General features: G+C 47.2%; 2 protein-coding genes across 17 annotated transcripts in view; both read right to left on the minus strand.

The window, feature by feature from the left end:
* Nucleotides 1–13,539: 13,539 nt before the first annotated feature.
* On the minus strand, nucleotides 13,540–42,830 carry ARSD (arylsulfatase D). 5 transcript variants are annotated; one of them, XM_077988189.1, is made up of 11 exons: nucleotides 42,720–42,830; nucleotides 42,170–42,314; nucleotides 39,784–39,933; nucleotides 35,956–36,077; nucleotides 34,673–34,795; nucleotides 29,263–29,686; nucleotides 27,043–27,179; nucleotides 22,112–22,246; nucleotides 21,262–21,424; nucleotides 18,492–18,613; nucleotides 13,540–17,175 (listed from the first exon to the last, which is right to left on the minus strand). In XM_077988189.1, the coding sequence occupies exons 3-11, from the start codon at nucleotides 39,837–39,839 to the stop codon at nucleotides 16,799–16,801; spliced, it is 1,659 nt and encodes a 552-aa protein (XP_077844315.1). In that variant the 5' UTR covers nucleotides 39,840–39,933; nucleotides 42,170–42,314; nucleotides 42,720–42,830; the 3' UTR covers nucleotides 13,540–16,798. The 5 variants fall into 5 exon arrangements, with proteins under 5 accessions (XP_077844315.1, XP_014982378.2, XP_028698020.2 ...); XM_015126892.3 differs by lacking the exon at nucleotides 42,170–42,314; XM_028842187.2 differs by lacking the exon at nucleotides 42,170–42,314 and having other exon boundaries at nucleotides 35,956–36,144.
* Nucleotides 42,831–48,145: 5,315 nt separating this feature from the next.
* Nucleotides 48,146–71,383, minus strand: part of ARSL (arylsulfatase L) — a 31,883-nt gene continuing 8,645 nt past the window's right edge. For 3 of the 12 annotated variants that reach the window (XM_001116129.5, XM_028842189.2, XM_002806124.4), the window contains 9 exons: nucleotides 70,381–70,542; nucleotides 67,531–67,652; nucleotides 65,234–65,356; nucleotides 61,417–61,840; nucleotides 57,778–57,914; nucleotides 54,815–54,949; nucleotides 51,761–51,923; nucleotides 50,409–50,530; nucleotides 48,146–48,527 (listed from right to left, as the gene is read on the minus strand). In XM_001116129.5, the coding sequence (XP_001116129.1) occupies nucleotides 48,169–48,527; nucleotides 50,409–50,530; nucleotides 51,761–51,923; nucleotides 54,815–54,949; nucleotides 57,778–57,914; nucleotides 61,417–61,840; nucleotides 65,234–65,356; nucleotides 67,531–67,652; nucleotides 70,381–70,542 (1,747 nt within the window). In that variant the 3' untranslated portion in view covers nucleotides 48,146–48,168. Of the gene's footprint in view, nucleotides 48,528–50,408; nucleotides 50,531–51,760; nucleotides 51,924–54,814; nucleotides 54,950–57,777; nucleotides 57,915–61,416; nucleotides 61,841–65,233; nucleotides 65,357–67,530; nucleotides 67,653–69,560; nucleotides 70,543–70,932; nucleotides 71,070–71,383 lie in introns of those variants that run through there. The other 9 variants (XM_015126894.3, XM_077988208.1, XM_077988207.1 and 6 more) reach the window with 8 other exon arrangements.

Raw genomic sequence — 71,383 nt, forward strand, 5'->3', positions numbered from 1 at the left:
ATGTTAATAGCTGTGTTACTGGAAAGGAGTCCAGATCCAGACCCCAAGACAGGGTTCTTGGAGCTCGTGCAAGAAGGAATTGAGGGCGAGTTCACAGAGTAAAGTGAAAGCAAGTTTATGAAGAAAGTAAAGGAATACCTGAATGGCTCCTCCATAGACAGAGCAGCCCCGAGGGCTCCTAGTTTCCCATTTTTACGGTTATTTCTTGGTGATGTGCTAAACAAGGGGTGGATTATTCATTCTTTCCCTTTTTAGACCATATAGGGAAACTTCCTGACGTTGCCATGGCATTTGTAAACTGTCACAGCGCTGGTGGGAGTGTAGTAGTGAGGACCACCAGAGGTCACTCTTGTCACCATCTTGGTTTGGGTGGGATCTGACTGCAACCTGTTTTATCACCGAGGTCTTTGTGACCTGTATCTTGTGCCGACCTCCTGTCTCATCGTGTGACTAGGAGTGCCTCACACACCTCCTGGGAAGGCAGCCCAGCAGGTCTCAGGCTCATGTTACCCAGCCCCTATACAAGATGGAGTGGCTCTGCTTCCAATGCCTCTGATAGTGTCACAGCCCATGCTCACTCATATTTGGCTCAGAATAAATCTTTTCAAATATTTTAGAGTTTTCTTGTTTTTATCAGCAGCATCTTGTCTGATTCCAATGAGGAGCTCTTGAAAACTAAAACCAAGAAGTCTTCCCCATGGGAGAAGCGCCCCCAAATCTCCTGGTTCTCACCAAGCAGGCACACTGGCGGATCTTCCTTTCCTCCCCGCCCTCCCCTTCTCCTCCTGCCCCGCCTGGTGTTGAGCTGTGAGGATGGCCAGAGGTCACATTTGTCACCATCTTGGTTTTGGTGGGTTCTGGCTGGCTTCTTTCATGCAAGCTGTTTTATCAGCAAGGTCTTTGTGACCTTTGTCTTGCGCTGACCTCCTGTCTCATCCTGTGACTTAGAATGCCACACCTCCTGGGAATGCCACTCAGCAGGTCTCAGCCTCATTTTACCCAGGCCCTATTCAGGATGGAGTCGCTCTCATTCAAAAGCCTCTGACAGCAAGACTGAAATAGCTTCAGTAGGGCCCATCCATGTCATGGGCAATTTTGAACCTTTCCTTTCTTCCCTCATTACCGCCCTCTAACCCAGTTCACGTCATGTGACTTGGTGACTTGGCCTCTGTCCAAGAACACTGAGACACCTTATTTGTCATTTTGTACACTGTCAGTGATCTTGCATTCAAATGGATTTCTTCTCTCAGAGGGGAGTCCATTGGGGATGAAGTGAAGGGTCAAAGGCCAGCCAGAATTCATAGGATAGAGTCGGCAGAGAGCCTGGAAAGCGGGAATCTTGTTGGTGGCTGGCAGAGAGGCCAGTCCAGGCATTCTGCCCTTCAGGAAGTTGTGTAGAGCCTCGCAGAAGACAATGGCAGCTGTTTGGGCATTCTTTGGCAGTGTTGTGGATTTGGCTGTTGCTGTGGTCTCAATGCTTGCCTTGAACATTGTGTGCCTTGAACATTCATGTGTTGAAACTTAATCCCCAAAACAATGGTATTAGGAGATGGTGCTTTTAGGAAACAATTCGGGGTCTAGACTCATGAATGGGATAAGTGTCCTTATAAAAGGGACTCCAGGCCAGGGGCTGCAGGTGGCTCACGCTTGTAATCCCAGCACTTTGGGAGGCCGAGGCAGCTGGATCACCTGAGGTCAGGAGTTCGAGACCAGCCTGGCCAACATATAGTGAAACCACGTCTCTATAAAAAATACAAAAACAGGCATGGTGGCGCACACCTGTAATCCCAGCTACTTGGGAGACTGAGGCAGGAGAATCGCTTGAATCCAGGAGGCGGAGGTTGCAGTGAGCCGAGATTGTGCCACTGCACTCCAGCCTGGGTGACAGAGTAAGACTCCGTCTCAAAATATAAAACAAAATAAAATTTAAAATAAAATAAAATAAAATAATGAATAAAATAAAATTAAAAAGGTGAGCCATTGTGATGGGTGGAAATCATGTAAACCTGGACCAACTCAGGCAAAGATGTTGATGGGACATCACAGGTAACAGCCATTCCTCAGAGACTACCTGCCAAATTGCTCTCCAGCTGTCTCAGTCAATTTAAGCTGCCGTAAGAAAACCCCATAGACTACATGGCTTATCCCAACCAGCATTTGTGGCTCACAGTTCTGGAGGCTGAAGTCCAAGGTCAAAGAATGGCAGATTCAGTGTCTGGTGAGGACCCACTTCTGTTGCCTGCTCCAGGCTAAATGGTAACCGTAATAGGTTTGTCACACGTAGCATGTCTATACCACAAGACTCAGGGCTGCAGAAGAGAAAGAGGTTTAATCATAGGGTCACCAAATGAGGAGATGGAAGGAAACCTTAAATCACTTGGGGTCAGGAGTTCGAGACAAGCCTGGCCAACATGGCAAAACCCCATCTTTGCTAAAAATATAAAAAATTAGCCAGGCTTGGTGGCAGGAGGCTGAGGCAGGAGAACCGCTTGAACCCGGGAGACGGAGGTTGTAGTGAGCCAAGGTCATGCCACTACACTCCAGCCTAGGTGACACAGCAAGACTCTGTAGAAAGAAAGAAAGAAGGAAAGAAGGAAAGAGAAAGAAAGAAAGAAAGAGAGAGAGAGAGAGAAAGAAAGAAAGAAAGGAAACAAAGAAAGAAAGAAAGAAAGGAAACAAAGAAAGAAAGAAAATGAAAGAGACATACAGAAACATTCCATTGGTTACAGCTCAGCGTTTGCCTTATTTGAACATGGTTAGAACAGTTGGCTCCCTGTGAGTGGTTGAAGTATGGCTGCTGGGACTGGTGGAGATGTAGCTATTGTTACAGAAGCATACTCTTAAGTTAGGTGATATGGTTTGGATTTGTGTTCTCACACAAATCTCATGTGGAATTGTAATCTCCAATGTTGAAGGCGGGGCCTGGTGGGAGATGACCGGATCATGGGGGTGGCGGTTTCTAATGGTTTAGCATCATCTCCTTGATGCTGTTCTCATGACGGAGTTCTCGCGAGATCTGGTTGTTTAAAAGCGTGTGACACGTCCCCGCTCTCTCTCTGTCCTGCTCCAGGCATGGTAAGACATGCTTGTTTTCCCTTTGCCTTCTACCATGACCGTAAGTTTCCTGAGGCCTCCCCAGCCATGCTTTCTATACAGCCCGTGGAACCATGAGCCAATTAAACCTCCTTTCTTTATAAATTACCCAGGCTCAGGGAGTTCTTTTTTTTTTTTTTTTTGAGATGGAGTCTCACTCTGTCCCCCTTGCTGGAGTGCAGTGGCCGGATCTCAGCTCACTGCAAGCTCCGCCTCCCGGGTTCAGGCCATTCTCCTGCCTCAGCCTCCCGAGTAGCTGGGACTACAGGCGCCCGCCACCTCGCCCGGCTAGTTTTTTTGTATTTTTTAGTAGAGACGGGGTTTCACTGTGTTAGCCAGGATGGTCTCGATCTCCTGACCTCGTGATCCACCTGTCTCGGCCTCCCAAAGTGCTGGGATTACAGGCTTGAGCCACCGCGCCCGGCCAGGGAGTTCTTTATAGCAGCGCAGGAACAGACTAATACCTTAGGTTTTCAGTCCGCCTGCCTACCTGCCAAGTTAGGTTACGGTTCACCCGCAAGGACTCAAGTATGTGAGTACGGAGACATTCTTAGGCCAGATTTTAGTTTGCTTTAACAGTTCAGATTCTTCTGCGTCCCTGTATCTTCAGAAATAAGGATGTTCCCTACCATTTGATCCAACAATCCCACTACTGGGTACCTACTCCAAGGAAAAGAAGTTACTATTTGAAAAAGATACTTGCACACACATGTTTATAGCAGCACAATTCACAATTGCAAAAAATGTGGACCCAGCCCAAATGCCCATCAATCAATGAGTGGATAAAAAAATTGTGATATATATATATGGATGATAGAATACTACTCAGCCATAAAAAGGAATGAATTAATGGCATTCACAGCAGCCTGGATGGAATTGGAGAGCATTATTCTAAGTGAAGTAACTCAGGAATAGAAAACCAAACATTGTATGTTCTTACTCATAAGTGAGAGCTAAGCTATGAGGATGCAAAGGTGTAAGAATGACACAACGGACTTTGGGGTCTTGCGGAGAAGGGCTGGAAGAGGGTGAGGGATAAAAGACTACACATTGCGTTCAGTGTACACTGTTCAGGTGATGGGTGCACCAAAATCTCACAAATCATCACTAAAGAATTTACTCATGGCCGGGCGTGGTGGCTCATGCCTATAATCCCAGCACTTTGGGAGGCCGAGGTGGGCAGATCAAGAGGTCAGGAGATCGAGACCATCCTGGCTAACACCGTGAAACACCGTCTCTACTAAAAATACAAAAAAAAAAAAAAAAATTAGCCGGGCGTGGTGGCGGCGCCTGTAGTCCCAGCTACTTGGGAGGCTGAGGCAGGAGAATGGCGAGAACCCGGGAGGCGGAGCTTGCAGTGAGCCAAGATCGCACCACTGCCCTCCAGCCTGGGCGATAGAGCGAGACTCCGTCTCAGAAAACAAAAAAAAACAAAAAAAAACCCAACTTACTCATGTAACCAAATACCACCTGTTTCCCAAAAGCCTATGGAAACAAAAAAATTTAACAAAAATTTTTTAAATAAATTAAGGATGTTTCTTTCCTCTGGGTATTAAGGCACCTTTCAGATCAGGGTGGTTTGCCCTGCTTCAGGAGAGAAAGATGAGAGGAAGGTCAGAGAGACCGTCCCGCTTCTGCTGTTTTCTCCAATGCCAAGGGGCCATGGTTTGGAGCGGCATGTCCTGAAACCCCTCATAAGCAACAGAAATGAACCTGGATTGCATAAACAACACCATCCATGCATGGTGAGTGTGTGGGGTCATTCGGAGAGTAAGGAACATGGAAGGGCTAGTGTTATAAAATGGCGGAATCAAGAACCGCCTGTGGAAAGCATGCAGCGGTGGCTTTATGGGATGACTGTGGTGAGATGCTCAGGGTGAACATGGGAGGATCCAAGCCTGAGACCCTGGCTCCTCCTTGTCTTGGGTCGGGGGAGAGCAGAACACCTTGATCTACTATCCCACCTTGTCCCCTGTAAGGAAGTAGAAGAGCCATAGCCACATGAGGTGATGTCAGTAAGAGCGAGATTGCTGTGTGACACCGCCACATTCTCCCTTCCTGATTCTCCCACCTGATCAGAATGTGGCTTTGTTCATAGACTAATGGCTAAATTGGCAAAATGCCCCAAGATATGGAGTTGCAAAAGAGCCATGATTGCTGTAGAAGCTGTGATCTGCAAAGCACTGAGAGCAGACGCCTGGCTCATGTCAAGCACTCAATAAATGTCACAACTGTACTCATTATTTTTTATCCTGAGGCCACATCCTGGCACAGGGAGAAGGGTGATTATCCATTATCCGAGGTCTAGCTGTGGGTTGGGATGGCAGTGCATTCGCTGTTTCTTATGTTTCTACTCAGGAGGCTGAGGCAGGAGAACTGCTTGAACCCACGAGGTGGAGGCTGCAGTGAGCCAAGATCATGCCACTGTACTCCAGCCTGGGCAACAAGAGTGAACAAAACTCCATCTCAAAAAAAAAAAAAAAGAAATTTTTGTTTTGTTTTGTTTTGTTTTTTTGAGATGAAGCCTTGCTCTGTTGTCAGGCTGGAGGGCAGTGGTCCGATCTCAGCTCCCTGCAACCTCCTCATCCCGGGTTCCAGCGATTCTCCTGCCTCAGCCTCCTGAGTAGCGCAGGCACGTGCCACCACGCTCAGCTAATTTTTTTTTTTTTTTTTTGAGACGGAGTCTCGCTCTGTTGCCCAGGCTGGAGCGCAGTGGTGCACTCTTGGCTCACTGCAAACTCCGCCTCCTTGGTTCATGCCATTCTCCTGCCTCAGCCTCCCGAGTAGCTGGGACTACAGGCCCCCACAACAATGCCCAGCTAATTTTTTTGTATTTTTAGTAGAGGCGGGGTTTCACTGTGTTAGCCAGCATGGTCTCAATCTCCTGACCTCGTGATCCACCTTCCTCGGCCTCCCAAAGTGCTGGGATTACAGGCGTGAGCCACCGTGCCCAGTCAATTTTTGTATTTTTTAGTAGAGACTGGGTTTCACCATGTTGGCCAGGATGGTCTCCATCTCTTGACCTCGTGATCTGCTTGCCTCGGCCTGCCAAAGTGCTGGGATTACAGGCATGAGCCACCCCATGCCCGGCCGGAATTTGGCAAACTCAATCAAGTTTTTTAATTTTTTTATTATTATTATTTTTAATGGGTCAGGCTTTTGGTGTCTTATCTAAAAAGTTTTCCTAACCCAAAATGGAAAAGATTTTCTCCTCTGTTTTCTTCTGCACGTGTTATAGAGTTCGCACTTACACTTGGGTCTCTGATCACTTTGAGTTAATTTTGGTGCAGGGTTTTCCATTCATGGAACATGCAGTTGGATTTCTAATAGGTCAATATATGAAAAATTTCCCGCTGCAAAGTTATTCTTTTCTTTTTTTCCCTTTTTGTTTGTTTGTTTTTTTTTTTTTGAGACTGTCACCCAGGCTGGAGTACAGTGGTACTCACATGATAAGCTCACTGCAGCCTTGACCTCTCAGGCTCAGGAGATCCTCCCACCTCAGCCTCCCAAGTAGCTGAGACCACAAGTGTGCACCACCACACCTGCCTGATTTTATATTTTTGTACAAACGGGGTCCCACTGTGTTGGCCAGGCTGGTCTCGAACTCCTGGGCTTGAGTGATCCTTCCACCTCGGTCTCCCAAAGTGCTGGGATGATAAGCATGAGCCACTGCACTCAGCCAGTTTCTAGTCTGGATATTTGAGTGGACTTCCCAGCCCCCACACAGCATGCTCATGCTCCAGCAGAGCTTTCGTGTAAGACTGTGAGAGTGCAAGGAGAGAAAGGGCATGCCGCCAGCGTTGCAGCTTCTCGAGCTTCTCAGGGTCTCCTTCGTTCTGTTTCATGGGTTGCACACCAAGAACGGCGAGAGGAATCTTGGTTTCGGGGGCCTCAAACCAGACATTGAGGAGGTCGGGGAGGCGGTTGCCACTCTGGTCCTTCAGTGCATCCAGGCTGTCTAACTGGTTAGGCCACTTGCAAACGTGCAAACCTTAAGTAAAGAAACAGACCCTGGGATCGGGGGGAGGTTTGAACTTTAACTAGCGCGTCATAAATCCCAGCCCTTATCTCAAGAGTCCAAGACCAGACTTCAGGCATCTCCCAAGATAAAGGCAGGCCCGCTGCAAGGCAGCTGTAAGTCAGCTCTCCTCCACCCCTCTGGCTGGCCCCTCCTTATCGGAGTCCTGCTTCCTTCCTCTTTAAATCTGCAGACAACACTGCTGCTCTGCAGGTCTCTGCATATTCCCTCGGCTCACAGACTGGCTGCATACTTGGTATTTTCAGGGTTACGTTTGCAACACATGACTGGTGAAATGCATGAAAAGAAAATGATGCAAGAACTCAATGCGGACACTTTTAGGTGAGGAGATGTGACAAAAAGTCTCTGCCTGGCCAAACCGTAGCCAGGCTCCTGAAGCCCCTGCCAGGCCCGGTTGTGCGTTTCCCTATAAAATTAGATTTCAGCAAAGTAACTGCTGAGACACTTTAGTGAGAAGCCGCCACGCTTGATACCAGGTTCCTCATCGCCCACCACCCCTGGGTGATGTCTGACCCCCCCTGGTTGGCTTTAACAAGAATTCTGTGAGGTTGGTTTAGCCAGAACCCGCTTCACCTCTGATGTTTCCTTGTGCTTTGCCATCTACACACCCGCTGCCTGCCCCGTGGCTGTACGTTCTCACTTGCCCTTGCTGTATTCATATTGGACGTTGAGCCAGCCGCTCTCCTACACTGTGAACCCCCATTGCAGTGGTCCCTGTACTTCACATGCTAAGCCGGGATAATGTCTTCATTATCTTTTTGGTGATGCTTTCACAAGTATGAGGTTCGTGCAAAAGTAATAACTGCAATTACCAACCTAATATCACTGAATAATTTTTTTCTTTAACAAAGATTTTGTTCCTGGACGAATGAACGAGGGCTGGCTGCTTGTTCTTGGGGTTCAATAATGAGGTGCAGACAGATTGGGGAGAAGGGAATTTATTTCTGCAACGGGTTACAGGGAGGTCAGATTAACTCACCAGGTCAACTCAAAGTGACAAGTCGTTTCTCCAGGGTTTCTGTGCATGTTAAGCTCTATGCCCACGTGTATGATTGCGCCTAGGAGCCGGAGTATTTCAGTCAGTCCCTATCTAATCTTTAACTAGGGTGTGGGGTCTGCGAAGTTTTCTCTAGACACTTAGAAAGTTTCTTAATCTTCAGTGAGCCCTGTTATGAGGTGTATGTGTAAGAATGCTTTTATTATTCGATCCGATTTTAGGGTCTGAGGAAGCTCAGGCAGGGCCTCATAGATTTGTTTTGGCATTTTGGCCGTCCTTCCTCAGCACACTTTCTCCAGTTCTTTAATGTTTAACTTATGCATTCACCAGAATTATAATAAAGCGTTAGTGGAAAAACTGGTTGCTCCGGCTGCTGATGGAAACCTGGCATGCCACCATTTGACTCAAATGGAACCTAACTCTCAAGGCGCCATAATCTCAGCACTTTGGGAGGCCCAAGTGGAGGACTGCTTGTGCCCAGGTATGCGAGACCAGCCTGGGCAACATAGGGAGACCCCATCTCTATACATTAAAAAAAAGTCAGGCATGGTGGCATGTGCCTGTTGCCTCAGCTACTCTGGAGGTTAAGGCTGGAGGATCGCTTAAGCCTGGGAGTTGGAGGCTGCCGTGAGCTGTGATTGTACCACAGCACTCCAGCCTGGGCAACAGAGCGAAACCCTGTCTCCAAAAACAAAACAAAACAAAAAACAAAAACAAAGAGCCATACAAGAAAGTTTTAAATAATGTATTTGTAAAAGCCCCAGTGGGGTTTTCTGCAGAAATCCTGGGTGCTTATAAGCCAGCCAGAACCTCTACCTTTAAAGCATATCTGTTCATGTCATAGGTCTTACAGGTGTGGAGGAAAGTTGAGGTTTTTAAATTTAAAAAAAATAAAAAAGAAGATGAGCAGTTCTGAATCTTCTTTTTTTTTTCTTTTGAGCATGTTCTCTGGGTGGGGAATGTGCTATGGTTTTTGAAAACAAAGAAGAAAACATGTCGTTCTTCTATTCCAGGTTCTCACAACGGCCTGGGGGAGTGTGATTTATTCTTTTTTAATGGATAGCATGAAGGTGCTATTTGCCCAAGTAGTGGGATGGGGTGACCGTGGAGGCCAAGGACAGAGGGTGAGATATTCAGCCTGGAGATGACCTTTAACCTCAAGGCTTTCTTCCTTTTAAAACGTTTGCTGTTTGTTTGGTTTTTGTTTTTGTGTTTGTGTTTTTTTGAGACGGAGTCTTGCTCTTGTCGCCCAGGCTGAAGTGGTGCAATCTCGGCTCACTGCAACCTCTGCCTCCCAGTTCAAGCAATCCTCCTGCCTCTGCCTCCCAAGTAACTGGGACTACAGGTGCGCACCACCACACCCAGCTAATTTTTGTATTTTTTATAGAGATGGGGTTTCACCATGTTGGCCAGGCTGGTCTTGAACTCCTGGCCTCAAGTGATCCACCCGCGTTGGCCTCCCAAAGTGCTGGGATTACAGGTGTGAGCCACTGTGCCCAGCCAAATGTTTGCTTTTTTAACAATAATTTTTTGTGGTTTTTTTTTTTTTTTTTTTTTTTGAGATGGAGTCTTGCTCTGTTGCCCAGGCTGGAGTGCCATCTCAGCTTACTGCAACCGCTACCTCCCAGGTTCAAGCAGTTCTCCTACTTCAGCCTCCTGAGTAGCTGGGATTACAGGTGCCCACCACCATGCTTGGCTAACTTTTGTATTTTTAGTAGAGACGGGGTTTCACCATGTTGGCCACTGTGGAGCTCCTGGTCTGAAGTGATCCGCTCACCTTGATCTCCCAAAATGCTGGGATTACAGGCATGAGCCACTGCACCCGGCCAATTGTATATTTCAAAATAACTAGAGGAGTATATTTAGAAATGTTCCCAACACAAATAAATGATAAATATTTGAGGTAATGGATAGCCCAGTTACCCAGATTTGATGACTACACATTGTATGCTTGTATCAAAAATATCACACCAACCCCATAGATATGTGCAACTGTGATGTATCCATAAAAGTTAAAAGTTTTAAAAATTGCCTGGCACAGTGGCTCAAACCTGTAATCCTAGCACTTTAGGAGGCCAAGTGGGAGGACTGCTTGAAGTCAGGAGTTTGAGACCAGCCTGGGCAACATAGAGAGACCCCATCTCTACAAAGAATACAAAAATTAGCTGGGTGTGTTGGTGTGTGCTTGTGGTCCCAAGGGAGCCTGGGAGGCTGAGGTGGGAGGATTGCTTGAGCCCAGGAATTCTAGACCAGCCGGGGCAACATAGCAAGACCCAGTCTCTACACAAATTTTAGAAAATTAGCTGGAAGTGGTGGCATATGCCTGTGGTCCCAGCTAGTTGGGAGGCTGAGGTGGGAGGATTGCTTGAGCCCATGTAGTTGAGACTACAATGAGCTGTGATGGTGCCACTGCACTTCAGCCTGGGCAACAGAGCAAGACCCTGTCTCAAAACAAAACAAAAGAAACAAACAAAAAACCCTCAGAACTAACTGTTCAGATTTAAAAAAAAGTGACTGTATGATTACATTAGGCCCACCCAAATAATCCAGAATCATCTCCCCATATTAAGACACTTAATTTCATGAAATCTGTGAAGTCTGTTTTGCCATGCAATGTGATATGGTTTGGCTGTGTCCCCATCCAAATCTCATCTTGAATTCCTACATGCTGTGGGAGGGACCCGGTGGGAGGTAATTGAATCATGGGGGCAGGTCTTTCTCATGCGATTTTCGTGATAGTGAATAAGAGTTTCCCTGCGCAAGCTCTTTTCTCTTTGCCTGCCACCATCCTTGTAAGACATGACTTGCTCCCGCTTGCCTTCCACCATGATTGAGGCTTCCCCAGCCATGGGAAACTGTGAGTCCATTAAACTTCTTTCTTTTGTATATTTCCCAGGCTTGGGTATGTCTTTATCAGCAGTGTGAAAACAGACTAATATACAAGGTGACATTATACAAGGTGGTTAAGGGTTGAATGGTGTTTCCTCCCCCACAATTCATAGGTGGAAGATCTATCCCCTCTCCCCCATCTGTGAATGTGACCTTATTTGGAAATGCAATGTTTACAGATGTCATTAGTTTCGATGAGGTCATCCTGCAGGAAGATAGGCTGTAATCCCATGACTGGTGTCTTTATGAAAAGAGGAAGTTTGGACACAGACACACACAGAGGAGAACACCATGAAACCATAGGGCAGAGACTGGAGTGATGCTGCCAAAAACCCAGGGATGCCTGGAGTCGCCAGGGTCTGGAAGAGGCAGGAAGGATCCTCCCCTATAGCCTCCCATGGGAGCGCAGCCCTGAGACACCTTGATCTCAGCCTCCTGGACTCCAGGACTGGGTAAGGATAAGTATCTGTTGTTTAAGCCCCTGGTTTGTGGTAACTTGTTGTAGCAGCCACAGAAAACTAATTCACACATACTCATAGGCTCCAGGGATTCTGATATCTGTATCTTGAACAGCATGAGGGGTCATTATTAAGCCATTGGCAGGGCTTTGGTTCTGATTGTGGCCATGGATTGCCTTTGGTCTGTTGGACACGTCCTCTTCTCTGGAACAGCCATGCCAACTTCATGTGATTAGATTAGGATGGGATTCTAAGGTGGATATCCCATTCCAACCATGGGTGGACATTTAATCCAGGAATGGCCAAGTCCTTCAGCCATAATGATTGGTACCAAGATGGGTGATATTGTTTGGCTGTGTCCCCACCCAAATCTCATCTTGAATTGTAGTTCCATAATGTCCTAAACATTACAAACTGTAAATATTAGCTAACATGGCAAAAGGGACTTTGCGGCTATAATGAGTTAAGAATCCTGAGATGTTGGGAGGCCGAGGCAGGCAGATCATGAAGTCAGGAGATCGAGCCCATTCTGGCTAACATGGTGAAACCCCATCTCTACTAAAAAAAAAAAAAAAAAACACAAAAAAGTTAGCCGGGCGTGGTGGCGGGCACCTGTAGTCCCAGCTACTCGGGAGGCCGAGGCAGGAGAATGGTGTGAACCCAGGAGGCGGCGCTTGCAGTGAGCTGATATTGCACCACTGCACTCCAGCCTGGGCAACAGAGCTGGACTCCGTCTCAAAAAAAAAAAAAAAAAAAAAAAAAATCCTGAGATGAGGAGATGATCCTGGATTATCCTGGTGGGTTCTAAATAATCACAAGAGTCCTTATAAGAGGGAAGTAGGAGTGTCAAAGTCAGAGAAGGAGATGTGAAGAGGGAAGCAGAAGTCAGAGAAAGAGAGAGACTGGAGGATACTGTGCTGCTGGCTTTGAAGATGGAAGAAGAAGCCATAAGCCAAGGAATGCCACAGCCTCTAGGAGAGGGAAATGCAAGGAAATGGATTTTCTTTTGGAACCTCCAGAAGGAACCCGCCTGCTGACACTTTGATTTTTCAACTTCTGATTACCACAACTATAAGAAAAATTGTGTTATTTTAAGCAATTAAGTTTGTGATATATTTTGTTACAGCAGCAATAGCAAACTCACACACTCCTCTAATGGTCTTTTAACCTCAGGTCCTGTCTCTCTCTCTCTTTTTCTTCTCCTCCTCTTTCCCATCTCCTCCTTCTTTTTCTCTCATTCTCTTTCACCCCATCTGTTCTCTCCAGAGGGGCAGATGAACTTTTTCTTTACATGGGGGCTCCTGACTCCATAAAGAAGTCAGAAGCTGCCAGGTCTCCTAAGTCTAGGGCAGGAAGGATAGTATCAGCATCACTTCTGCTGCATTCTGTTGGTCAAAGCAAATCAGAGGCTCATTCCAGATCCAAGGGGAGGAAAAAGGCTCCAACTTGTAGCTGGGCTCATGTGGAAGGTAACGGGAGGACCTGGCAGCTGTTTTAAGACATGTACCACATCTAGATTTCAACCTACAGAAAAGTCCAAAGATACACCAACAGCAGCCCAAGTTAGTCAATAGAAGCTGGCTCAAGGCTGCCCCCTTTAGGTGGAGACTAACCAGCTCCCTGACATCCTTCAGTGAACTGCACCTTCCTCCTTTTTGCTGCCTGGAATGTCTACACGCTGCCTGGAGCTGTGGCAGCCATCTTGTGACCATGAGGCAAATTTCTATGTGCAAGAGCAGGAAGCTGGAAAGAACCTGCCATCCCTGGATTGCTTCGTCTGTGACTCCCATTACCTGGGAGAGAACACATCTTTCTCTTGTTTAAGGCGTTCTTATTCCCAGTCTCCCTTTCTCCCCCGTATAACCCTAAAAGTACAGGAGTACACTTGTGACTGTAACTTAAGTTTTTCAGAATGGGGGAGTTTAGATTATTTAGTCCTCTCTCCATGAATCACGAGTGAATAGCCATGCCAGGTGAGTTCCTTCAAAGCTAGGGGGTGAAGGGGTGGAGGTGGAAAAGTAGGATTGCAGATGGGAAATAAAAACAAACAAATGACACCATCCAGGGAGATTTGTCATATTTTATTCAGTAGTTCTGCTGCACTGCCAGCCTAGGGATGCACTTGATTCCCAAGAAACGCGAGTGTCCTATTCGCAGAGTCATCCATAGGTACCTGCCCCCTGGACTGCAGCAACTTTATTACCTTAACTAGCACAGAACAGAGGTTGATTTAAACTCCTTACATTCACTTCTCAGATCAATGAATGGACAAAGAAACACCTCATGGCTCTGGGAAGGCATGTTGAGACCCATTTTTGCAAGTCCTAAGGAATGGAAGAATATAGCTGCCAGGTATCCCAAGTCTAGGGCAGGAAGGGTAGTATCGGCATCACTTACACTGCATTCTGTTGGTCAACGCAAGTCAGAGGCTCAGCCCAGATCCAAGGGCAGGGAAGAGGCTCCATCCTGTAGTTGGGCTCACTTGGAAGGTAATGGGAGGAGTTGGTGACTGCTTTAAGACACATACTGTATCTAGATTTCAACCTACAGAAAAGTCCAAAGATGCACTCACAGGAGCCCATTAGTCAACTGAAGCTGGCTTATGGCTGCCTTCTTCAGGTGGAGACTAACCAACTCCCTGACGTCCTTCAGTTAACTGCTCCTTCCTTTTTCCTGCTGTCTGGAATGTCCGCGTGCCATCTGGAGCTATGGCAGCCTTCTTGCGACCATGACGCAAACTCTACGTGCAAGAGCAGGTAGCCAAAAAGAGCCTGTCAGCCCTGGGCTTATATCCTGCTTCCCAGGGAGCTTGAGGATAGCAAAACCCACAGCCATTTTCATCAAATGCCAGGAAATTCTTAGGCTGGGATCGTTTGAATGGTTGAGTGTGAAAGGCTTGTTATAATGGGCTTGTTGAATACAGTGAAAGATGAGATGGCTTTTAGCTGCCTCCAACCCCCCGTGTCCCATGCTCCATAGATGTTTTCTTTTCTTTTTTTTTTTTTTTTTATCATTTTTTGGTTATTCCAGGTATCTCCTGTGTGTCCCTCCAGATCCCTCTCCAGCCTTAGAAACCTGAACTCTATAAATGTTGCCTCTCTCCACTCATCTTCTCTTTGGCTTCAGGTTGAGTTCAGCCAACAGATGCCCCTGTAGGATTTGGACACAGCGAGCCAGGGGAGAGGGGCGTCAGCTGCCTGGTTAGCAGGGCTGTGATGATTCTTCTACCCGTGACCCTCACTGCTGTGGACAGCCCGTTGCCTCTTCCTCTGGATTTTGGAAGCTTCCATGCCGAGGCCTGAAGGTGGCTCCCTGCCTCCCACTGATGTCCCTAGAATCCCATCCTCACCTAATACCTGGGATTGAACACTGCCTTTCTTAGATGTCATTTAGTCTCTCATTTCAATTCCCAGTATGCTTCCTGCAAAGACCTTGATAGATGGACTCAGGGGAATAGTGCAAGGTCCTCCCATCCCCAGTATTGGGATCTGGGGGTAGGGGTCCCAGGTTAGGACTACGCTTCTATCATCAAAGCCACAGAGGGAAGAGGTGACGATGAAACACACTAGAACTGACTTAGAAAACACACTGGTCAAATCTTAGCTATTCGAGGAATGTAGGAAGAAGCGCTTCCTTCTCTCTGTAGGTCTGAAGGTTCCCACGGCTGTCTCTTTGCCCAAGGGGCAAACTTTCCATCTGGGCATCTTCTGTGCATCTGAGGATCATTTGCCAATTATAGGCAATGGTAGTACGTTTCAGTGCAGAATGAGATAGAGTCGTTTGACAATAAAGCGATGCATCAGAAACCTCAGTCAACTCAGTGTTTTCTTGTTTTCCTGCTGACTAACCTAATTCTGGTTTCATACAGGGCAGCCAGGTGCCCACCTAAAAGACTGCACTTCTCAACTTCCAGTTGTTTCTATGGATAATGGTTGGAAGCAGAAATTGGGTTGGGGCTTCCAGATAATCCCCCCTCACAGGGACTGCTTCAAGAGGAAGGGATGCCCTTTGGTTCTTTCTCCTTCCTGCTGCCTGGAATGTGATGTCTGGCACTGTGGCAGCCATGCTGACATAATGAGGCTCTCTGCCAAGCTAAGAGTGGCAGAGCTGGGAGTTGAAAAGAGCCTGCTAGCCTTGGGTGCTTCCCCTTGATCGGCTCACTACTTGGAAGAGAACACACCCTTTTCTTGTTCTTTTCTTTAAGGCTTTTTTTGTTTTTAAGGCAGGGTCTTCCTCTGTCCCCCAGCCTGGAGTGCAGTAGTGCAATCATAGCTCACTGCAGTTTCAACCTCCCAGGCTCAAATAATCCTCCCACCTCAGTCTCCTAAGTAGCTGAGACTATAGCTATGCGCCATGACATCTAGCTAGTTATTTAATTGTTTTTTGCAGAGATGAGGTCTCACTGTGTTGCTCAGGCTGGGTAGGTGTTTCACTCCTAGGCTCAAGTGATCCTCCTACCGTGGCCTCCCAAAGTGCTGGGATTACAGGTGTGAGTCACCATGCCTGGCTTTGTTTAATGCATTCTTTTTTCCCAGCATCTGTTACCAGCAGCCTGAAGCCATTTCTCTAACAATATCAGGAAGACACATGGACAGAGACCCTAATGTATGAAAAATGCATCAACCCTTTGAGATCAACGAGCCCTCAAAAACAGAGACTGAGAGCTTTAACTTTCCTCCACTATGTGAGAGTAGGAACAGACACTCTTCCCTGTCCGTTTGTAAGGCTGTTATGTCATCTAGGTGATGAAATGGCAATAATGCTTTAAGACAGAGGGGTGAAAACATTGGGCATTGGCACAGTGACAAACCCTGAGACTTAGTAGAGGAAGAGGAGGCATCAGTGGGTGCCTACTGGGATAGTCTCATTTCAGAAATCAGAAAATGGAAACCCTAGATGGGCACAGTGGCTCACGCCTGTAATCCCAGCATTTTGGGAGGCTGAGGCAGCTGGATGATTTGAGGTCAGGAGTGCAAGACCAGCCTGGGCAACATGGTAAAACCCTGTCTCTACTAAAACTACAAAAATTAGCTAGGCATGGTGGCAGGTGCCTGGTGCCTGTAATCCCGGGTACTCAGGAGGCTGAGGCAGGAAAATCGCTTGAACCCAACAGGCAGAGGTTGTAGTGAGCAGAGATCATGCCATCACACTCCAGCCTGGGGGACAGAGCGACACTCCGTCTCAAAAAAAAAAAAAAGAAAGAAAGAAAATGGGGACCCACTCTCAGTCCAGGGCATGTTCCTTGCAAAAAGGGAAGCCGAAGATTGAACCAAGCTTGGAGAAATTTGTCTGCAACGCAGTCAGGCTCTCCTGGACCCTCTCTCACAGTCCCGGCATTCGGGGGGTGCCATCCCCATCCTCGTGGCATGAGCAAAACGGGAAATGTCCGCAGCACGGCTGCAGCCACGGCTTCCACAGGATGTTGCTCGTGGAAAACTGCTGGGGCACAGGACTCAGGGTGTGCCGATGCTCCGACACCGCCGCACCCACCCTTGCTATCACGGCGTGGTACAGGGGCTCGGAGTCGGGGGTCAGGGGCCGCGCCTCGGAGGGGTCCCTGGAGAGGTCAAAGAGCAAAGGGGGTCTGTGATGGGTCACGCCCTCCCCGGAGCATGGACAGACGCCTCGGCCATAGCAGGCCCCCGCTCCCTCAGGGTGGAACTGCGGGGTGGTGTAATGAACCTTCCAGACGCTTCCACCTGGATGCAGACAAGAAGGGAGTCAGGGTGGCAGAAATCCATGCAGGTGTGAACACAGGACGCAGGTGTCAGCCCTGTGGAATCAGCATGAACCTCGCTGTTCAATGAAAAGGAGGGGGAACACGAGGCAGTTCACACAATCACAGCCTTCAGCTTGTCAAGTCAGAGCATGTGTGTGTGTGCGCGCGCCCATGTGTGTGTCCGTTTGTGTCTCTACATCGCATGCCCCAGGCAAAGGGACTCATTGCAGAACGCTCACTGTGGCTGCTTTCAGAAATCAGAATCATAGAGGTTCCTTAATTCTTACCCTTTCCCCTGTGTTGAAACTGTTCAGCGTCGATCTACTACCTTTCTACACAGAAACACCCATGATATTTTAAACAGCATGATTGGGTACTTATCTATCTATTGCTACCTATTTATCAATCCATCCATTTATCTTACCTATCGATCTCATCTATCATTATCTATTTATCAATCATCTACCTACCTATCATCTGTTTACCTCCTATCTATCTATCCACCATCCGTCTACCATCTACCTATCTACCTACATATCTATCATCTATCTACCTACCATCTATCATCTATTTATCTATCAACTTAATCTATCACCTATCATCTATCTATTATCTATCTCTCCATCCATCTTTCTTTTTTCTAACAGCCCACCAGATATCTCTATCTACCTTTCATCCATCTATCTATCCATCCATCTATTCATCCACCCATGAACTGATTCTACTTTTTATCTATCATCTATCTATCTGTTTATCTATCATCTATCTTATCTATCCATCATCTATCTTATCTATCACTTACCTATCATCTATCTCATCTATCCATCCATCATGTATCTTATCTATCATCTATCTTATCTATCTCTATCCATCCATCATGTATCTTACCTATCTATCCATCCATCATCTATCTTATCTATCCATCATCTGTCTCATCTATCTATCCATCATCTATCCATTATCTATCATCTATTTATTCATCCATCATCTGTCTTATCTATCCATTATCTATCTTATCTATCTATCCATCATCCATCTCGTCTATTTATCCATCATCTATCCATTATGTATCTATCATCTCTCTCTCTCTCTGCCCTCCTCTCATCTATCTATAATCTACTCATTGGTTTATTTATCTCTATTTCTATAGGTATCTGCCATCCATCCATCCATCCATCCATCCATCCATCCATCCATCCATCCACACATCCATCCGTCCATCCATCCATCCACACATCCACACGACCTATTGGCTGTTTCTCTGGACCTCCCTGGCTGTGGGCAGCGTGTACTCACTGTCCCTCTGGTGCCAGCGTGCTGCGTGGAGATGCTGCCCACAGTAATGAAACAGGAACTCATGTGCCGAGCGCGCCTCAGCTCCCTGCAGCAAGGGCACCAGGCTGTGGCCGTCGATCACCCTGATTTCATGAAGAGACCACGGAGCAGAGTCAGACCACGGGTTCCTAGGCAGCCTTTTGCACCTGGGAACACATCTCCCAGAATGCAAGGCTCCCCAGCAAATGGAGCAGAGATGAGCGCTCTCTCCAGTCGCTGTTCAGATTGCAGGTTGCTGAGCAGGACACATGTGGTTATTTCAAGACACAGTGTCTCTAAGTGTAGGGGTCATTTGTTATGCGGCACTGCATAAGCAAAGTGCACATGCACACACACACACACCCCTACACACACACCTACACACACACACCCCTACACACACACACCCCTACACACCCCTACACACACACCTACACACACCCCCTACACACACACCCCCCCACACACACACCCCTACACACACCCCTACACACACCCCTACACACACACACCCCTACACACACACACACCCCTACACACACCTACACACACACCTACACACACCTACACACACCCCCCCCCCACACACACCCCCTACACACACACCTACACACACACACACCTACACACACACCTACACACACACCTACACACCCACCCCTACACACCCACCCCTACACACACACACCTACACACACACCCCTACACACACACCCCTACACACACCCCTACACACACACCCCCTACACACACACCCCCTACACACCCCTACACACACACACACCCCTACACACACACCCCTACACACACACATCTACACACACACACCCCTACACCCACCCCTACACACCCCTACACACCCACCCCTACACACCCACCCCTACACACACACACACCTACACACACACCCCTACACACACACCCCTACACACACCCCTACACACACACACCCCTACACACACACACACCTACACACACACACCCCTACACACCCCTACACACACACCTACACACACCCCTACACACACCCCCTACACACACACCCCTACACACACCCCTACACACACACCCCTACACACACCTACACACACCTACACACACCCATACACACACACCCTTACACACACACCTACACACACCCCTACACACACACACACCTACACACCCCTACACACACACCTACACACACCCCTACACAAACACCCCTACACACCCCTACACACACACCCCTACACACACACACCTACACACACCCCTACACAAACACCCCTACACACCCCTACACACACACCTACACACACCCCCTACACACACACACACCCCCTACACACACACACCTATACACACACCTACACACACACCCCTACACACACACCCCTACACACACCTACACACACCCTTACATACACACACCCCTACACACACACCCCTACACACACACACCCCTACACACACACCCCTACACACACACCCCTACACACACACCCCCTACACACACACCCCTACACACACACCCCCTACACACACACTACACACACACCTACACACACCCCTACACACACCCCTACACACACACCCCTACACACACACACACCCCTACACACACACCCCTACACACACACACCCCTACACACACACACCCCTACACACACACCCCTACACACACACCCCCTACACACACACTACACACACACCTACACACACCCCTACACACACCCCTACACACACACACCCCTACACACACACCCCTACACACACACACACCCCTACACACACACCCCTACACACACACACCCCTACACACACACACCCCTACACACACACCCCTACACACACACACCCCTACACACCCCTACACACACGCCTACACACACACCCCTACACACACCCCTACACACACACACACCCCTACACACACACACACCCTACACACACACACACCTACACACACCCCTACACACACACACACACCCCTACACACCTCTACACACACACCTACACACCCCCCTACACACACACACACACCCCTACACACACACACACACCCCTACACACAGCACTGTCACCTTGGATGTTAACACAAAGCCTTCAAATTCAGCTGGACAGCCCACATTCCTAAGTTGACTTTTCTTACTTTTTTTTATGAGGCAGTCTTGCTCCGTCGCCCAGGATGCAGTACAGTGGCACAATCTCAGCTCACTGCAACCTCTGCCTCCTGGTCAAGCGATTCTCATGCCTCAGCTTCCTGAGTAGCTGGGACTACAGGCACAAGCTACCACACTCGGCTAATTTTTGTATTTTTTGTAGAGATGGGGTTTCACCACGTTGGCCAGGCTGGTCTCGAGCTCCTGACCTCAGGTGATCCGCCCATCTAACCTCCCAAAGTGCTGGGATTATCAGCATGAGCCATTGCAGCCGACCTGTTCTTACTTTTTAATCATAACAGACCCCAAGATACATGGTCACATGGGTAAAGGAGACAGTGGTGCATGCCTGTAATCCCAGCTACTCGGGAGGCTGAGACAGGAGAATCACTTGAATCTGGGAGGCGGAGGTTGCAGTGAGCCGAGATCGTGCCATTGCACTCCAGCCTGGGCAAGAGTGTGAGACTCTGTCTCAGAAAAAAAAAAAAAAAAAGCTTATTTATGTAACCAAACACCACCTGTTCCCCAAAATCCTATTGACATAAAAAAAATAAAAAATAAAAACAATTTTAAAAAATCAGGGAACAGGCGGCCTTATCTCCACATACCTGTCCTGGGGCACCTCGCCACCTGCCAGCTGAACCACAGTAGGGAACACGTCCATCAGGCTCGTGGGCTCTCCAATCACTCGGCCAGCCGGGAGCACCCCGGGCCAGTGGAAGATCCCGGGCACGCGGATCCCACCTTCCCATCCTCCCATGCCCTTCCCACCTGTAAATAAAAGACATCATTAGGATTTTGCCGGAAACTGCCCAGTCTATACACACACCTGGATGTATCTGTGCATAGGTGTGTGAATATGCACAGCCACCCGCACGCACACACGCACACTGCGGCAGCCAGCCCCAGCCTCCCAAACACAGCCACAGCAATATTTCCAGAATCGTGTTACTCCCCGGCCTCTTGAATATCAGTGGGTCACTGTGGCTGATTCAACTGTTCTAGTCACTCTATGCGACCTTTATTTAGAATAAAAGAATGTATTAAAATATTCATTAAATTTAATGATTTAAAAATATTTGTTAACTATCAATAATTTTAAAAATATGGATTAATATTATGCATCAATATTAATTGATGTATTTAAAATACTAAAGTTAAAATAGTAATAAATTTATTAAATATTTAAAAATTAAGAATAAAATAAATTTTAATTTTATCAGAATTATTTATTTATACCTCTCTCTATTCTACTAAAGTGTAAACCCTTTAAAGGAAGGGGATGTGACTTTTTATCTGCCTGCCCTGCTCATCTAGGTAGAACTTGTACTATAGTAGGTGCTCAATGCATTCTTTTTGAAATGAGCAAACTCATTCTCAGTTCAACTTGTTCTTGGACCCTCAGTGGTGGGAGCTATTTGGTTGAATGCATATGTGTCCCCGGTGTCCACAACTCACCTTTGTAAATTCCGTTCCATCCCCCTAACTGGCTGTGTCCATCTCTTGCCTCTAAATGCCCTCCATGGTCAGAGGTGAAATACGTGAATGTTGAGTTCTTTAAGCCATTGTCTTCGATGGCATTAAGAATCTTACCTTTACAGAAAATGGAAAGTTTCAGGACCAAGAAAACAAAGCAGCATCTGCTAGTTCAATGCACTTCTTCCTTTCTGCATGAGACACCTCTTGCCAGGAAGTCATAAGAAGAGACCACAGTTACTTGAGGCCATGGTTACGATGTGATCCCAAAGTGTAAGACATAGCTAATCATTGTGATACCACAGGACTGTTTACAATGCAAACCAATAATAAAAGTCTAAGCCCCCCAACGACTGATGGACTCTCCCTTCAGCCAAGGCTATTCCAAAGTTAACCTGAAAAACTAGGTCAGGCCAGGCATGGTGGCTCACGCCTGTAATCCCAACAAACACTTTGGGAGCCTGAGGTGGGTGGATCACCTGAGGCCAGGAGTTCAAGACCAGCCTGGCCACTATGGTGAAACCTCATCTCTACCAAAAACATAAAAATTAGGTAGGTGTGGGGGTGCACGCCTGTAATCCCAGCTACTTGGGAGGATGAGGCAGGAGAATGGCTTGAACCCACGAGGCAGAGGTTGCAGTGAGGTGAGATTGCACCACTGCACTCCAGCCTGGGCAACAGAGTGAGACTGCCTCAAAAAAACAAAACAAAACAAAACAAAACAAAACAAAAGAGTGCCGGGCACGGTGGCTCACGCCTGTAATCCCAGCACTTTGGGAGGCCGGGGCGGGCAGATCACAAGGTCAGGAGATCCAGACCATCCTGGCTAACACTGTGAAGCCCCATCTCTACTAAAAACACAAAAAAATTAGTCAGGCATGGTGGTGGGCAACTGTAGTCCCAGCTACTTGGGAGGCTGAGGCAGGAGAATGGCGTGAACCCGGGAGGCAGAGCTTGCAGTGAGCCAAGATCGCATCACTGCACTCCAGCCTGGGTGACAGAGCGAGACTCCATCTCAAAAAAACAAAACAAAACGAAACAAAAAACAAAAACTAGGTCAGGCCATGATGGAAAGTGGTGGGGGTGGGGGGCGGAGGGTGGACATGCGTCATGATACCCTCTTCCCTTTGGAATTCAGGCACAACTGACCAGCATTCACATTAAAACAGAGACTTTATGACTGGGAGAAGGCCAGGCACGATGGCTCATTCCTGTCATCCCAGCACTTTGGGAGGCTGAGGCAGGAAGATTGAGCTCAGGAGTTCAAGACCAGCCTGGTCAACATGGTAAAACCCTGTCTCTACAAAAATTACAAAAATTAGCCAGGTGTGGCGGCACATGCTTGTGTGTAGTCCCAGCTACTCGGGAGGCTGAAGTGGGAGGATTGCCTGAGCCTGGGAGATCAAGGCTGCAATGAGTCAAGATTGCACCACTGCACTCCAGCCTGGGCAACAGAGTGAGACCCTGTTTGAAAAAAAAAAAAAAAAGACTGATAGAACAGACTCTTTAAGTCTGATAAGAAACATTTACCCTGTATTCTCTCTGAAGCCTGCTACCTGGAGGCTTCTTTGGCATCATGAAACCTTGGCCTCCACAACCCCTTATCACAACCCAGACATTCCCTTCTATTGATTCTCAGATAATAACTTTTTCAACCACCTGCCAATCAGAAAATCTGTAAATCCAGCTTTGACCAGGAAGTCCCCCTTTCAGTGGTCTTGCCTTTCTGGACCGAACCAAGGTACGTCTTACACATATTGATTGATGCCGTATTTCTCCCTAAATGTATAAAGCTGAGCTGCACCCTGACCCCCTTGGGTACATGTTCTCAGGACCTCCTGAGGACTGTGTCACGGGGTCACTGGTCACTCATATTTGGCTCAGAATAAATCTCTCCAAATATTTTACAGCGTTTGACTCTTTTGATCGACCCCAAGATACCACCAATACAAAACACAGAATGAACAGACAACACCAAGAGGTTGCCGATGGGCATGCTTTTTTAAACATAGTGCCGTGTGTGTGTGTCACATAATAAAGATGTTGGGGAGAGGGAAATGGTGAGACTCAGTAATGACAGAACCCCGTCTATGTAGGAGGAAGCAGGGCTGTCACTAGCATCTATGGGCATTGGCATCTTGGAGGTTGATGGCTCAGCAGTGCAAAGGATGCCCTGCAAACCAAGCAATTGCTTTATCCCTGGAGGCCACTGGTCACTGAAAGCACTGAAAGTCAAAATGATATAAACCGCATGGTCATCTGTAACTCTGAAAATGCAGACTTTGAAGACTGCTGTAAACTGAAAAGTATCTGAGGCAGCTCTCAATCCATTTAGAAAGTTTATTTTGCCAAGGTTAAGAATGCACCCAAGACACAGCCTCAGGAGGCCCTGATGACATGTGCCCACTGTGGTTGGGGCAAAGCTTGGTTTTGTATACTTTAGGGAGACATGAGACATCCATCACTATATGTAAGATGTACATTGGTTTGAGCTGGAAAGGTGGAACAACTGGAAGTGGGGAATTTAAACATATTCCGATTGGTAATTGATTGAAAGAGTTATCAATAGAAAGGAATGTCTGGGTTATGATAAGGAGTTGTGGAGACCAAGGTTTTATTACGTAGATGAAGCCTCCAGGTAGCAGGCTTCAGAGAGAATAGACTGTAAATGGATCTTATCAGAGTTAAGGTCTGTGTGGATGTTCATGCTGGAGGGGTAGCATGAGGCAAGCCCAACCCTCTCTTCCCGTCATGGCATGATCCAGTCTCTCAGGTTAAATTTTAGGGTACTCTGGCAAAGGAGGGAATCCATTCAGATGGTTGTGGGGGGCCTTTGAATTTATTTTTGGCTTACACTGTGAACCAATCCCGCCCTATCACTGTGCTTGTCTCAGGAGATACGTTCAGATTCTGCAAGGATTTTAACATCTACACTCTCTTAAGAATCTGCAGCCTTGTTGGTCCTCTCCAGGGTTTCTTCAAGGCCATAGACAGAAGGTGACGTCTCTGCATGGTCCCAAACTTTATTGCTTTAGTTTCTGTAACTTCTAATGAGGACATTAAGTCGTTGACTGTGTAGAAGGTTGACAATATGGTTTGGATGTCTGTCCCTACCCAAATCTCATGTGGAATTGTCATCCTCAGTGTTGGCGGCGGGGCCTGGGGGGAGGTGACTGAATGATGGGAGCAGAGTTCTCATGAATGTTTGAGCACCATCCCCCCCTTGGTGCTGCAAAGTGAGTAACTTCTCTTGAGATCTGGTTGTTGAAAAGTGTGCGGCTCCTCCCCGCCTCTCTTGGTCTTGCTCCTGCCACAAGACACCTGCTTCCCCTTCGCCTTCCACCATGAGCAAAAGCTTCCTGAGGTCTCCCCAGAAGCAGACACCACCATGCTTCCTGAGCAGCCTGCAGAACCGTGAGCCAATCCAACCACTTTTCTTTATAAACTACCCAGTCTCAGGCATTTCTTTGCAAGAATGGACTAATACAGTTGATTTTGTGCAAAATTAGACTAAGTAATCAGAAATACTGAAGGACCAAATAAATGATATGAGAGAAGTTTTTCTCCCTATACTTCGTCTTTTATTTCTTTTTATTTTGGAGACAGGGTCTTGCTATGTTGCCCAGCCTGGAGTTCAGTGGTGCAATAATTATAGCTCATTGCAGCCTTGACCTCCTGGGCTCAAACGATCTTCCCACCTCAACCTCTGGAGTATTTGGGACCACAGGTGCACACCACCACGCCTGTCTAATTTTTAAAATTTTTTGTAGAGATGGGGGGTCTCACTATGTTGCCCAGGCTGGTCTTGAACTCTGGCCTCAAGCCAATTCCCTGCCTCAGCCTCCCAAAATGCTGGGATTAAAGGCATGAGCCACCTTGTCCCATCTGAAAATGCAGACTTTTAAGACTGTGAACTCTATCACTATGCTTGTCTCAGGAGACACATTCAGATTCTGCAAGACTTTTAATGTCTACGCTCTTTTAAGAATCTGCAGCCTCACTGGTCCTCTCCAGGGTTTCTTGAAGGCCATAGAAGGAAGGCAGTGTCTCTGCATTGTCCTGAACGTTAACTTTATTGCTTCACTTTCGGTAACTTCTGATGATGACATGAAGTCACTGGCTGTGTAGAAGGTTGATTTTGTGCAGAATTAGACCAAGTACTTGGGAATACTGAAGGAGCAAATAAATGATATGGGAGTGCGTTCTGCCCCCATTCTTCGTACTATTATTATTATTAAAGAGACAGGGTCTCACTCTGTTGCCCAGCCTGGAGTATAGTGGTGCAATCTCAGCTCACTGCAGCCTTGACTTCCCAGGCTCAAGCGATCCTCCTGCCTCAGCCTCCTGAGTACCTGGGACTACAGGCATGTACCAGCATGCCTGGCTAAGCGTTTATTTTTGTAGAGATGGAGTCTCACTATGTTGTGCAAGCTGGTTTTGAATTCCTGACCTCAAGTGATCTGTCCCCCTGGGCCTCCCAAAGTCCTAAGAGTAACTCCTATTCTTTTTTTGTTTGTTTGTTTGTTTTTTGAGATGGAGTCTTGATCTTTCGCCCAGGCTGGAGTGCAGTGGCACGATCTCAGCTCACTGCAACCTCTGCCTCCTGTGTTTGAGCGATTCTTGTACCTTAACCTCCTGAGTAGCCGGGACTACAGGTGCACACCACCACGCTGGGTTAATTTTTGTATTTTTAGTAGAGACAGGGTTTTACCACGTTGCACAAGCTGGTCTCGAACTCCTGACCTCAGGTGATCCGCCTGCCTTGGCCTCCCAAAGTGCTGGGATTACAGGCGTGAGCCACTGCCCTTATTCTTTATTGCAACCTGGTTCATATTCAGATGGCCAGTCTGTTACGCCCCATGTTCAAACCTGAGGCCGAGGGTGGAGTGAGGATCTGTGGTACCTTGACTTACCTATGAGCCAGTCCATCTCCTCCACATTATCACCGTATAAGCCATGCTGACTTTTCCCCAGGAATGCACTCGTGGTCACAAGGGGAATGTGCACATGCAGCAAAGAAAGGAAGAGGAGAAATGGCCCATGCTTGTGTCTGAAACATGAAAACCTCGTTGAGAATACACAGTCCATCAAAGGGACCCCTGCACCCATATGTTCACTCCAGCACTATTCACAAGAGCCAAGGCAGGGGATCGCCTTCTGAGTCCATCAGTGGGTGAACACAGAAAAAATAGATGGTGGCCAGGCGTGGTGGCTCGCGCCTGTAATCCCAACACTTTGGGAGGCCGAGGCAGGAGGATCACTTGAGGCCAGGAGTTCAAGACCAGCCTGGGCAACACGGTGAAATGCCATCTCTACCAAAAATAGAAAAATTAGCTGGGCATGGTGGCTTGAGCCTGTGGTCCCAGCTACTTGGGAGGCTGAGGTGGGAGATGGCCTGAGCCTGGGAGGTGGAGCTTGCAGTCAGCCGTGATCACACCACTGCACTCCAGCATGACCCTGTCTCAAAAAAAAAAAAAAAAAAAAAAGAATATATTGTATATGTCCACAATGGAATACTATTCAGCCATAAAACAGAATGGAGGCTGGGCACGGTGGCTCAAGTGTGTAATTCCAGCACTTTGGGAGGCTGAGTCTGGCAGATCAGTTGAGGTCAGGAATTCAAGACCAGCCTGGCCAACATGGTGAAATGGTGAAACCCTGTCTCTACTAAAAATAAAAAAATTAACAGGTTGTGGTGGCAGGTGCCTATAATCCCAGCCACTCAAGAGACGGAGGCATGAGAATTGCTTGAGCCTGGAAGACAGAGGTTGCAGTGAGCCATGGTCACACCACTGCTCTCCAGCATGGGAGACAGAGCCAACCTTGTCTCAGAAAAAAAGGGAATACCTGGTCTATGTACATGATGGAATACTATTCAGCCATCAAAAAGAATGGAATCCTGTCGTTTACAGATGAAACAGGAGGTCGCTATGTTAACTAAAATAAGCCAGGCAGAGAATGACCAATACTGCATGTTGTCACTCATATGTGGGAACTAAAATAATTGATCACATGAAGATAGAGAATAGAATGATAGAGACCTGGGAAGGGTGAAGGACAAAGAGAAGTGGTTTAAAGAGTACAAACATATAGTAAGCTTAAAGGAGTACATTCAATGTCTGACAGCAGAGTACCGTGACCAAAGCTAACGAAATGTATTGTACTCAGGAGATAGATATTGTAAGTATGCTGACTTGCTCGCTATTCAGTGTATATACATAACAAAATTTCACACATACCCCATACATTTGTACAAATTTAAAAGTAAGGGCCAGGCACGGTGGCTCACGTTTATAATCCCAGCACTTTGGAAGGCAGAGGTGGGAGGATGGCTTGAGCCCAGGAATTCAAGACCAGCTTGGGCCATATAGTGAGACCTTGCCTCAAAACAAAAAACAAAAACAAAAAAAAACCAAAATGAGACATTAGAAAAAGGCCAGGCACAGTGGCTCACTTCTGTAATCCTAGCCCTTTGGGAGGCCAAGATGGGAGGATTGTTTGAGCCCAGAAGTTTGAGACCAGCCTGGGCAACATAGTGAGACCCCATCTCTACAAAGAATGCAAAAAAAGAAGTTTAAAAAACTGTCAATAAAAATGTACAGAATCCAATGGCGTGTATGTCAATGCTATTCGAGCCATCACATGACATCCACAACGAGACTCTCCTATGGGAAACCCAGTCATATGAAAAGGTTGGCTTCCGCATCCCCTTCTCCTCTGAGGGTTTGTGTCTGAGATCCCAAAGATAATAACGAGACTCTCAGATGCTCTGAGCAGTTACTGCCTTTTTTTTTAAATTAAATTTTATTTTTATGTTTTTAGCGACAGGGTCTCACTCTGTCACCCAGGCTGAAGTACAGTGGTGTGATCATTGCTTACTGCAGCCTCGACATCCGAGGCTGAAGCGAACCTCCCACCTTAGCCTCCTGAGTAGCTGGTATTGCAGGCACACACCACCATGCATGGCTAATGATTTTATTTATCGTAGAACCAGTCTTCCTATGTTGCCCAAGCTAGTCTAAAGCACCTGGGCTAAAAGATCCTCCCATCTTGGCCTCCCAAAGTGCTGGGTTGACGGGCATGAGCCATCGCGCCCAGCCCCATCTCCTCTTTAAGATGCGACGGTTGCTTACCTTTCAATATAGGAAACAGCTTCCTTTAGCATAAGACTCGCTGTTTTCTCCAGAACCATGGGTTGCTCCGTGACGTCATGGTTTCTCATCAGGACACAGTTCCAGCGTCTCACAAACCCGAAGCTGGAGTACCAGGAGATGAAAAACAGGAAGAGCACGCAAGCCATGCCAGTGACCACTCTCCCGGAGACAGAGATGAAACCGCAGGTCTTGCCGGCAGCCACGGTGAGAATCCCCAGCGCCAGGAACTGGGTGTAACCCCAGAGCTGCGCCCTCAGGGCGGCGTCCACTTCGGGGGGCCTGCCTGGGTCACAGTCGTTTGTGAGCGTGAAGGGCATGCCGTAGAAATAGTCAAATCCATGGTTCAGGGGGTGGTGGCAGTGATCCCCGCGGGATGCACAATTCACACCCTGGTGCCATTTTCCTAAAAGAAACGCAAAACGTTCAACAGAGACCCGCTTTGAAGCAGCCCTGTCTGCTGCAAAGAACCTTGGAATCATTCCGCGTCGGCAGGAAAAGAAAAGTCTGCAAAGAACAAAACTGGAAATGGAAAGGCAATGAATGGACTGGATACGGGTGTTTAAATGAATGCATTCTAACCCGTGGAGACTAATGAATGTATCCATGTCAGAACCGTTGGCAAATGATTAAAGGTTTAAGACTTTCCCCGGCGCGGTGGCTCACGCCTGTAATCTCAGCCCTCTGGGAGGCCGAGGCGGGCAGATCACGAGGTCAGGAGATCGAGACCATCCTGGCTAACACGGTGAAACCCCGTCTCTACTAAAAAAAATACGATACAGGTGACGGGAGCCTGTAGTCCCAGCTACTCGGGAGGCTGAGGCAAGAGAATGGCGTGAACCCGGGAGGCAGAGGTTGCAGTGAGCCGAGATCGTGCCGCTGCACTCCAGCCTGGGAGACAGAGCGAGACTCCATCTCAAAAAAAAAAAAAAAAATATATATATACAAACAAAAAAATAAAATAAAAAAGGTTTAAGACTTTCCAGAATGTTGCTCTTACAGGCTTGCAACCCTAGACCATTTTGCTATTAAATAATTTACAAAATATCATTTATATATATGTAATACATGTATTTATATTATAGGATATATATTACTTATAATATAGGTTTTATATCTTATATATGTAATATATAACCTATATAAATATAAATATTTATAATGTGATAAACATAAATATTTAAAATGTGATCGTTACGTGCCTTTCAATATAACAGTTGCATACATTTGAAAATATTTATATTTATATATATACAAATATGTTATGTATTATATACATTACAAATATACATTGTTATATATTACATAACATGTATTACATATTATATTATACTGAAAAAAGAAAATCTTTATAATGTAAGAGTACACAATACATCAAAGGGGCCCTACACATAAATTTATATATATAAATATATACAGAAATACAAATAGATAAAATATATTATATATAACCTGTATTCATATCTCAAAAAAGAGAAAATTATTTACCTGTATATATAGGTTATATATATTTATACATTACCTATGTATATATAAATATAATATAAACTATATTAATATTTATACATAGGTAACATATATTATATATAATCTGTATATATATAACCTGTATAACTATTAATATTTATATATACATAATTAATATATAAATATATATAACCTATATATACAGGCAAATAATTTTCTTTTTTTTGAGATGGAGTCTCACTCTGTCACCTAGGCTGGTGTTCAATGGCACAATCTTGGCCCACTGCAACCTCTGCCTCCCAGGTTCAGGAGATTCTCCTACCTCAGCCTTCTGAATAGCTGGGATTGGAGGCATGCGCCACCATCCCTGGTTAATTTTTTGTGTTTTTAGTAGAAATGGGGTTTCTCCATGTTGGTCAGGCTGGTTTCAAACTCTTGACCTCAGGTGATCTGCCCACCTCGGCCTCCCAAAGTGCTGGGATTATAGGCATGAGCCACCGCGCCCGGCCACAAGTAAATAATTTTAAGTAACATATATATTACCTAAAATATATAAGTATATATTACCTATATATTATATATATCATATAAAATATATACTTATATATTTTATAAGGTTATATATTATAAGTTATATATAACTAATATGTTACATATATAAGTAAATATAAGTATTATAAGTTATATATAAGTATTAAAGTATATAAAGTATATAAATATATATTAAGTGTATAAAAATATAATTATGTTTTGTATGTATATAAATCTATGTTGCTTAAAAGGTAACCAGTTACTAATGATAGTCGACTCCTGAATAATTCTGTAACATAGTAGCAGAAACTGGCTCTCTCCACCAACTTGTAATCAAAATGCCCTTATACAACTTTTCCTAAGGCAGTAACTGTTAGAACAATATCATAGAGGTAGAACGTGGGGAAGCCCACACCTCAAATTTCAGGAGAATGTCCAAGAACTGGGCTGTCCATGTGGACCTTCTGTCCATCTCACGTCCAGACCATCCGCCAACTCAAATTGAGGTACAGAACAGATGGGAAAGGCTTCAAGGCCCTATTTGCCCCACTTGAAACTAGAGGAGATCAGGCCAGGTGCGGCGGCTCTCACCTGTAATCCTAGCACTTTAGGAGGCAGAGGCGGGTGGATGGCTTGAGTCCAGGAGTTCGAGACCAGCCTGGGCAACATGGCAAAACCCCAACTCTACTAAAAATACAAAATTAGCCGGGCATGGTGGCAGGCACCTCCTCCACTACTCAGGAGGCTGAAGTGGGAGGATTGCTTGAGCCTGGGAGGTAGAGGTTGCAGTGAGCCAAGATCATGCCACTGTACTCCAGCCTGGGAGACCCTGTCTCCAAAAAAAAAAAAAAAAAAAAAAGTGGAGGAGTTCAAGCTGGTTTCTCCCCACTTCCTCCTGACCACTCCTCACAAACTGTCCTCAGAACTCCAGAACCCGTAAAAATGTATCTTTTTCCCAAACCCAGACACACTCCTATTCCCCCTTCTTATGTTTAAAGGAAAAAATATGCTTGGATGTGGTGAGGAGTGTCTCTGGAACGTGAACAGGCTTTCCCCAAAACAGACTGAGTGTGTGAACCACAAAATGAAGACTCTTAGAAGAAATGCTAATGTTTACCAAGATGCAGAGGTATGCAAGGTCTGCAATCTTGGTAAAGAAAAGTAAATCCACTTATATAGTTAACAAAAGAAAGAAAAATTGGCTGAGTGCAGTGACTGACACCTGTAATCTCATCACTTTTGGAGGCTAAGGTGGGAGGCTCTCTTGAGGCCAGGAGTTCAAGACCAGCCTGGGCAACATAGCAAGACCCCATCTCTACAAAAACAAGAAATAAAATTAGCTGGGCATGGTGGCACGTGCCTGTGGTTCCAGCTAGTTAGGAAGCTGAGGTGAGAGGATCACCTGAGAAGACCTATCTCAAGAAGAAAGAGGAAAGAAAGGAAGGAAGGAAGGAAGGAAGGAAGGAAGGAAGGAAGGATGGATCCACCCTCAGAGTAGGAGATACACAGAGTTCTACAGTATAAAGCACTGGCCCTGTAATCCCAGCACTTTGGGAGGCCAAAGTAGGTGGATCACTTGAGGTCAGGAGTTCAAGACCAGCCTGGCCAACATGCTGAAACCCTGGCTCTACTAAAAATGCAAAAAAAAAAATTAGCCGAGCATGGTGGCACATGTCTGTGGTCCCAGCTACTTGGGAGACTGAGGCAGGAGAATCGCTTGAACCCAGGAGGTGGAGGCTGCAGTGAGTTGCAATCACGCCACTGCACTCCAGTCTAGGGGACAGAGCAAGACTCTGTCTCAAAAAAATAAAATAAAAAATAAAAGAAGAAAAAACTTTTAAAAAATTTAAAAATAAAAATAAAGTGGCAGGAAACTTGAAAAGGAGGAACAATGGTTGTCCTCCTTTAGAAAACCACAGTTTTGAACAAGTTGGGATGTTGCAGCTCCTGTGAATGGGACAGTGGCTTTGAGTGTGAGAAAAGCACAGAGAGGAACTGGGGACCCTGCACAAAGATCTCACCACCAGGTCAGGGCGGTGACCTCACCACACCATTGAGCTCCCATGTTCTCATGTATATGACGGGGACAGCACCTCTAAACCCACAGGCTGGGCAAGGAATGAAGGAGGTAACCAGCAGACTGCCTGGGGCTTGGCGGCATAAACCAACATCTCCCTCCTTTCCTCTCCATGCAGAAAGGAGTCTAAGGGGCAGGCCTGAGCTAGTGCCCCTTACAAAGGCCAGCTTGTAAGATTCCCCGTGGCTGGTGTTTGAGATCTGGATTTCCAATGGAGAATTCACACTATTAAAATAATAAGCTGACTGTGCCTAAACTATATGCAAAAGCAGCATGGTTCATGCTAAGCACCTCTTTCGGTTCTGGGAGTCTGGAATTCGGGTAGCTGCCAGGCAGTGAGTGCCTGCAGAACCAGCCCCCAACAGAAACCCCGGGGCGCTGAGTCTCCGGGAGCTCCCCTAATGGACAGCATTCCATGCTGCTGTTAAAACTCATTTCTGGGGGAATATGGTGCATCCTGTGTGATCCCACTGGGGGAGGATTCTTGGGAGCTTGTGTCTGGTCTGCCCTGGGCTTCATTCCATGGAATTCCCATCACTGATTCTGCCTCACCTCCTTTGACTGTCATCAATCACTCATGAGCACGACTGCATGCCAAACCCTCCTGGCAACTGTCTGAACTTAAGGGTGCTCTTGGAGACCCCTGACATGTTGTCTCTTATACTGGGTGCTCTTGGAGACCCCTGACATGTTGTCTCTTATACTGGGTGCTCTTGGAGACCCCTGACACGCTGTTATACTGGGTGCTCTTGGAGACCCCTGACATGCTGTCTGTTACAAAGAGGGTGTTCTGCCCTGCCGGGGCTTGTTGTCTAAAGGAAGGCAGTGTTGGTTAACTCTGGGGGTTTTGAGATGGTGAGTGGCCATGCAGAGAAAGATAATATCTGAAGAAGGTCGTGATAAATGGGGACAAGCTGAAGACTGATAGGTCCAGAGAAGAAAAGAGGGCAATCTCCTAGGATTTTGAATTTAAAAAGAAAAAAAAAACTCATCAAAAACTGGGGACAATCCGATAGGCCTGAGATGGACCAGGCACCAACTTCTGATTCAGAGGACACAGCATTGTTTTCCTTTGCAGGAAAACGGGATTTTCTTTTTTTTCTTTGAGATGGAGTCTCGCTCTGTCACCCAGACTGGAGTGCAGTGGCGCGATCTTGGCTCCCTGCAGCCTCCGCCTCCCGGGTTCAAGTGATTCTCCTGCTTCAGCCTCCTGAGTAGCTGGGATTACAGGCGTGCACCACTGCACCCGGCCTGGGATCTTTTTTATCACGAATCTTCTCAACCACCGTATAATGTTAGGCTCCCACATATCCACACCTATGAGGCCAGTTGCATAGCCGCGCTGCTGCAAGATTCTTGCAAAAGTGGTTTCGTTCTCAGGGAGACCACCTGAGCCAGCGTTCCACTGAAGGGCCCGGTATCCATTGCTGGCTTCCATGCCTGTGGGGCAGGGAAAAGAGGAAGAATTTACTTTCCCTTCTCTAGATGAGCACTTCTCAACCAGGGGGATTTGGTGTCTGAGATCTGGATTTGTGCACCCGAGCCAAGCTGCTATTATCTATCATCCATCTATCATGTATGGAGCTATCCATTATCTACCCATCTATCATCTGTCATCTATCTATCTACCTACCTACCTACCTACCTATCTATCACACTATTCTTGAAATAATAAGCATGGCCAATGTCTGGAGATGTTTGTGGTGTCACAACTCAGAAAGGGTGGGGTGTGGTGCTACTCGTTATCGGGAGCGTGGAGTCCAGAGATGCTGCTCAAGACCCGACATACAGTGCACAGAACGGCCCCACCAGAGAATCATCTAGCCCCAAATGTCCATCATGCCAAAACAGAGACACCCTACCTTAGGATGACACACTCTACGTGATCTATCATATGTCTATCTATCTGTTTACCTAGTTATCACCTGTCACCTGTCTATCTCAATATGTATCCATCATCTATATCTATCCATCTATCTATGTATTATCTATCATTATCATTAATCATCTAGCTATCAATCAGCTATCATTATCTATCATCTATCTATCACTTATCTATCATCTATCATTATCTATCAGTTAGCTATTATCTACCTATCAATCATCTATCACGTCATTATCCATCATCTATCATTATGTATCATCATCTAGATATCTAGCTATCAATCATCCATTATCTGTCATTATCATCCATCTAGTGTGTATCTAGCTATCAATTATCTATCTATCTATCTATCTATCTATCTATCTATCTATCTATCTATCTATCTAACATCTAGCTGTATCAGAGTGACTCTCAACTTGGGGAAACTTTGCTCTCTCTAAGAGACACTTGCTCTTGTGATCAGTCATACTGGCTCAGAATAAACCTCTTTAAAATATTCCAGACTTGGTTTTTCTGTTCACATCCTAATGATCACAACTTTTATGTGTATGCACACAATACAATATTCCTTACATAAATACAAGGAAGATGATGAACTGCAGATGATCTTTGTACTATTGCCCCTATATCTTCACCATCAGTACTCAACTGTTACAGATGATAGAATGAGTGCACACAGATGTACCCATTTCTCCATCATCTCCATGACACCAACCTGATCTGAAAGAATGTCTCCCCGTGAGGAATGCAGCTCGGCTCGGGGTGCAGAGCGGGGCGGCCGCCAGGTGCTGAGTGAGCCTCACACCTTCCTCTGCAAGTTGGTCAATATTCGGCGTTCTGAGCAAAGCACACACATGTCATTGTTGGAAGGGAGACGTGCATTTGGCTTAAGCAGATCCCTGCTCTGAAAGGCAGAGGAATAGACTGCAAAGACTTCACCGGATTTCAGAATTAGTAGCATTATGGTCTCCTGTAGAGGCTGATCGACCCCTGTCCTAAGTCTGGTGTTGATGTTGAGATGGATGACATCACACACACACACACACACACACACAAAGTATATGAGACAATTTATGACTCTCATAATGAGGCTTTCCGGGCAGAGCAGGGCAGGCCTTCCAAGCTCATGTGAAATTAAGGAAGCAAGGAAAGGAGATTTTTGTTTTTAATTGTGGTGAGGGTGTGGGGCTGGGATGAGGGCTCCCATGCAAGGGTGGGGGCGTTTATGGTCTGAATCTGCCGTCAGCACTGAAGGAGACAGTCCCTGTGCTTTCTTATCTACTCGTCCAGATGTGGAGCCAGACAGAAGAGGCCTAAAAGCTTTCAGCATCAGATATCAAAAAACAGTGAGGGCCGGGCACGGTGGCTCATGCCCGTAATCTCAACACTTTGGGAGGCCTAGGCGGGCGGATCACTTGAGGTCAGGAGTTCAAGACCAGCCTAGCCAACATGGTAAAACTCCATCTCTACTAAAAAAAAATACAAAAATTAGTCAGGCAACGTGGTGCATGCCTGTAATCCCAGCTACTCAGGAGGCTGAGACAGGAGAATAGCTTGAGCCCAGGAGGTGGAGGTTGCAGTGATCCGAGATCACACCACTGCACTCCAGCCTGGGTGAGAGAACAGAGTGAGACCCTGTCTCAAAAAACTAAAAAAAAAGGAAGGAAGGAAGGAAGGAAGGAAGGAAGGAAGGAAGCAAGGAAGGAAAGAAAGAAAGAAAGAGAAAGAGAAGTCAAGAAAGAAAGAAAGAAAGAAAGAAAGAAAAAGAAAGAGAAGTCAAAAGAAGCATCCACATAGAATGGAACCTATGGAATATGACTTGGCCACTGCAAGGGGTGAGGAACAGTACTGACACTTGCTGCCACGGGGAGGAGCCCTGAAAACACTGTGTTCTGTGAAAGCACCCTGACATAAAAACCACAGGTCATATAATTCCATTTGTATGAAAGGTCCCTAACAGGGCAGTCTATAGAGATGGAAAGTATATTAGTGGCTGCCAGAGGCCGAGGGTTAGGGTGCTGAGAGAGTTGGAGGAGTGTTAGCTGGGGCTGCCGTAACAAAGTCCTACACAGCTGGCAGCTTCAACACCAGGTATTGGTTGGGTGCAGTGGCTTCCGCCTGTCATCCCAGCACTTTGGGGGGCCAAGGTGGGTGGATCACTTGAGGCCAGGAGTTCGAGACAAGCCTTGGCAACATAGTGAAAACCTGTCTCTACAAAAAAATATAAAAATGAGCTGGGCACGGTGGCATGTGCCTGTAGTCTCAGCTACTCAGGAGGCTGAGGTGGGAGGATTGCTTGAGCCCAGGAGACGGAGGTTGCAGTGAGCTGTGATCACGCCACTGCATTCCAGCCTGGGCAATAGAGTGAGACCCTGTCTCAAAAAACAAAACAAAATAAAACAGAAAAACAAACCCAGTAGGCATTTATTCGCTCACATTTCTGGGAGCTGGAAGTCTGAGATCAAGCGTGGGCAGGGCTGGTTCCTCCCGAGGTCGCTCTCCTGGGCTCATAGACACCATCTTCTCCCTGTGTCCTCAGGTGGTCACTGCTCTATGCGTGTCTGTGTCCTTATCTCCTCTTCTTATGAGGACCCTAATCCTATTGGATCAGGGCCCACCCTAGTGACTCATTTTACCTGAATCACCTCTCTAAAGACTCAGTCTCCAAATAGAGTCACAGTCTGAGGTCCTGGGGATTAGGACTTCAACGTAGGCATTTAGGGGACACAGATTTGCCCCTAGCTGAAGGTGATGGCTAAAGGGGTGCAGTTTCTCTGGGGGTATGTAAATGCTCTAACATGGTTTGTGGTGATGGATGGATAGCTCTGTGAATAGACTAAAAGTCCCTGAACTGTACACTATAAACAGATGAACCACATGTTCTGTTCTGTGAATTACAACCAGGCCTGCTAAGGGTGTTCGCAAGGGGATCCCTGGACAGGGGCCAGATTGATTGATTGATTGACTGATTTAGAGACAGGGTCTTGCTCTGTGGCCCAGGCTAGAATGCAGTGGTGCGATCTCAGCTCACCATAACCTCCACCTCCCGGGCTCAAGCCATCCTCTCTCAGCTTCCCGAGTAGCTGGGACTACAGGCGTGTGCCACCACACCTGGCTAATTTTTTGTATGTTTCATAGAGACAGGGTTTTGCCATATTGCCCAGGCTGGTCTCAAACTCCTGGGCTCAAGTGATCCACCTTCCTTGGCCTCCCAAAGTGCTGGGATGACAGGCGGGAGCCACCGCGCCCGGCCCGCACAGGGCACACTGCTGCAGGTGCTGCAATGTCCACTGCAAAGGGAGGCCTTGTTCTGCGGGGACCACTCCTGAGGTTGGCAGTGATTGAAAAGCAGATGCAGCCTGCGCTCTGGGGCGATCCTTCTAGGAGAAAAGGCCACTAAACGGAATAAGGAGGTTTCTCACCTTTTCTCCTGTTGTAGAAGGCACGTGAGCACCACTCAAGCACTCTGCTGGTAAGGCTGGCATAGAGGCTACTACTCTGTGTTTGCACATGCCACTGCAGTGAGCTGAACGAATGGGGGTCTGCCAACCGATCTGTCCACGTGCTGACCCCCCAAACCTGTGTGTGGGACCTTGCTTAGAAAAACTGTCTTTGGAGATGTTGTTAGTTAGGTATCCCGAGATGAGATCATCCTGATTTAGAGAGGGCCCTACATGCAATGACCAGTGTCCTTCTAAAAGACAGAGGAGGAAACACAGACACAGAGGAGAAGGCCACGTGGGGACGGAGGCAGACACTGGAGTGATGTGGCCACAGGCCCAGAGATGCCTGGAGCCCCCAGGAGCTGGGAGAAGCAGGAAGGGTCCTTCTCTACAGCTTCGCAGGGAGCTCCGTCGGTGTCTTCATCTCCTCTTTTGGTAATCCATATCAGATTAGGGCTCACCCTAAGGACCTCGGTTTAACTCAATTACCTCTTCAGAGACCCCATCTGAATACGGTCACACCCTGAAGTACCGGTGGTTAGGGCTTAAACCTACAAATTTGGAGGAGACCAGAACTCAGCCAGCAACCGATGGCGTTTGCAAACGTACTCAACAGAAGATGAGACCTTTACAGTGGGCGGGCCTTGCTGCAGTGACCTGTGTCCTTATAGGACGAGGAGATTAGGACACAGACGCAGAGGAGGAGGCCGCGTGGAGACGGAGGCAGAGACTGGAGTGATGGGGCCACAAGCCCAGGGACACCTGAAGCCCCCAGGAGCTGGGAAAGGCAGGAAGGATCCTCCCATAGGGCCCCCAGAGGGAGCCCGGCCCTGCCCACACCTGGATTTAAGGTTTCTGGTCTCCAGAACTAGGAGAACAAATTCCCTTTGTTTTAAGCTACCCATTTTGTGGTAATAATACATTCACCCACTCACCGCAGTTCTGCATCGTTTAAAAGGGCCTTTTTACCTGCTGGTAGTTTTTTGTGGTGTTGAGTTCTGAGGTCCTAAGGAGTTTCCTAATTTCTCTAGGCAGATTTTAAATGCACCATTCAGTCAAACTCACATAACATCACCACCAATAACAACAACCAGCTGTACCTCAGGGTGTTGTTCCCATAGCAACCGAGATCCCCAATGCCTAGATCATCTGCCATGATCAGTAGGATATTTGGTCTAAAGGCATTTGCAGTTTTAGGTTCACACGTCTTCAGAAGCAAGCATAAAAACAGCAGCACCAGCAAAGAGTCCCTGGAGAGAAAGTGAAACAGAAATGACCATCTACAATTTGGCACGGGAAGCAGGCATTTCAAGGCAGCTCGCTGGGAAGGCAAAGGTCTTATCACTAAATTAAGACGTTCAGCTTTATGGGAGGTTATTATCCCGGCCTGAATTAGTGCACTAGTGTCCCTGCACCAAACGAGGGTCAGACTGCTGTTTCTCGTGGCCCAGTAGCGAGATGCAGATGAACTGGGAAACAGGAGAACTTTTAATTCTGTAACCAGTTACAGGAGGAAGGCCTGGAAATTCTCTCCCAACGAACTCAACATTACAAAGCTTTCCAGAGCTTCTATACCTTCAAAGCTCTGTGTCTAAGGGTAAGTGTGCATTCATCTAAAGACATAAGTGATTAACTTCTCATCTGTAACTAAGGTCTGAGTCCTGGAGACCTTCCTCTGGAGCCTCAGTAAATTGACTTAATCTAGATGGGTCCAGGTGCTGGGGTGATTACCCTTATCTTGTCTCCTGCTAAGTCACAGAGTTTTGGGGAGTTCCGTTAGTCCCCAGTAAAGCTTGTTTGTGGAGGTCTAGGGAGTTCCTTAAGACCCACAATAAAACTTGTTTAATCCTAAATGGGTCCTGTTAAGAATTCCTTCATTATCTCCTCATGCTTCAAAGGCCCAGGAGAGGCCTGGGCAAAACTCTTGGGGGGCTTTTGTTACATCCCAGCCTTTGCATAAGGGCACTGGTTGTTTCAGCTTTTAAGATGTAACTTCACCACTCGGGCAGTGCTGAAACAGTTGTTACGGAGGCCTGCGTTAGTGAGACCTGGCCTGCCACACTAGACCACACAGTTCAGAACAAACTGGAATGGAGTCACTCGTGCTAATTGCCACATCATCAAGCTGAACAGGGAAACAGGCCAGTTTTCCGAAAATCAGAAGATTCGAGCAAGCAAAAAGAAGATGTGTAGTTCACCCGAGCTAAGAAAATCTCCCATGCTTTAACCCTGTAAGAAAAGTCACTTTGAAACAACCAGTCTGCTTTATTATTCTTTTTGTTTCTTGTTTTGAGATGGGGTCTTGCTGTGTTGCCCAGGCTGGAGTGTAGTAGCATGATGGTGGTTTACTGCAGCCTCTGCCTGATTCTGAGGTGGGAGGATTGGCTCAAGCAGTCCTTGAACTGCAGTGGACGGATGGATGGATGGGTGGTCGCTTAGTGCTGGGGGATGGTCCTTGAACAGCAGTGGGTGGGTGGTGTCTTAGTGTTGGGGGATCATGGCCGTGCTCTCTGGGGAGGGCGCGAACGAGGGGTGTGTCTCAGGGTGCTTGGGGGGACACGGCTGTACTGGGGAGCAGGGGAGGAATAAGGCCATGGGGAGGGATCCCGTGTGGCCAGCAGGGTAATGGCCACGGAAGGGGACAGGATGGGGCGTGTCTTGGAGGGTGGCGAGAGGCAGGGCAGCGCTGCTGAGGCAGGAGAATAGGGTCTGGAGGCAGGGAACCTAAGGGTTTTCATGCCGACTTCCTAGAACTAAATTGAAAGGAAAATCCTAATTTTCCTTTTTTGTTCATTTTTAAAATTTTTATTATTATTATTTTTTTGAGACAGAGTTTCACTTTTGTTGCCCAGGCTGCAGTTCAATGGCATGATCTGGGCTCACTGCAACCTCCACCTCCTGGGTTCAAGCGATTCTCCTGTCTCAGCCTCCTGAGTAGCTGGGATCACAGGTGCCTGCCACCACGCCTGGCTAATTTTTTTGTATTTTTAGTAGAGGCCTGGCCTAATTTTTGTATTTTTTGTAGAGACGGGTTTCACCATATTGCCCATGCTGGTCTCAAACTCCTGACCTCAGGTGATCCACACGCCTCGGCCTCCCAAAGTGCTGGGATTGCAGGCATGAGCCACCTCTCCTGGCGGGAAAATCCTAACTTTCCACGCCTAGGTAACAAAAGGACCAGAGGCTTCCCTTTGACCTTTTCTGCTGGGCAGATGGTAGATTGGCTGTCTGCAACCAATCAGACTGATTTCGGGTCCAGTCTTCCTTTGCAACTTTGTGACTTCACCTTAGTCTCTGATTAGTTGGTTTTTGCAACCAATCAGATGTTTGCACAGGACTGTGAATTTTGTAACTTCAGCCTCTGGTTGGCTGCTGTCTGCAACCAATCAGACTAATCGCGGGCCAACACTTCCGTTACATGAGGTGAGGATGAAGTGGCCAATGGGAAACTTCTAGGGGGTATTTGGACCCAAGAAGATTCCGTACCCGGGCTCCTGAGCCGCTGCTTGGTCGGCTCCCACACTGCGACGTGTCCTTTCGTTTTCAATAAATCCCTGCTTTCCTTCTTTTGTTGCTTCATTCTTTCTTTGCTGGGCGTTTTGTCCAACTCTTTGTTCAAAACGCCAAGAACCTGGACAACTTGCAGTCACGACCCTCTACCGGTGGTGGAGGACCCAGCAGGGCGTGACCGACCCAGTTTCCGCTCCCTCCAGGCCCCGGCCGGCCTTCCTCCGCCTTCCCTTCCCTTCCTCCTTTGTTCTCTTTCCCTGCCCTTCCAGCTTCCCTTCAGTTCGGTCTCCTCCACTCCCCCTCGTCCCCTCAGTCGCCCCCTATCCCTGGGCTCTGCTGTCTGGCGTCTTTCCCGGGCACAGAACGCGCCTCCAGCTACATTTTGGGGACTACAAGGCGCCGGACACAACCACGCCCTTTACAGGGGCCCAGGCTCGCCTGGGGCGCCCCTCGCCGCGCTCGCGACCCCCTCCCCAGGTCCCCACCCCAGGCCTTAGTGTGGGCCGCGTCCCGGGGTCCCTGGCACCTGGCGGCGGGCGCGGCGCGTCCCCTCCGCGCGGCGGCTCGCATGGTCGAGCGCTGTCCCAGAGCGCAGGACCTTGCCCTTCGCACTCCGCGCCTGGGCTCCGCTAGTGCCAAGGCTTCCGCCCTCTCAGCTGCGGGATCTGGGGTGTGCGCCCGCCCCTCCTTCATCTGCGTCATCTCCTGGCTCTCGGGACCTCCGGAACCTGCGCTTGGAAGCAGGTTTTCCCAGGTCGTCACACGGGGAGGCCGGGGCTAAGGAGGAGCTGATTAAACCCAGTTACGATTGACCGGGCGCGGTGGCTCCCACCTGGGATCCCAGCAATTTGGGAGGCCGAGACGAGTGGGTCACCTGGGATCAGGAGTTCGAGACCAGCCTGGCCAACATGGTGAAGCCTCGTCTCTACTAAAAATGCAAAAATTAGCTGGGCGTGTTAGCTGACTTACAGAGTGACACTCAGTCCCAAAGAATAAATAGATGAAAATGAAAAATAAACCCAGTTAGGTTTGAGCACAGGGAGCCCCTTTTCTTTTTGTCGGGGAGGGTCTTAGGACCTGCCCAGCGCGATCAAGCTGCGATTTCAGTTTCTCAAAACTTGGTGTTTGAAATGTCTCTTCCGGATGCTGGACTTGTTCTCTAAGTCTGGAACGGGAATGCTAGATGGGCCCTTCTTTCTTCTTTTATTACTATTATTATTGTTGTTTTGAGATAGTATCTCACTCTGTCGTCCAGGCTGGAGTGCAATGGTGCGATCCTGGCTCACTGCAACCTCCGCCTCCTGGGTTCAAGCGATTCTCCTGCCTCAGCCTCCCAAGTAGCTGGAATTACAGGCACGCGCCACCACGCCCGGCTAATTCCAATTGTTATTTTTATCTTTGTTCCTTTCATGAGACTGCTATTGAAATTACTCCTTCTGATTAACCGCCCGGCCCTCGACCCCTCCCCATCTTTTCTGTGACTCCTTTTGTTTTTGAATGATGCAGTTTTGCTCATTACCCTGTCACCTAATTCTTTTTTTGTATCTTTGGCTCCCCTTTTGTTGTTTGTTTGTTTTGTTTTTAACTCTTTTGACCTCTAGAAAGGTCAAGGCTGAGAGTTGAGGCTGCAGTGAGCCTTTGTTTTTGTCTCTCTTGACCTCTAGTCACTGATTTTCTCAAGCCCCTTCATGTCTTACCTCACCCCCTCACATCCCATAGAAAACGCAAGATCTGGTCAAAGTATAAATTCGTATTTTGTAGGAAATGCTAGCTTAGAGACCCACTTTCCCTCAAAGGGGGTTGCTTAGGTTCTCTTCCACTGGTCAGGGGCAAAATGATTCCATAGTCTTCAAGATAACAGCACTTTCTTCTTCCAAGGCTGAGGCTGTCAAGGGTGAGGCTGTCACCGCCTCCCAAGGAAGTGGAACTACAGGTGTGCACCATCACCCCTGACACATTTTTGTTAATTTATTTTTTTGGTAGAGACTAGGTCCCACTATGTTGCATAAGCTGTTCTCAAACTCTTGCCTCAAGCAGTCCTCCTGCTTTGGCCTCCCAAAGTACTGGGATTACAGGTGAGCCACTGTGCCTGACCAGCCACAAGACTCTATGTTGGGTGTATAGGTGGGAAGTATATCCAGGTCCTCCTCACCATTATTCTGCCTCCAACATTTATGCCATTTTTTTTTTTTTCCTTTGCAACTCAGTTCTCTATGCTTACCAAATGGAATCAGTAAGGTCGGGGAGGCGGGGGTGGAAGTTTGTGTTGAAAACATGGATTCAGAAGCCCCTCCTTAAATTCACTGAGTAAGGATTTTCATAAATGAGGGAGCTGCCCCACACGCCCCTGAGATGGGATGATGGGGGTGCTTGTTCACGACAATACAGTCAGGAGCCCCCCTCCCTGCATTTAGTGAATTGGAATCTCCCAAAATGGTGCTGGGAATTCTATTTAGAAAAGACCATTCACTTTTAATTGGCAAATTTAGTTCATTTACATTGATTACGCTGGCCATCTGTTTGGAGCTAGTTCTTGAGCACTGTTTATTGCTTCTCTGTCCTGTTACTCTAAAAGAGCTTTTATCAGACAGGCTTGGTGGCTCACACCTGTAATCCCAGTGCTTTGGAAGACTAAGGGGAAGGATTGCTTGAAACCAGGAGTTTGAGAACAGCCTGGGAAACACAGAGAGACCCTGTATCTACAAAAAAAAAAAAAGAAAAAAAAAATTTAAGTTAGCCGGGCATGGTGGTGTGCCTCTAGTCCCAGCTACTTGGGAGGCTGAGGTGGGAGAGTCACCTGAGCGCAGGAATTTCAGGTTGCAGTGAGCTGTGATTGCACCATTGCACTCCAGACTGGGTGACAGAGCAAGACCCTGTCTCTAAAAAAATTTTTTAAATAACATTTTTTTTTTTAATCTTTGAGGGCTTCCCAACTGGGATTTCTTGCTGAGCCTCTATCGCACAGATGGAGAAGGCCAGGCCTAGGCCTGGAGGGAGGCGGGCAGGAGACAGTCCAGAAGCAGTTCTGCAGGGAGGTTTAACGGGGTGGAGCAGAGATTGGATCCTTGGAAGAAATTCTATGCTGCTGGGAGTGGAGATTCCTGAGAACTAGCGAGAAAAGAGCTTTGGGTGCGCTTCGGTAAATTATGTAAACACACTGAGCTGTCTTGGGTGCCCAGGATTTGGAAATGGGGCCTGGGGGCAGTAGGAGCTGGTGCTCCAGAAGTCATATTTGCGGGAGGTTGTGGGGATGGAAAGGGTGGGTAAGCCCTGACCCTGAGGGTCTAACATGACTTTCAGCACATGGAGCCTCCATGGGGACTTTGGCTTCAAAGCCATCAAGGTCAAGAGTGTGGCCAAGTGTGGAGACAGAGGTGACTCTCCCCAGTGGATGCTGAAGAACTTAAAGGTGACTCTATGGGCTGGGAACATCCGGCACAGCTGACCCGAAGTACTGGGTCTTGTTCCAATAGCCATGGCGATGGGAAACCAATAGGGGTTAACCGGTTCTCCCTGCCACCCCTTCCTCCCTTTCTTCCTTTTTCTTTTTGCTTCTTTCCTTTCCTTCCTTCCTTTCTTTTTAGAGATGAGGTCTCACCCTGTCGCCCAGGCTAGAGTGTAGTGGCACGATCATAGCTCAGTGTAGTCTTGAACACTTTGGGAGGCCAAAGGCTCAAGTGATCCTCCCACCTCAGCCTCCCAAGTAGGTGGGACTACAGGCACGTGTCACCACACCTAATTATTTAAATTTTATGTGGAGGCAGGGTCTCGCTATGTCGTCCCAGCTGGTCTGAAACTCCTGGCCTCAAGCCATCTTAGTGTCCTAAAGTGCTGGGACTACAGATGTGAGCCATCACACCTGGCCTACTATTTCTTTCTCGACTCAAGAGAATTGGCTGGAGATGGATTTGACTTTTTTGGTCTCTACGCACAGTCTGAATTCTTGGAGGCTGATATGGATTGGATAAATTGAGGACACGTTCTTGAGGTGGTGACAAGGTGGGGCATTGCTCATCACATACCTAGGCTTGGAAGAGTGGGAGGAGCGACCTGTTGCTTGAACCTGGAGACAGAAAGAACTACTGGAAAGACCTCCTTACTCCCAGGAGAGAATGTGCTGGGGACTGAATTGTGTTGCCCTCAAATTCACAGGAATAAGGTTTTTATTCATCCTTTAAAATGAGGTCACAAGAGGGGGCCCTATTCCAATAGGAGTGGGGTCCTTATAAGAAGAGATTAGGGCCGGGCGCAGTGGCTCAGCCTGTCATCCCAGCACTTTGGAAGGCCAAGGCGGGTGGATCACTTGAGGTCGGGAGTTCCAGACCAGCCTGGGCAACATGGTGAAAACCCGCCTCTACTAAATAATACAAAAATTAGCTGGGCGTGGCGGTACACGCCTGTAGTCCCACCTACGAGGGAGGCCGAGACAGGAGAATCGCTTGAACATGAGGCAGAGGTTGCAGTGAGCCGAGATCACACCATTGCACGCCAGCCTGGGCAACGCAACAAGACTCCATCTCAAAAAAAACCCCCAAAAAACAAGAATCAGAGGTAGGACACAGACAGGCACAGGGGATGACTGTGTAAAGACATGGGAAGAGGCGGCAGCTGTGAACCGAGAAACAGGCTCTCCCCAGACACAGATTCTGTCATGCCATGGTCTTGAACATCCAGCCTCTAGAACTGCAAGAAATATTCTTGATGATACCCAGTTTGTGGTATTTTCATTCTAGCAGCCCAGACAATTAAGGCACAGCCTGATTATGCAATGACCTCGCAGCTCAGAGCTGGGGCGGACCCTGCCTGTACAGTGCGGCTTCCATAGCCTGAGTTTGCCCACATCACCTGGGGCATTGGGGACAAAGGAAAACCACTTGAAAACAGTTCCAACGGGAAGCACAGTTCATCCTTGTGGTTTTAAACAATAAACAAACACTATAAATGGGCACCACAGACAAAGCCACATCAGTGTCCGTTTTTATCTTTGGGGCCTATCTCCTGTTCATGTGCAAATCTGTAAGCCACACAGACGCCTTTGCTGGGACTTGGGCTGTTTGGGGCTACAGGGCAGCCTCTTCCAGACCGAGCTGGGGTCCATTGACAGAATCCTCCCCGACTCCAGGAGATACTTTGCCTCTCCAGTTTGGGTGTCTGAGTGATCATTCAATGATTTATTATTACTGTTTGTTTGTTTGTTTATTTTTGATGAGACAGTCTTGCTGTATCACCCAGGCTGGGGTGCAGTGGTACGATCTCAGCTCACTGCAACCTCCGCCTCCCGGCTTCAAGCAATTCTTCTGCCTCAGCCTCCTGAGTAGCTGGGATTACAGGCGTACGTCACCACGCCTGGCTTCTTTTTGTTTTGTTTTGTTTTGATAGAGACAGGGTTTCACCATGTTGGTCAGGCTGGTCTCGACCTCCTGACCTCAAGTGATCTGCCCGCCTCTGCCTCCCAAAGTGCTGGGATTACAGGCGTGAGCCACTGCACCTGGCCAATGTTTATTGTTCATTTCTACTTTTTCTTGCCTTTTTCTTTGTTTTCTTCACAGGGAGAAACTATTCATCCTTATGCAAATAGATATCTTAACATGACGCTGAAGTTTGTTTCATTTTTTTGTTTTCTTTCTTTTTTGAGACAGGGTCTTGCTCTGTTGCCCAGGCTGGGGTGCAGTGGTGCGATCATAGCTCAGTGCAGCCTCCAACTCCTGTGCTCAAATGATCCTCCTGCCTTAGCCTCCTGAGTAGCTAGGACTACAGGTGTGTGCCACCATGCAGGCTAATTTTTTTTATTTTTGTTTTTGTAGAGCTAGAGTTTCATCATGTTGCCCAGGTTGGTTTTGAACTCCTGGCCTCAAGTGATCCTCCCGTGGTGGCCTTCTAAAGTGCTGGGATGACAGCCACCACGGTCAGCTGGTTTGTTTCACTTTGAGTGACAAAATTTAGGAATCGGGGTTCCAGCTTTTCATTGCAGACATTTATTGTGGGCCGTCTTCCCTAAGGCACCAGCAGAGGGGGAATGGGCCACAGCAGGGCTGCAGCCATGGTCTCCAGATGTTGCCCAGCCTGTCCAGCTGCAGAGGAACCGGGCTGAGTGTCCGCTGGTGTTCCCGCACAGCCCGCTGGACTCGTTCCATCACCTGATAGAACACAGGCTCTGAGGCTGGTGTGAGGACGTGGGTCTCAGAAGGGTCTCTTGAGAGGTCAAAGAGCAAAGGTGGATCGTGGTGGAGTACTTTTTCCCCAAAGCATGGGCAGACTTTTCTTCCATAGCAGGCACCGGCTCCCTCTGGCTGGAACACCGGGGTCACAAAGTGGACTTTCCACGTGGTTCCTTCTGGTGGAAAGACAATAATTACCGAGTTGGTATAGAGAGATAGGGCGCAGTGCTGGAGAATGGCATCTTCATAAGGGCTAAAGGGTAGGAATAACCCAAGCGTCCATTGGATGCATTGGATGGACAGATAAACAAAACATCGTACATCTTACATGGAGTACTGTGTAGCTATGGAAAGCAATGACACACTGACACCGGCTGCAACATCAATGAACCCTGAAAATACTATGCTCAGAGAAAGAAGTTACAAAAGAGCACACATTGCATGATTCCATTCATATTGAATGTCAAGGATAGGGAAACACATAAAGACAGGAAGTAGAGTAGTGGTTTCCAGGGCCTGTAGGGTGTGGAATGGGGAGTGACTGCTGATAGGCAGTGTCTGCTTTTGGGGTGATGAAAATGTTCTGGAGCTACACAGACGTGGAGGTTGCGCAACACTGTGAAAGCACGAAGTGCCTGTGAATTGCACTTGGTCAGTTTTTTTTTTTTCTTTTCTTTTTTTTGAGACAGAGTCTTGCTCTGTCGCCCAGGCTAGAGTGCAGTGGTGCAACCTCCGCCTCCTGGGTTCAAGCGATTCTCCTGCCTCAGCCTCACAAGTAGCTGGGATTACAGGAATGCGCCTGTAATTGTTCACAAAGAAGATGAAATCATTTTAAGGTCAGGTGATTAAAACATTTGGAAGCACATCTAGATGCATAAAATAGACTACAAAAGGCTGGACGTGGTGGCTCACACCTGTAATTTCAGCATTTTTGGAGGCCAAGATGGGTGGATTACTTGAACCCAGGAGTTGCCTGGGCAACATACTGAGACCTTGTTTCAATTTAATAAATAAAGAAAAATTGGAGGCCAGGCATGGTGGCTCACACCTGTCATCCCGGCACTTTGGGAGGCCGAGGAGGGTGGATCACTTGAGGCCAGGAGTTCGAGACCAGCCTGCCTAACATGGTGAAACCCCAACTCTACTAAAAATACAAGGAATTAGCCAGGTGTAGTGGTGGGCACCTGTAATCCCAGCTACTCAGGAGGCTAAGGCAGGAGAATCACTTGAACCCGGGAGACTGTGGTTGCAGTGAGCCGAGATCGCACCACTGCACTCCAGCCTGAGCGACAAAGAAAGACTAGTCTCAAAAAAAAATTACAAAAAAATAAGAAAAAAAGGAGACTAGAAAAGTCTTGAACACATGTGTGTGCAAGTATGTGTGTGTGCATGTGTGTATGCGTGCACATACGTGTGTGTGATGATGACAAAAGTTGCACTTCATATAGCACAGGGAAGAAAGAATGAAATACAGCCCATACATGGTGTTTAAACTATGGGTAACAATTCTCCATCGTTTGAAGACGATTGACAGGTGATCTCAGAAGGCATGTCGCTGGAATGAGAGGGACACATACTGACAAAAACCAAATTTAAAAAGCTCGTGGAGAGGCTGGGCGCGGTGGCTTACGCTTGTAATCCCAGCACTTTGGGAGGCCAAGGCGGGCGGATCATCTGAGGTCAGGAGTTCGAGACCAGCCTGACCAACGTGGTGAAACCCCGTCTCTACTAAAAATACAAAAATTAGCTCGGCGCGGTGGTGGGCGCCTGTAATCCCAGTTACCCGGGAGACTGAGACAGGAGACTCGCTTGAACCCGGGAGGCGGAGGTTGCAGTGAGCCGGGTTCGCGCCACTGCACTCCAGACTGGGGACCGATCGAGACTCCACCTCAAAAAAAAAAAAAAAAAAAAAAGCTCGTGGAGAAAAACGGAAGCGCGGAGACGTGGAGATGGACTCTGGAATGCAGCTCCACCCCCAGCCTGTTCTAGGGCACGGTGCTTTCCTCCACAGAGGGACTCTTTCCCGAAGGCTGTTAGGAAGGGGCTCCCCTACTCACTGTCCCGTTGATGCCACCTGGCTGCATGCAGGAACCCCTCACAATAATGCATCAGGAACTCATGGTCTGAGTGCTGGGCTGTTCCCAGGAGCAAGGGCAGAAGGTCTTGGCCGTCAATCACTCTGCAGGAAGGAACATGGCATGGCTCAGGGTTGGAACAGGGACTTTGGACATTTGTCCCTCCAACATCCACCAGTCCCAACCCCAGGTGCTGCACTCTATGTTGTATCAGTGGAGGGAAAGTCCGGGTGTGAGCACAGATGGATGGAAGGCGTGTGTGTGCATTAGCACGCTTAGAAGAAGAATGCAGCAGCGGCCCACGTTAGTCACCACCAAACGTCACCTTTGGCTAAAAAGTAATTAATTGGCCGGGCACGGTGGCTCACATCTGTAATCCCAGCACTTTGGGAGGTCAAGGCAGGTGGATCACCTGAGGTCAGGAATTCGAGACCAGCCTGGCCAACATGGTGAAACCCCGTCCCAGCTAAAAACACAAAAATTAGCCGGGCATGCTGGTGCGTGCCTGTAATCCCAGCTACTCGGGAGGCTGAGGCAGGAGAATCGTTTGAACCCAGGAGGTGGAGGTTTCAGTGAGCCGAGATTGCACCACTGCACTCCAGCCTGGGCGACAGAGTGAGACTCAGTCTCAAAAAAAAAAAAAAAAAAAAAAAAAAAAAGCTGAAAGAGCCAGCGCTCAAAGACTGGAAGGTAACAAAAGCCCACCAAAAGTTCTGCCCAGGCCTTTCCTGGGCCTTGAAGCATGACAAAATAATGAAGGATTCCTAACAGGACCCGTTTAGGATTAAACACGTTTTATTGGGGGTCTGAAGAAACTCCCCAGACCTTCACAATGAAGTTTTATTGAGAGTCTAAAGGAACTCCCCAAACCTCCATGATTTAGCGGGAGACAAGATAAGGGTAATCACCCCAGCACCTGGAACCATTTAGATTAAGTCAATTTACTGAGGCTCCAGAGGAAGGTCCTCAGGACTCACACCTTAATTATAGATTAAAGGAAGTGGAATCACTTATGTCTTTAGATGAGTACACACTTACATGTGGACATACAGCTTAGAAGATATAGCAGCTCTGGAAAAGTTTGTAATTTGGAGTCGGTCTAGTGATAATTTCCAGCCCTTCTCCCCATACCTGGTTACAGAAATAAAACTCCTTTCTTTCCTAGTTCATTTGCATCACGTTATTGGGCCATGAGAATAAGTAGCCCGACCCTCGGATTGGTCTGGGAACAATTTCATGGACGCCTTACTGCAATGCCAGAGTGACATTTTCATTTGTCATACGTGTTGCTGTGTCTGTGCAAAGCTGAATTGTTTCTTTGGGTTGTTCTGTACCTGTCCTGGGGCACCTCACCGCCTGCCAGCTGGACCACGGTGGGGAACACGTCCATCAGACTTGTGGGCTCGCCAATCACTTGGCCGGCCGGGAGCACCCCGGGCCAGCGGAAGATCCCAGGCACGCGGATCCCACCTTCCCATCCTCCCATGCCCTTCCCACCTGTGTTTGAACACAGACAAAAGAAAGTGGTTAAAAAACAGAAATAGATGCTCAGCCTGGCTGCTTTCACTTTCCTGCATGTTTCACTTGTTTTAAGTTTCTCTCTCCCTGAGTCTCTCAGTTTCTCCCTCTTTGTTTTAGTGACATTAAAACATCCAATCTCATGTAGTTCCCCTGTAGAGGTTTGATTTTATATTTTTTATTAACCTTGTTATTGGTTAGTGTGCATTGGATTAAGTTAGGTCCTTCACTGCAAATGACTGTTGTCCTTATAAGAGGAGACACAGACGCAGAGCAGAAGGCCACGCGGAGACGGAGGCAGACTGGAGTGGTGTGTCCACAAGCCCAGGGACACCCGGGGCCCCCAGGCGTTGGCAGAGGCAGAGAGGAGCCTCCCCTAGGGCTGCTGGAGGGCACATTTCCCTGAGACACCTTGATCTCAAACTCCTGGTCTCCAGGGCCAGGACAGGATAAATTCCTGTTGTTTAAACTGCCCCAGTTTATAATACTGACGTTCTTCATGGCACAGAGAACCAGACTGGGTAGAGGATACATTAACATCAATGGCAATGAGATAAAGGTTTCTGAGGAGTCAGGCCTTCAATGTGAAGTTGTTTCGGGAAGGCATTAGTGGATGTAGCTGGCATTTATATATCCCGTTTTACATGTGTACTAGACTGATGGATCCATCTACTTCAAAGCAAATATACATCATAGGTATATTTGCCAACATCAGCCTACAAAGGTTCTTTCAAGGACTGAAAAATAAAGCTCTGTAAGCAGGGAGATGACAAAATGTGTAAGCACAACAGTGTGAAGTCATGTACACAGGGCAGCACATTTTAGAATCTTTGTGGGACATGAAATAATGGCGTGCTTGGAAACAATGGAATCCAGGTTTGAATATAATGTGGCCAGCTAGGTGTCTACCCTTCTTCCTTTTTTTTTTTTTTGAGACAGAGTCCTACTCTGTCACCCAGGCGAGAGTGCAGTGGCACAATCTCAGCTCACTACAACCTTCACCTCCCAGGTTCAAGCAATTCTCCTGCCTCAGCCTCCTCAGCTGGGATTACAGGCGTGTGCCACCACGCCTGGCTAATTTTTGTATTTTTAGTAAAGATGAGGTTTCACCATGTTGGCCAGGCTGGTCTCAAACTCCTGACCTCAAGTGATCTGCCTGCCTCGGTCTCCCAAAGTGCTGGGATTACAGGTGAGAGCCACTGCGCCTGGCCTTATCCTTCTTGGATGCATTGTCTGAAGGTAAAATTCAAACCTGAGTCCATACAATAGAATATATTCAGCCATGGAAAGGAATGAAACATTTCCACAACACAGATGAACCTCAGAAACATCACGCTAAGTAAAAGAAACCATTCACAAGAAAACCCACATATTGTATGATTTCATTTACATAAATGTCTAGAGTAGGAAAATACACAATGATACAAAATAATGTTGTGGCCAGGCATGGTGGCTTACGCCTGGAATCCCAGCACTTTGGGAGGCCCAGCTGGGAGGGCTGCTTGAGTTCAGGAGTTTCAGACTAGCCTGGGCAACATAACAAGACCCTATCTTTACAAAAAATAATTTAAAAAATTAAATAGTAAACAAACCAAAAACAAGTTTTTGGGTGATGGATGTTAGCACGGGGGACAGGGAGTGACTGCTATGAGTACAGGATTTTTTTGTGAGGTGGTGAAATGTTCTGAAAATAAACAGTGGTGGGCCACATGATGATGGTTACACAACTTGATAATCTAAAAACTCCTTAATTATGCACAAAAACGTGGCAGGCCAGGTCTCACTAACGCAGGCCTCCGTAACAACTGTTTCAGCACTGCCCGAGTGGTGAAGTTACATCTTAAAAGCTGAAACCGCCAGCGCCCTCATGCAAAGGCTGGGATGTAATAAAAGCCCCCCAAGAGTTCTGCCCAGGCCTCTCCTGGGCCTTGAAGCGTGACAAGATAACAAAGGAATTCTTAGCAGGATCCGTTTAGGATTAAACAAGTTTTATTGGAGGTCTGAAAAAACTCCCCAGACCTCCGTGATTTAGCAGGAGACAAGGTAAGGATAATCAGCTCTGGCACCTGGACCTATTCATTTATTTATTTATTTTATTATTTTTGTTGTTGTTGAGATGGTGACTTCCTCTATTGCTTAGGCTGGAGTGCAGTGGCACGATCTCAGCTCACCGCAACCTCCACCTCCCAGGTTCAAGCGATTCTCCTGCCTCAGCCTCCCGAGTAGCTGGGACTACAGGCGTGTGCCACCATACCCAGCTAATTTTTGTATTTTTAGTAGAGACGAGGTTTCACCATGTTAGCCAGGTTGGTCTCAAATTCCTGACTTCAGGTGATCTGCCCGCCTCGGCTTCCCAAAGTGCTGGGATGACAGGCGTGAACCACCATGCCCGGCCACCTGGACCCATCTAGATTAAGTCAATTTACTGGGGCTCCAGAGGAAGGTCTTCAGGACTCAGACCTTAGTTATAGATGAGAAGTTAATCGCTAATGTCTTTAGATGAATGCACACTTACACGTAGACATACAGCTTAGAAGGTATAGAAGCTCTGGAGAACTTTGTAATTGTGAGTTGGTCAGGCAATAACGTCCAGGCCTCCTCCCTGTAACCGGTCACAGAAATAAACTCCCTCCTCTCCCAGGTCATCTGCATCTCAGTTTTGAACCACCAGAATAAGCAGCCTGACCCTCAGTTTGGTCCAGGAACAAAAATTCAAACTGAGTATGTCAAATTATCACTTTTGCCCTGGAGAGGAAAAATCACTGTCCTTGAGCAATAATATTGACCCTCCTGGAAGAGACTGCCCTGTTGGGAATTGCGGGGAAGAGATAAACTTGCAAGATGAGGATCTGGGAGCATCTTAGCCTCACCTTTATAAATTCCATTCCAGCCACCGTACTGGGTGCGTCCAAGTTGATTCTCTAGGGAACCCCCATGATCTGATGTAAAATAAATGAGGGTGCTGTTGGTCAAACCTTCCATATCCAAAGTGTCAAGGATCTGTCCTGCAAAGAACAGATGTTTTTGAGGCCGTCGAAATAGAAAAATATCAGAAATGAAGCCCGAAGTGTATGCTTTAGCATTTGGAGGCTATCCACAAGAATGAATCCTTAGTTTTAACGCATAATGGAAGTCAGTTGTTTAATTTTGATATCATTTGTTGGAGATTGATGTCTGACTTTATGTGCACCCCATCCTTTGCTCAGAATTTTAGGCAACCTACAAGGACAAAATATCAAAAACTTAAAAGTGTGGCATGTAGGCTGGGCGCAGTGGCTCACACCTGTAATCCCAGCACTTTAGAAGGTCAAGGCAGGAGGATCATTTGGGGTCAGGAGTTGGAGACCAGCCTGGCCAAGATGGTGAAACTACATCTCTACTAAAAATACAAAAATTACCCGGGCGTGGTAGCACATGCCTGTAGTACCAGCTACTTGGGAGGCTGAGGCAGGAGAATAGCTTGAACCCGGGAAGTGGAGATTGCCATAAGCCGAGATCACACCACTGCACTCCAGCCTGGGTGACAGAGTGAGACTTGGTCTCAAAAAAAAAAAAGAAAAAAAAAAGTGAGGCATGTGAACATTCCAGAGAAGGAAGCATAGGCTGAAAATGCAGACCAGTCCTCAACAGTGATGCTGAGCTTCTTGCAGTCACACACGAGGGCACTCGTGTCATTAATGCCACTCACAGTTGGCCGGGCACAGTGCCTCATGCCTGAAATCTCAGCAATTTGGGAGGCTGAGGCAGGAGGCTCATTGAGCCTATGAGTTTAAGACTAGCCTGAACAACATAGCAAAAACTCGTCTCTACAAATAATAAAAAAATTAGCCGGGTGTGGTAGCGCACACCTGTGGTCCCAGGTACTGGGGAGGCTAAGGTGGGAGGATTGCTTGAGCCTGGGAAACTAGGGTGCAGTGAACCGTGGTTGCACCACTGCACTCCGGCCTGGGTAAGAATGAGACCCTGTCGACCAGGCGCAGTGGCTCACGCCTGTAATCCCAGCACTTTGGGAGGCCGAGGCGGGCAGATCATGAGGTCAGCAGTTCGAGACCAGCCTGGCCAACATAGTGAAACCCCATCTCTACTAAAAATACAAAAGTTAGCGAGGCATGGTGGCAGGTGCCTGTAATCCCAGCTACTCTGGAGGCTGAGGCAGGAGAATCGCTTAAACCTGGGAGGCAGAGGTTGCAGTGAGCCGAGACCGTGCCATTGCACTCCAGCCTGGGCAACAGAGTGAGACACCATCTCAAAAAAAAAAAAAAAAAAAAAAAATGAGACCCTGTCACACACACACACAATTAACTTTTTCTCCTTCCTTGCCTAGCTTGTTAAGGAAACAAAATGTTTTAAAAACACATCTTTCACCCAGATATCTGACGGCAATTATTCTGAGGATCCTGGGATTCTCAAGCCCACCACCACCTAAACCCTGGGATTCCTAAGTTCTTTTCTGGGAGGCAGGGATGTGCTGTGCCCATATACAGGTACTCACCCAGCCCTGACTCACTCAAGCGATATTCCCCTTCCATCCTGTTCTAAACCCAGGAAATATGATGAGTGAATGAGGCAAAACAATCCAGACCCACAGGAGTTTACATTCTCCTGGGGGAACATGGAAAATCGACCCACCTAACACATGGTCATGAAGAGAAACAATGGTGGTGCTGTGTTAGGAAAAAAAGAAGAAAGAAGACAGAAAGAAGAAAGAAGAAGAAGAGGAAGAAGTGGAAGAGGAAGAAGAAGAAGGAGGAGGAGAAGGAGGAGAAGGAGAAGAAGGAGGCTGAGGAGGAGAAGGAGGAGAAATATGAAGAAGAAGAAGAAGAAGAAGAAGAGGGGGAGGAGGAGAAAGGAGGGGGAGGAGGAGAAAGGAGGAAGAGGAGGAGGAAAACAAAGGCAAAACAAAAAAGGACCACAGGAGAATGGGGGAGAAGATGATTGGGGAGGAGCTACGTTAGGGGTGAGTCAGGGCAGGCTCTGAAGAGGAGCCAGCGAAGCCTGAGGAAGCATTCCAGGAGGGAACAGCAGGTGTGGAAGCCCTGACAGGGGACAAATGTGAAAGATACTGTGTGGTGTCCACGTGGCCAGAATGCAGCAGGTGGGGAGGACAAAGGGGATGGGTGGAGATCAGACGAGGATCTGGGCAGCAGCAGGTCATGGGGCTTTTGTAGGCGAGAGGAGGAGATGTAGTCCTATTTTCAGTGCAGGGAGCCACTAGCCACTCTACAGCAGAGAGGAATTTTCTCTGCTCCTTCTTTCATTTGTCTACCACACGACGATAGGATGTAGACATCTTTGGGGCCAAAATTCTGTATGCCACTTGGGAATTAAGACATGGAAATCTCTGAGGTCATTATTGTATCTAACACATGGGGATTAATACGTGGACATCTTTGGAGTCATTATTCTGTCTTCCACATGGGAATTAGGATGTGGACATCTTTGGGGTCATTATTCTGTCTCCCACATGGGGATTAGAAAGTGGCTACCTTTGGCCATTTTTCTGTCTACCATATCAAGATTAGGACGTGGACGTCTTTGCAGCCATTATTCTGTCTAGGGAGTGGACAGCTTTGGGGCTATCATTCTTTCTGCACATGGGATTAAGACGTGGACATCTTTGGTCGAATAGCAATGCCTTCCATGCACGTGTTATGGAATTCACTCTCTGCTAATGGAGTGAAGATCTGTCCTATAATATTTTGGACTCTTAAAATCCAGTCGCACTGCAATCGCTATTCTGCCTCTTCTGTCTTTAACCTTCTCGTTCTTTGTTTCCTTTCCTGCTTCTGTTGCTGGAGGGGAAGCAGCCCGTTTTCCCTGGAAGGGCACTTACCTACCATCCAGTCCATCTCCTCTACGTTGTCCCCATACAGCCCGTGGAGACTCTTCCCGAGGAAGGTCTCCATAGTGATAAGAGGGATGTGGACGTGCAAAAAGGAAACAAAGAGGAGGAAAGGCCCATGCTTATTCCTAAAAATAAATACAAAGCAATTAAGGTTACTTTTTTGGTAAAACAGAGATTGAAGTCCTGTAGATACTAAATATGGATCTCACTTGTCACATCCTTACTCAAATGTCTTCTCAACTCTGCTCACCAAAAAGAAACACTCAAAACTCCTCTTCAACAGAAAAATAATTCTTATGTTTAACAATCTTCCTTTTTTTGTTGTTATTTTTTTTTTTTTTTTTTTTTTTGAGACGGAGTCTCGCTGTGTCTCCCAGGCTGGAGTGCAGTGGCGTGATCTCGGCTCACTGCAAGCTCCGCCTCCCGGGTTCACGCCATTCTCCCGCCTCAGCCTCCCAAGTAGCTGAGACTACAGGCGCCCGCCACCACGCCCGGCTAGTTTTTTGTATTTTTAGTAGAGACGGGGTTTCACCATGTTAGCCAGGATAGTCTCGATCTCCTGACCTCGTGATCCACCCGCCTCGGCCTCCCAAAGTGCTGGGGTTACAGGCTTGAGCCACCGCGCCCGGCCTTTTGTTGTTATTTTAAAGACAGGGCCTTGCTCTGTTACCCAGGCTGGAGTGCAGTGACATGATCTCAGCTCACTGCAGCCTCAATCTCCCAGGCTCAAGTGATCCTCCCACCTCAGCCTCCCAAGTATCTGGGGCCACAGGCATGTGCTAACAGGCCCAGCTAATTTTTTTTTTTTTTTGGTAGAGACAGGGTCTCACTATGTTTACTAGGGTGGTCTTGAACTCCTCGGCTCACATGACCTGCTCCTGCCCATCTCGGCCTTCCAAAGTGCTGGATTACAGGCGTGAGCCACCATGCCTTTCTGGTCTGTTACCTCTCTCTCTCTCTTTTTCTTTTTTTTTTTGAGATGGATCCTGGCTCTGTCGCCCAGGCTGGGGTGCAGTGGCATGATCTCAGCTCACTGCAACCTCTGCCTCCTGGGTTCAAGCAATTCTCCTGCCTCAGCCTCCCAAGTAGCTGGGATCACAGGCATGCGCCACAACGCCCATCCTGTTTAAGACTCATTAACATCATGAATTTTCCCTTCCCTTCTGAAATCTATTTAAAAATCCACACTGGGCCAGGCGTGGTGGCTCACACCTGCAATCCCAGCATGTGGGGAGGCTGAGGCAGGAGCATTGCTTCAGCCTAGGAGTTCAAGACCAGCATGGGAAACAGCAAGACCCCATCTCTATTAAAAATACAAAAATTAGCGGGGTGTGGTGACATACACCAGTACTCCCGACTGCTCGGGAGGGTGGGGCGGGGGGATTGCTTGACCCTGGGAGGAGGAGGTTGCAGTGAGCTGAGATTTCACCACTGCACTTCAGCCTGGACAACCGGAGTGAAATCCTATCTCAAAATAAACAAATAAATAAATAAAAAACCATACTGATTTAGTGCATCTTTTTTCCCCTGAATATTATTATGTTCTAACTCTACATACTTAATGCAAAGTTAAAAGAACTGCAGGTTACTGTCTGACATGACTTTTATTTTGTTCAGTTATTTCAATATATATTTTTGACCTCAAGCCTTAACTTATAGAATAAGTGGTGTTGCACATTCAATTTTCTTATAATTGCTATCACGTAGTGAGGATTAGGACATAAAATAGTTATAAAAAGCACACTTTAAAAATGAGGCATATTGGGTTATTAATATTATTTTCATTGTCCTCCTTGAAAGTAGTGCTTTAGCTTCTCCCTCCCTTCACCTGGCCTTCATGGTCTAATCTAGAACCTTAAAGAATAAGAGCAATGGTGAAGGTGTTAGCCTTAATTAGAACACATCAGGCTGGGCATGGTGTCTCATGCCTGTAATCTCAGCACTTTGGGAGGCTGAGGCAGGAGGATAGGCTGAGCCCAGGAGTTCAAGACCAGCCTGGGCAACATAGCCAGATCCTGTCACATTAAAAATCAAAAAGAATGCAACAGTCTTGCCTGCTTTAATTTGCAAGCTAATTGTCAATGTCCTTTCTGTCATACATTAGGTATTGCCAGGATGACCTCTCTAAGAGGCTGGGTGCGGTGGCTCATGCCTGTAATCCCAGCACTTTGGGAAGCTGAGGTGGGTGGATCACTTGCGGTCAGGAGTTCAAGACCAGCCTGGCCAACATGGCAAAACCCATCTCTACTAAAAATATGAAAGTTATCTGGGCATGGTGGTGCATGCCTGTAATCCCAGTTACTTGGAAGGCTGAGGGATGGGAATCACTTGAACTCAGGAGCAGAGGTTGCAGTGAGCCAAGATTGCACCACTGCACTCCAGACTGGGCCACAGCTTGAGACTCTGTCTCAAAAAAAAAAAAAAAAAAAAAATATATATATATATATATATATATATATATATATATATATATATGAATGTTGTAGGAGATGATGACAACCTCACTGTCACCAGGTAAGGTGACTTTTGATGGTATCCTCATCTTTCCTAGAATGCCCTTGGCGAGCATGAAAATAGCTGTGTAGTGTTGAGAACCCTTTTCATCCTATTTCTCCTGGTCCCACACAGGAAGTCTCCCTGCCATACAGTTGACTGCAGGCTAAGTTCTGCCATAAGACATCTGACTTCTGATGACAGACATTTTTAAAATTTATAATTTATTATAAAGCCCTTCAGGTGATGCAGTTTACTTAAATAGTGCCTGTGGTGATCCGAGGATGCCAATGGAGTAAGACTGACCCTAGAGTAACAGCAAATTCCAGCTGACCTGTAACAATTTCTTTTTGAGACAAGGCCTTGCTCTGTCACCCAGGCTACCTTCATAGCCTCACTACATAGCCATAACCTCCTGGGCTCAAGTGATCCTCCTGCCTCAGCCTCCCAAGTAGCTGGGCCTACAAGTGCATGCCACCACAGCCAGCTAATTTTTAAAATCTTTGTAGAAATGGGGTCTTGCTGTGTTGTCCAGGCTGGTCCCTAACTTCTGGCCTCAAAATATCCTCTTTCCTCAGTCTTCTGAGTAGCTGGCATAACAGGTGTGTACCACTATACCCAGCTCAGCAGTAACAATGTTTTAATGGACACAAGGCAAGTCACAAGGCTCCACTGACCCTCATCTATGCCCCATTTTTACCAAAAAATTGTCCTTCTAGGTCATGGCTATCCCATTCTTCAAATGTCAATTAAAGAAGAGGCTTTTTTTTTTTTTCTTTGAGACAGGTTTTCCCTGTGTCACCCAGGCTGGAGTGCAGTGATGTGGTCTCAACTCACTGCAACCTCCACCTCCCAGGTTCAAGTGATTCTCCCACCTCAGCCTCCAGAGTAGCTGAGATTACAGGCACGCACCACCACACTGGGCTAATTTTTGTATTTTTAGTAGAGACGGGGTCTCACCATGTTGGCCAGGCTGGTCTTGAACTCCTGACCTCAGGTGATCCTCCCACCTTGGCCTCCAAAACAGCTGGGATTACAGGCATGAGCCACCATGCCTGACTGAAGAAGACTATTTAGGATGCATTTTCATTCCCAAGCTGAGTGCTTGGAGGAAGCTGACACTTTTCTGCTGACCTTTTGAGAAAGGACGCGACCTCCCGCAGAATAAGGGGCGTCGTTTTTTGGAAGCGCATGGGTTGCTCCGTGATGGTGTGGTTTCTCATCAGCAAGCAGTCGGCATGGACAATCAGAGCACCCACAAAATAGGAGCCTGCGAGGAGGAGGACGGCCCAAAGCGCTGACCAGATGACCGGCGTCCACGAGACGGGTATCAGGTGTGTGAGCTTCCCTGCTACCAGTGTGAGGGCAACCAGGGCCAGGACTTGGAAGAGGAAGTTGAGTTTTTGTTCCAGGTTGACACGCTTCTCTGAGAGTTCCCAGTGGGCGCAATCACCCATCAAGGAGAAAGGCATTCCGTAGAAATGGTCAAAGCCATGGTGGAGGGGGTGGTGGCAATGATCGCTGGCTGACTCACAGTTGAGACCCAGATGCCACTTTCCTGAGAGGCAAAAAGGATGTTGATGTGACAAGCATCTGAGCACAACTGGACATGTCGATATTGACTGTTTGTCGCATTCCTGATACTCTGTTAGACACTGAGGGGCCGGGAGATTGCAGAGAAGTGTGGGCAGCACTAGCTGTTACTTGCACCCCGCAATCTGGCCTCATCGTTTCAGGGGAATGAGGACCCCGTGTGTCAGCTTTAACCAAAATATGAGTTACCTGTGACAGGTGGAACAAATTACTGTAAAACTGTTCACTTAATACAGCAGAAATGTATCCTCTCCCAGTCCTAGAGACCAGGAGTCTGAGATCGAAGTGTCTCCAGGCCACACTCAAATTGGAGGCTCTAGGAGAGGATCCTTCCTGCCTCTCCCAACTCCTGAGGGCTCCAGGCCTCCCTGGGCTTGTGGTCGCATCCCTCCAGTCTCCGTCTCCATGTTTCCATGGCGTTGTCCTCTGTGTGTGTCTGCGACCTAATCTCTTGTCTTTATAGGGACAGCAGTCTTTGCAGTAGGACCCACCGTAGAGACCTCATCTTTACTTGATTATATCTGCAATGACTGTTGTGAGCTGGATCCTGGCCTGCCTCAAATTTCTGAGTTGAAGCCCTAACACCCAGGACCTCAGAATGTGACTGTGTTTGGAGACAGGGTGTTCAAAGAGATAAGTAAGGTAAAATGAGGTCATTGGTTTGGCACTGATACGGTTTGGCTGTGTCCTCATGCAAATCTCACCTTGAATTGTAATAATCCCTATGTGTCAAGGGTGGGGCCGGGTGGAGATAATTGGATCATGGAGGTGGTTTCCCCTATACTGTTCTCACGGTAGTGAATGAGTCTCACAAGATCTGATGGTTTTATAAATGGGAGTTCCCCTGCACATGCCCTCTTGCCTGCCGCCATGTAAGACATGGCTTTGCTTCTCCTTTGCCTTCCACCATGATTGTGAGGCCTCCCCAGCCATGTGAAACTGGGAGTCCATTAAACCTCTTTTCTTCATAAATTACCCAGCCTTGGGTATGTCTTTATTAGCAGCGTGAGAACAGACTAATACAGGCCCTAATCTGATAGAACTTGTGTCCCATAGGAAGAGGATATTAGGGCACAGACACATGCATACTCTCTCCAGAAGCTCTAGGGAGGATCCTTCCTGCCTCTCCCAGCTGTGGGTGGCTCCAGCCATCCCTTGGCTTGTGGTCACATCACTTTAATCACACTGCTTTCTCCTCTCTGTGGCCCAATCTTCCTGTACCTCCATGTTAAATGAAGCCTTGTCCTTGCACAGTGGGCCCAGCTGGATAATTCAGGATCATTTTCTCACCTCAAGATCATTCACTTAATCACATTTACAAAGACTCTTTTTGCATATAAGCTAATATTTGCTAGATTCAGAGGTTAGGGCCTGACATCTCTGGGGACCATTATTTAGTCTATCGCACCTTGTTCTGCAGTGCAATGATGAAGGCCAGAAAGCACCATGTGATATCATCAGCATGGGCAGAAGACTTCTGGGCTTTGGAATTGTCCTCTCTCTGAGAAACCACTATCATAGTGGCCATGGTTGAAGTCGGTGGTGGGTTTCGCAAGGCGCACCTTTCAAATTCAGTCAAAGCATAGTCTTTGCTTCCATGCGGCCACTACTATGGTGTTGACAAAGAGATGTCAACCACTCCAGTGCTGTCTGCCATCTGGAAAACCTCATGATTGCCCAGTGAATATCCCATAAGGATAGACTCTTCTGTTTTAGAAAAATTATAGTTGGCCGGGCATGGTGGTTCACAACTATAATCCCAGTCCCTTGAGAGGCCGAGGTGAGAGGATTGCTTGAGCCCAGGATTGCTTGAGACCAGCCTGGGTAGCATGGGAAGACCCTGTCTCTACAAAAAAAAAAAAAATAGAAAAGATTAACCAGGCATGGTGGTGCAAGCCTGTAGTGCCAGCTGCTTGGGAGGCTAAGGTGGGAGGATCACTTGAGTCCAGGAGGTCGAGACTGCAGTGAGCCATAACCGCACCATTGCCCTGTAGCCTGAGTAACAGAGTGAGTGCCCTGTCTCAAAAAAACAAAATGTCTATTGGAGAAAATGCACCTTTGTGTGACAGTGATGACTGAATCTCCCCAGATTTTTTTTTTTTTTTTGGTAAAAAATTAAAGAACATTTTATAATTTTTAATTTTTAGAAATATATAATTTATTGAATTTTATATTCATTGTATCCACTAGTCATGTTGTTTGTTATCAATAAATGGAACTATTGATAAAAATCATTACTATAACACAATAATGATAATGGCAACTTGGTCTCCTCTCAAGGAACTATTGCCATTAATTTTGTTTTTCATCCAATACATAACATGCTTTGTTGACTTGTAGAAGAATAACCATGTTAGTTATGGAAGCTGACAGGGAGGTATAATTCTAGTAGACATCTTCCTACACACTGAAGGGAAAAATAGGTAGCATTACAGACCTTTTTGATAAAATAATGTATTTTTTCTTATTTTTTTTTATCATGGTCTACGAGAACATTGTGTGAGATGCCAAATATTTCATTAAGGCGATGTTCCTTTTCTTTCTTTCTTTTTCTTTTTTTGTAGAGACAGGGTTTCGCCATGCTGCCCAGGCTGGTCTCATACTCCTGGCCTCAAGCGATCCACCCACCTTGGCCTCCCAAAGTGCTGGGATTACAGGCATGAGCCACCGCGCCTGACCAGAGTCACTTTTGTAAAGGCACTAATCCCACATATGAGGCTCCACCTTCACAACCTCATCACCTCCCAAAGGCTTCACCTCCTGACTCCATTACCTGGGGGGTAAGAGTTTCAACACAGGAATTTTAGGGGGACACAAACATTTAGATCACAGCGCTAAACTAGCTCAATTGATCCATAAACCAACCATGAAAGAGCTGAAGGTGTTCAGTCTAAGACACTAATGTCTAAGACACAAAGTCCATGTGAAGGGCGGGAGAGGATCCCACAGAACAAAGCAGCGATTGCGTGTTGTGCAACAGAGCTTGGAGCGTATGCCATAGGCATGAGCACATTTTATTTCTTTTTTAAATTTATTATTATAATTATTTTTTTGTAGAGGTGGGGTCTTGCCATGTTGCCCAGGTGGGTTTCAAACTTCTGGGCTCAAGCACTCTGTCCACCTTGGCCTCTCAAAGTACTGGGATTATAGGCACGAGCCACCTTGCCTGATCTGGTATTTCTTGAGTATCTACTTTGCAGTAAACAACCTGGAAAGTAACATGGTTCCTAGATATATGCAGCTTTCTGTCTAGTGGAAAATCCCACAGCACCTCACCCATTTTCCTTTCCAAACTTTTTAGCTGAATGTCCCTTCCATATAAAAGTCATGCGCGTACCACTTTTAAAAACGTACATACCTATGAGTCCAGTGGCATAGCCTTTCTCTTTCAATATTTTTGCAAAAGTTGTCTCATTTGTTGGAAGACCTCCAGATGCTCCAGTCCATTGAAGAACACGGTAACCAATGCTGGAAACCATCCCTTTGAGCAATTATTAAGAAAAAGAACTACTGTTACACATTTTTTTTTCTGTTTGTTACTTATTATTTATTTAAAAATAGAACGCTTGGTAAAAATCTCTCTTACTTAAAATTAAATTGAAAATGGACTTCCTATATGACTTTGCCTAGTGGACTGCATTTTTGGCAGCAAAGTAAATGATTAATTTGTTGAAAACGTTAGTGAGAAGATGGACTTTCCCGTTATGTGCAGGTTATAAGTAATATAATTCAGTGAAAAAGGAATAAAAACTTACAATGTTTTTTTTTGTGTGTTAATTAATTTATTTAGAGATGAGGTCTTGTTCTGTCGTCCAGGCTGGAATGCAGTGGTGTAATCAATGCCCACTGCAGTCTCGACCACCTGGGCTCAAACGAGCCTCCCACCTCAGTTACCTGAGTAGCTGGGACTACAGGTGCGCACCACCACACCTGGCTAATTTTAAAATTTTTTGCAGAGACAGGGTCTCACTCTGTCACCCAGACTTGAGTGCAGTGGCATGACTATAGATCACTGCAGCCTTGAACTCCTGGGCTCAACTGATCCTCCCACCTCAGTCTCCCAAGCAGCTGGGACTACAGGGGCACACCACCATGCCTAGCTAATATTTTTAAATTTTTTGTAGAGATGGGATCTCACTATGTTGCCCAGGCTGCTCTTGAACTCCTAGACTCAAGTAAATCCTCCCACCTCAGCCTCCTAAAGTGTTGGGATTAGAGTCATGAGCCATTGTGCCTGACCTAAAAATGATTTTATAATTTCATCAAACTCTTGATATAATCCAAAGGTTCTCAAACTTGTCTGCCCATTGGAATCGTGTGGGGAGCTTCAAAATATTCTGATGCCTGGTTATCACCCCAGGGGTGCTAATTTTTATCAGTCTTGGGTGGAACTTGGGCTTTCGGATGGTAGGAATATCCTCTGGATGATTCTAACGTACTGACAAGGTTGGTAGCCACTGATAAAATTTTATTCTGCTCTCTGGACATTCCAAATCTTTACCCAAGTGTTCGTTTGTATGTTTTGAGACAGCGTCTTGCTCTGTCACCCAGGCTGGAGTGCAGTGGCGTGATCTCGGCTCACTGCAACCTCCACCTCCCGGGTTCAAGCAATTATCCTGCCTCAGCCTCCCAAGTAGCTGGGACTACAGGCACTCATCATCACACCCAGCTAATTTTTGTATTTTTAGTAGAGACGGGGTTTCCCCATGTTGGCCAGGCTGCTCTCGACCTCCTGACCTCAAGTGATCTGCCTGCCTCAGCCTCCCAAAGTGCTGGGATTACAGGCATGAGCCACCACACCCAGCCTCTACCCAAGTGTTTTAAAATGTAGGTGTTACGTATCATTATTATTATTATTAAAGTTTTATCATTATTTAGCTATGGCAAGGCCAACAGATCAGGAGATGACTGTCATTGGAGAGATAGTTTATTACTCACAGTTCTTGATAGTTTATTACTCACAGTTTAAGAGGAGGCAGGGGTGAGCCATGCTGTGTGATTATATGGGGAAGCTTCAGGGTTGGTCAGGAGGCAGAGGGAGTGAGGGGAAAGCATGGGAAAAGCCTTTCTTATTTATTGTTTTTCTTTTTTGGAAAGCAATTGGCAAGGTAGGGTAAGTCGGCTTAAGACTGGCCAGTTTGTACAATTTCCGTGGGCTTTCATCTGTAGGGGCTGTCCCTAGAAAGCTGGTACCTGATTCTGGGGGCATTAGGGCAAAGAGAGAGTGGCCCCATATATGAAAACCTCATAAAGGTGATGGTTAGGGGGTGTGTGCTCTGGATTGATTGGTTTATCTATGAAAGGTGCACTCCCAAGTGACTTGTTTGCTGTCTCTAAGAACTGGCTAGCCCTGGGAGGGCCAGTCCTGCCAAGGTCAGCAAAGCCCTAAGATGTCAAAGCATCAGAATATAAAAGCTGCCTGGGCACGGTGGCTCACGCCTGTAATCCCAGCACTCTGGGAGGTCAAGGAAGGGGGATCTTTTGAGCCCAGCATTTCAAGATCAGTATGGGCAAGATAGAGAGAGACACTCCCGCCCCACCAATCTCTATTTAAATTAAAAAAAACAAACCTAATAAAAAAACCAAAATGTACAAACTAAAAACTATGATTAATACACCAGGCCGCACCCTAGCGCAGTTGAAAGAGAGACTAACCTGATCGAACAGGGTATCTGCCCGTGAGGAAGGCAGCTCTGCTCGGGGTGCACAAAGATGCCGCAGAGATGTGTTGGGTCAGCTTCACGCCGTCCTCTGCAAGGCGGTCAATATTTGGAGTCCTATGGAGGGACAAATTAACAGCTTTACTTGTTAAAATTAGACAGGATTTTCATAAGCACAGCTACATGCTACTTAATAGACGGTCTGCTGGTCATTGTAGAGCGCTTCAAGATGTTCTTAGGAATGACCTAAACGTAATGTCAAAGATTTCTAATGTTTTCTGAACCTTCAAGGAAACATCAACTCATTTAAATAGAAGTGAGTGGCTGGACGCGGTGGCTCATGCCTGTAATCCTAGCACTTCGGAAAGCCAAGGCAGGAGGATTGTTTGGGGCCAGGAGTTCAAGACCAGCCGGGCCAACATGGCGAGACCCTGTCTCTACCAAAAAAAACCTACAAAAATAGAAAAATTAGCCAGGAATGGTGGCGCATGTCTGTAGAACCAGCTACTTGGGAGACTGAGGAAGGAGGACTGTTTGAGCTCAGGAGTTCGAGGCTGCAGTGAGCTGTGATTGCAACACTGTACTTCAGCCTAGGTGACGGAGAGACAACCTGTCTCTGAAATAAATAAATGAATGAGTAGATAGAGTGACTAAGTTTCCATAAGGCACTATTGGTACTGAGAGAGCAACCTCAGAGGGAATGCAGAACTGAGAGCCCAGGGCACCTTCTCCGGGACTCACAGTGTTCATGAGAAGGTTTGACTTCATGGACGCCAACACACTGTAAGTGCTACATGAGGGTGGAAGGCTGGAATTCAGACAGGAGGATGGACTAGCTCTAGCTCATGACAGATGGACACACCAGATTTTGGCATTAAGAGGGTGTGGACCCTCCTAATGAAAAGCAGAGCTTTCCAGCAGGGAGGACTGAAATCCCGCGTATGTGCTGGGCTTGGCTAGATGGATGGGGTTGGGAGTGAGATGGAGATCAATATTGGTCTTCCGCTTACAGGCAACGACACTGATGTCTTCTGTATGTTTGTTTATTTGTTTGTATTTTGAGACTGAGTCTCCAGGCTGGAGTGCAGTGGCACTATTTGAGGCTCACTACAACCTCTCCCTCCCGGGTTCACGTGATTCTCCTGCCTCAGCCTCCCAAGTAGCTGGGATTACAGGTGCCCGCCACCACTCCCAGCTAATTTTTGTGTTTTTAGTAGAGACGGGGGTTTCACCATGTTGGCCAGGCTGGTCTTGAACTCCTGACCTCCAAGTGATCAGCCTGCCTTCGCCTCCCAAAGTGCTGGGATTATAGGCGTGAGCCACCATGGTCAGCCTGTTTATTTTTTGAAACAGGGTCTCACTCTGCTGCCCAGAGCGTAGTGGTCTGATCACAGCTCACTGCAACCTCAAACTCCTGGGCTCAAGTGATCCTCCCACACCTCACCCTCTTGAATAGCTAGGATTACAGGTGCATCCACCATGCCTGGCTAATTTTCTTTAATTAAAAAAATTAAAATGTGCTGGGAGTGGTGACTCACATCTGTAATCCCAGCACTTTGGGAGGCTGAGGCAGGCGGATCACGAGGTCAGGAGATCGAGACCATCCTGGCTAACACAGTGAAACCACGTCTCTACTAAAAATACAAACAAATTAGGGGGGCATGGTGGCGGGCACCTGTAGTCCCAGCTACTCGGGAGGCTGAGGCAGGAGAATGGCATGTAGAGATGGAGCTGGCAGTGAGCCAAGATCGTGCCACTACACTCCAGCCTGGGTGACAGAGCAAGACTCCATCTCAAACAAACAAACAAAAATAATGTTTATATTTTTTAGAGGTAGGATTTCACTGTTTCCTAGGCTGGTCTTGAACTCCCGGCCTTCAGTGATCCTCCTGCCTCAGCCTCCCAAAGAGCTGGGATTACAGTCATGCCCGGCTGATAGCATTTCTAAAGCATTGTCCATTATGTACTGGGTGGATAAAAATCATATTTAAAAAATGAAACGAGGACGGGCACAGTGGCTCATACCTGTAGTCCCAGCACTTTGGGAGGCTGAAGCGGGTGGATCACTTGAGGCCAGGAGTTCAAGACCAGCCAGGCCAATATGGCAAACCCTGTCTCTACTGAAAATACAAAAATTATCCAGGCGCGGTGGCAGGCGCCTATAATCCCGGCTACTCTGGAGGCTGAGGCAGGAGAATCACTGGAATCCCGGAGGCGGAGGTTGTAGTGAGCCGAGATCGCGCCACTGTACTCCAGCCTGGGCAACACAGTGAGACTCTCTCAAAAAAAAAAAAAAAAAAGAAATGAGGCCAGGTATGGTGGCTTACATCTGCAATACCAGCACTTTGGGAGGCTGAGGCGTGTGGATCACTTGAGCCCAGAAGTTGGAGACCAGCCTGGGCAACATGGCAAAACTCCACCTCCATAAGAAATTTAAAAATTACCCAAGCATGATGGTGGGCACCTGCAGTCCCAGAATTACTCGGGAGGCTGAGGCAGGAGGATCACTTGAACCTGGGAGGTCGAGGCTGCAGTGAGCTGTGATTGTACCAGTGCAATCCAGCCTGGACCACAGAGCAAGACTTTATCTCAGATAAACATAAAAAAAAATAAATAAATAAAATAGAAATAAAAATGAAATGAGCAGTCATATGTAGGATGGATTGAGGTGGGGTTAGTGCTGGCGTGGGAAGAAAGTAACATTAGGGAGTGTTAGAAAACGCAGAAGTGCAGAACTCTTGAAGTGTGAACTGCCAAGATCAAGGGTTATATGCATTTTCAGTGGCTTCTCTTTCTTCTGGTGTCTGCACTGGGGGCACCAGGTGAGTAATTCTCTGTCCCTTGCCTCATGGTGTTGTTGCCATAGCAGCCAATGTCCCCGATGCCGAGGTCGTCTGCCATCAGAAGAAGGATGTTCGGTCGGGAGGTGGAAATGTTGCTGGAAGCTGATGGCACCAAACCTAGCAGCACAGACAGCATCCCGGCCAGCCAGCTCCTGAAACACAACCTGTCAGAGACTGCATCACGCTCCTGTCCATCTCGCTTGCAGAACTTGTGTATGGGGGAAGGTGGCATCACTATGTTAAGAGGTATTGATATTATCATCACATTTCAGAATAGCTTTGAGGACATCTCTTAGGCATTTGATTGTTTTTCTCTGGTTACAATTAACTGATACTGTTGATGACTTTATTTGGCCTTTAAGTGTTTGTTTTTGGATGCTCTAAAGTCTGTTGTTTTAAACTCACGATTAACAGAAAGCCTTGGTGGGGTGCAGTGGCTCACTCCTGTAAGCTCAGTATCTTGTGAGGCCGCAGCGGGTGGATTGCTTTAGCGCAGGAGTTCAAGACCAGCCTGCGCAACATGGTGAAAACTCATCTCTACAAGAAATACAAACCTTAGCTGGGCATGGTGGCATGTGCCTGTAGTCCCAACTACTGCAAAGGCTGAGGTGGGAGGGTTGCTTGAGCCTGGGAGGTTGAGGCTGCAGCGAGCTGAGATCGCAACACTGCAGGGCAACAGAGCAAAGCTGTCTCAAAACTACGGCAACAGCAACCATAAAAAGCAGAAACAGACAGAAAGCCTGCCTTGGTCATGGTTTCTTGGATGGATCGGGTCCCCAGAACAGCTATTGTCCCTTCTCCGTTGCCTCTTCTTCATTGTTCTTCCTTAAGCAAATTGTGTTGAATACAGGGAATGGGGGCTGGGGTTAGGGGTTGGACCACCCAGCAGAGCAAGGAAGAGACACAAGCTTGGGGCAAGGTGAGACACAGTGAGCTGCTACTTCTGAGTCTATGAAAACCCTCTGCGCATTGCAGCGCGCAGATGAACATACCCAGGACTGACTT

The sequence above is a fragment of the Macaca mulatta genome, chromosome X (assembly GCF_049350105.2).
Source record: "Macaca mulatta isolate MMU2019108-1 chromosome X, T2T-MMU8v2.0, whole genome shotgun sequence".
NCBI lineage: Eukaryota > Metazoa > Chordata > Mammalia > Primates > Cercopithecidae > Macaca > Macaca mulatta.

What these genes read in the sequence shown, in the direction of transcription:
- ARSD (XM_015126892.3), bottom strand. Translation starts at nt 42,763, where the DNA reads ATGCGAGCCGCCGCGCGGAGGGGACGCGCCGCGCCCGCCGCCAG. An exon ending in CGCGCCGCGCCCGCCGCCAG is followed by an intron (nt 39,934 to 42,719) that starts GTGCCAGGGACC and finishes CTTTCTCTCCAG; the next exon opens with GGACTCTTTGCTGGTGCTGC. An exon ending in CTATGCAACTGGCCTCATAG is followed by an intron (nt 29,687 to 34,672) that starts GTGTGGATATGT and finishes CGTTTCTTTTAG; the next exon opens with GAAAATGGCACCAGGGTGTG.